General features: G+C 44.3%; 5 protein-coding genes across 9 annotated transcripts in view; 3 read left to right on the top strand and 2 right to left on the bottom strand.

Annotated features, from left to right (window-relative positions):
• The first annotated feature begins 13928 nt into the window (after positions 1–13928).
• Positions 13929–22669, top strand: LOC128779459 (olfactory receptor 2V1). 2 transcript variants are annotated; one of them, XM_053913289.1, is made up of 3 exons: positions 13929–14249; positions 18402–18560; positions 20895–22669. In XM_053913289.1, the coding sequence occupies exon 3, from the start codon at positions 20919–20921 to the stop codon at positions 21864–21866; it is 948 nt and encodes a 315-aa protein (XP_053769264.1). In that variant the 5' UTR covers positions 13929–14249; positions 18402–18560; positions 20895–20918; the 3' UTR covers positions 21867–22669. The 2 variants fall into 2 exon arrangements, with proteins under 2 accessions (XP_053769264.1, XP_053769265.1); XM_053913290.1 differs by lacking the exon at positions 18402–18560.
• Positions 22670–23111: 442 nt separating this feature from the next.
• On the bottom strand, positions 23112–33730 carry LOC128779458 (olfactory receptor 2V1-like). 2 transcript variants are annotated; one of them, XM_053913287.1, is made up of 3 exons: positions 33362–33730; positions 30550–30661; positions 23112–30457 (listed from the first exon to the last, which is right to left on the bottom strand). In XM_053913287.1, exons 2-3 carry the CDS (start codon positions 30597–30599, stop codon positions 29488–29490), a joined length of 1020 nt encoding a protein of 339 aa, XP_053769262.1. In that variant the 5' UTR covers positions 30600–30661; positions 33362–33730; the 3' UTR covers positions 23112–29487. The 2 variants fall into 2 exon arrangements, with proteins under 2 accessions (XP_053769262.1, XP_053769263.1); XM_053913288.1 differs by lacking the exon at positions 33362–33730 and adding an exon at positions 31672–31702.
• An 11785-nt stretch (positions 33731–45515) lies between these two features.
• LOC128779342 (olfactory receptor 2V1) lies at positions 45516–49552 on the top strand. The gene is made up of 2 exons (XM_053912211.1): positions 45516–45621; positions 45714–49552. Exons 1-2 carry the CDS (start codon positions 45572–45574, stop codon positions 46681–46683), a joined length of 1020 nt encoding a protein of 339 aa, XP_053768186.1. The 5' UTR covers positions 45516–45571; the 3' UTR covers positions 46684–49552.
• A 2872-nt stretch (positions 49553–52424) lies between these two features.
• On the bottom strand, positions 52425–60597 carry LOC128779437 (olfactory receptor 2V1). Of its 2 annotated transcripts, XM_053913125.1 has the most exons (3): positions 60223–60597; positions 55924–56082; positions 52425–53583 (listed from the first exon to the last, which is right to left on the bottom strand). In XM_053913125.1, exon 3 carries the CDS (start codon positions 53557–53559, stop codon positions 52612–52614), a length of 948 nt encoding a protein of 315 aa, XP_053769100.1. In that variant the 5' UTR covers positions 53560–53583; positions 55924–56082; positions 60223–60597; the 3' UTR covers positions 52425–52611. The 2 variants fall into 2 exon arrangements, with proteins under 2 accessions (XP_053769100.1, XP_053769101.1); XM_053913126.1 differs by lacking the exon at positions 55924–56082.
• Positions 60598–68808: 8211 nt separating this feature from the next.
• Positions 68809–70292, top strand: part of LOC128779412 (olfactory receptor 2V1-like) — a 4803-nt gene continuing 3319 nt past the window's right edge. The window contains exons 1-2 of one of the 2 annotated variants that reach the window (XM_053913064.1): positions 68809–69218; positions 69528–69637. The gene's annotated coding sequence lies outside the window, so the exon portion shown is untranslated. Of the gene's footprint in view, positions 69219–69523; positions 69638–70292 lie in introns of both variants that reach the window. The other variant, XM_053913063.1, reaches the window with a different exon arrangement.

The raw sequence follows: 70292 nt of genomic DNA, 5'->3' as shown, positions 1-70292 counted from the left end.
GATTCCTGAAATTTGTTTCCAAATAATTCAGAGATGAGGGACACAGGAGAAACGGGTAAGACAGTAGATGACACAATATTGGAAATGAGTTAATAATAGTCAAAACTAGGCAATGGGTGCATGGAAGCTGATTATACTATTCTTTCTGAGCTCACATATATGTGTCAAAAATCTAAAAGCTCACCCTAGGTGATTTGAGTAAACTACAATATATCCACCTGGTAAAGTACTATACAACTGTAAGAAGGAACATAAAGTATTTCTATCTGCTAGGCTGGAGTGACCTTCAGAATACAACACTGAATGCAAACCAGTGCACACAATATGCCATCTCTCGTGGAAGAAAGGGGGATAATGATGTACAGATTTGTATATAATTCAAAATCAAACAGGGAACAGATCACCAAAAATGAATAAATATGTTACATACAGGAAGAGAGAAGTACTGTAGAGATGAGACAGAGATAGAAACTAGGAGTTTTTTAATATGCCGCCTTTTATAGATTACACTTGGGCAAATGTTCCACCAATTAAAATCAAAATTCAATAAAAAGAAAAATTAGAGCCATCAAGGGCTAGTTTTTATCAGAACAACTTTTACAACGAGAGCAATTACAGAAGTTGAATAGAATCTAAGAAAACAAACTTTTTTGAAAGCATCATAACAATACTAACACAACCATGACTCAAGGCCAAGATCCCAGGGAGAAGGGACATGATTTGACATGACATGGACATTCTATGGTGTCTTTCCTTTCAGGACTTGTACTGATTCATCAGTGGCACAAGACATAATGGCCAGAGACCTGAGCAGAGCTTTTGGGAATCTCCTGGATCTGGGAGACAAAAAATTGAAGTTTAGAGCCCTCAAAACATTCCAGGGTTTCAGCAAGGACCCCAGAGAGACTGTACCCTAAGAATAACTGATTAACGAGATCATAATCAACTTCTCATAAACACTGAACCCAACTTCAACTTCGCACTCATCAGTCACAGGCTGGGTTTATGTAATTTGCTGCCAGTTTGGCTGCATGACCAAAGGAAAAGTAAATCATCTCTGCAGGAAAAGGTTATCACTGAGAGCTTTAGATTTGCTTTATAATTTGTAATTGCAGTGTCTTCTAGTCAAGGAAAAATGACCATGCATTCCAGGAACAGGATAAAATGACCAAAAATCAGGAGAGAAGGAAAAGAAACAAACTCAAAATAGACCCAGACGTTGACATTACCATTCATGAACTTTAAAATATCTATTTTGCGGACTTCCGGCCAAGATGGAAGTGTAGGTGTACACATCACCTCCTCACACAACCAAAAGAAGAACAACAAATTCAAGAACAAAAAGTAACCAGAGCTGCCAGAAAATCAAATTGTATGGAAACCAACAACCAACGAGATAAAGAAGAAACATTCATCCAGAACAGTAGGAAGGGCGGAAAGGGGCAGCCAGGGAGGAGAGGACTTGTAGAAAGGTGGTGGCTGGAGGATTGGGGTGGCCAGACACCAGCTGGTGGAGCAGGTGGTCCCACATTTGTATGCAGATAAAGTGGGAGGAATAACAGGGAGCGAGGCAGACCTCTCAAGCCAGGGTTCCATAGCAGGGAAAATAAAGTCTCCAAACCTTTGACTGAGAAATCCTGTAGGGATGGATGCTGCAGGAGAATCTCCCAGCCTCACAGGGGAGTTCATTGAAGAGACGCACAGGGTCCTGGAACATACAGAAACCACCCATCCAGGGATCAGAGGGTTACCTACAAAGGAGTTCCCATCAGACTATCAGCTGCTTTCTCAAAAGAAACCTTGCAAGCAAGAAGGGGCTGGAAAGAAGTATTCCAAGTCATGAAAGGCAAGGACCTCCATCCAAGATTACTCTATCCAGCAAAGCTATCATTTAGAATGAAAGGGCAGATAAAGTGCTTCCCATATAAGGTCAAATTAAAAGAGTTCATCATCACCAAGCCCTTATTCTATGAAATGTTAAATGTTAATGTTAGATAATGTTACTTATCTATGAAAAAGTGGAAGATCAAAAATACGAACAGTAAAATGACAAGAAACTCACAACTATCAAAAACCGAATCCAAAAAGAACAAAAACGAAAACGAACGGAGCAAACAACTAGAACAGGAGGAGATTCACAGAAATATAGATCACATGGAGGGTTATGAGTGGGGAGAAGGAGAAGGGAGAGTGGGGGGAAAGGTACAGGGAGTTAGAAGCATAAATGGTAGGTACACAATAGACAAGAGGAGGTTAAGAATAGAATGGGAAATGGAGAAGCCAAAAAATTATATGTATGAGCTGTGGACATGAACTAAGGTGGGGAAATGATGGTTTGGGGGTGGTACAAGGAAGAGGGGGAAAAAGAGGAGAAAACAATGGGACAACTGTAATAGCATAAACACTAAAACATATTTTTTAAAAAGACAAGGTTGGAGAGGATTGAATGTGGAAGGTGGGGGTGTAGGTAGGGCAAGGGAGAGTAAAGGGGGGGAAATGGGGACACCTGTAATTGAACAACATGAAAAAGGTTAAAAAAATAAAATGAAACATCTATTATTACTATGCTGAAGATCAAAGAAAGCAAGGTGAATAATTTCATTAGAAACCTATAATCTATGAAAAAATCAAATAAAATTTTAAAACTGAAAAAATAACTTAAGAACTTAATAAAAGGAATTAGTAACAGTTTAGACGCAGATGAAGAGAGGAGGAGTGAATTCAGTCAATACACCTATTGGTCAGTAGAAAAATCAAGGTTGAAACACAGAGGAAAAAAATGTAGAGTGTAAAATATGGAAAAGTGAATAATAAATGTATGACCACGGTAAGGTCTAACTTAAATGTAACTGAAGTTCCAAAAGTGGAAGAGAGAAATAGAATAGGGCAGAAGCAATATTTAAAGAAAATACTGGTGGAGAAATTTCCAAAAGTGATGAAAGACATCAACCCACAGATTAAGAATCTGTATTAACCAAAACCAAGATGAATAAAAAATATCAATAGCTAGGCCCATTACAATAGAACTGCTACTAAAAATCAAAACAAAAATAAAAATCTAACAACATCCAGTAAAGGGTTACATTTTAAAAGTGCAGTAAGAAGACTAACAGTTGGCTTTATTTAAATGATGAAAACTAAAGGGCAATAAAGTAACACCTTTAAAGTCTTGGAATTAAATTTCTGTCCAATTAGAATTATGTTTTTAAAAGAAATATCCTTCAACAATGAAGACAAAACAAAGGTAAGTTCATGCAAACAAAAACTGAGAGAATTTTCTCTTCAAACACCTGCACCAAGTCAAAAGCAAAATGAAGCCTAAAAGGAATTCTGTGGGAGAAGCGGAAGGAAAGTGATTGCAGGGGGAGGCACGGGAACGCAGAGAACTGGAGGGCGATGGAAAGGGCAAGCGTGTGAACAAGTCTAATTGAATATTGACTGCGTGAAATAACATTCATTAAAGTGGTGTAGGGTTTAAAATATACGTAGAATTTAACTACGTGAAAACAATAGCAAAAAACAAGTATGCCGTTAATAAAAGTAAAGAGTTCTAAGGTCCCATGTGAGACAGGAATTAGCAAAAAGACTTATTTATATATTAGGCACCAGTAAGTCAAGTTAGGTGGGTTGTAATTTCTATGTTGCCACTTGAAGAAGGAGAAGAAAAAACAACATATAACTACAAAGTTATTAAAAGGAAAGAATGGTAACTTTACCTCATTAATAATGATGCATGTGGGTCAATTATACAATGGGGTACTACTCAGCCACATAACAGCAAGGGAGGGTGTTATGCTCAGTGACATAAATCAGAGAAAGACAAGTGACATACGACTGCACTTACGTGTAGAATCTGAAGAACAACATAAAGGAGCGAACAAAAGAGAAACACTTGCACACAGAGCGGAGACCAGTGGTTGCCAGCAGGGAGGGAGTGGGGTTGGGTGAGAGGGAGGAAGGGAGTAAGGAGTAAGGATGGTTTAAACGAGTAGTCACAGGGATGTCTGGGACAGCACAGGGAGTGTAGTCAAGAGGATCGTGCATGGTAAATATGAACGGTACCAAGAGGGTAATGGAAATACCGGGAGGCAAGTGGGGAACACTTTGTAAAGTGTATATTGTCGGACCGCTATGCTGTACACCTGAAACCAATCCAAAATGATAGTGAATGTAAACTGGGATTGAAAAATAAACATTAAAAAATGCCAAAACACAATGCAGGTAGACATTAACAAGTGGGACAAGTGAAAACCAAATAGGAAAATTATGGGTTGAAAGCCAAATACAGAAGACATCGTAAGGGACTGAACTGTGTCCCCTCAGTATTCATACATTTAAGCTCTAACCCCCAGTACCTCGGAAGACGCCTATATAACAGAGGGGATTACATTAAAACGAAGCTGTTCAAGTGGACCCTAATCCAATCTGATGGGTGTCCTCGTAAGACACGGGTGTTTAGACCCAAAAGAGACACAGGAGGCATTCGTGCGCAGGGGAAGACTGGGAGGACTCAGCGAGAAGGCAGCCATGTCAGGCCAAGGAGAGAGGACTGTGGAGAAGCCACGCCTGCTGACAGCTTGATCTCTGATTCCAGTCCCCGGGACTGTAAGAAAGTAAATTGCTGTTGTTTAAGCCACCAGTCTGTGCTATTTTATTATAGCGGCCTTAGCAACCGAGTACAGACATTATATGAAATAGACTGAATATATCAAATAAGAGATGAAGATAGATTTAATTTTTTAAAAAGTCTAAGCTGCATACAAAAATGCTCTTCAACCCTGGCTGCTGTGGCTCAGTGGGCTGAGTGCCGGCCTGAGATCCAAAGGGTCGCTGATTGGGTTCCCACTCAGGGCTCATGCCTGGGTTGCAGGCCAGCCAAGTCCCCAGTGGGGGGAGTGCGGGGGTTGGGGGAACCACGCACTGATGTTTCTCTCCCTCTCTTTCTCCCTCCCTTCCCTTCTCTCTAAAAATAAAGAAATAAAATCTTGTTTTAAAAAGTGTAGTAAAATTTTGAAAATGCTCTGAAAACTAAGTAAATCATCAGGTATAAAGCAAAAGGATAGACAAATACATGCCATGCCGACAATATTAAAAAACGTTGAGGGAGCTATGCTAATACCAAGCAACGCATACAGTAAGGTAAGCAAAACTTCCTTAAGATAGTAAGCCAAATTTTCATAAAGGGGTCAATCCACCAAGAAGTTACAACAATTTTAAATTTATATGTACCTAATAATGGGACCTCAATTATAGAAAAGGAAACTAGACAGAACTACAAGTAGAAATAGAAGAATTCACAATCATAATGCGAGATTTCAGCACACATCTCTTAGTAACTCTAAAGCAAGGTAACAAAAACAGCTATAAGGATGTAGATGATTGGAACAACTAGAACAGCAACCTGACCTAGTGACGTATGCAGACTACTGCACCCATCTACTACAAAATACAAGTTCTCTTCAAGTGCACATACAACAATTGCCAGAATGGATCACATGCTCCTGCTCCACAAAGCAAATCTCAACATGTGGCTCAGGTCTCACTGCATAGCCCTTGGGGGAGAGGGCCAGCACCTAATTGGACAACTCAAAAGACCCCAAGAGTGCTAGTCCCATAAGACTTTGCCATTTACCTCTACTCATTTTGCCCAAACCTAAAAGGCCCCAAAACAGCAGCAGTGAGCAGATGCAAGAGCGAGTCTCACTGCTGACCAATCCCCTCCTCCAGCAGACATGTCCATAAATGCTGCAGGTCCCTGCCCCACTGGGTGCTGATTCTAATGCTTCACTCCTGTGGATATTCTTATTTTATGTTCTCCAGAGGTAGTTTAATTGTATTTTTGATGTGGTTGTGGGAAGAGATGAGTACCATGTCTACATGCTCCTCCATCTTGATGGGAAGTGTACCACATCTTCTTTATTCAGTCATCTGTCAAAGGACACTTAGGCGCATTCTATGTCTTGGCTATTGTGAATAATGCTGTAATAAACGTAGGAACACATGTATCTTTACAAATAAGTGTTTTCAAATGATTTGGGTAGATACCCAGAAGAGGGATAGTTGGCTCAGATGGCAGATCCAGACTTAATTTTTTGAGGATCCATCACAGAGACTGAACCAATTTACATTCCCAGCAGCAGTGTACAAGGGTTCCCTTTTCTCCATATCCTCTCCAACACTTGTTATTTTTGTCTTTTTGATAACAGCTATTCTAACAGGTGTGAGGTCGTATCGCATTGCGGTTTTGATTTGCATTTCCTTGCAGCTAGTGAAGTTGAACATCCTTTCATCTATCTGTTGGCCATCTGTATATCTTCACCGGAAAAGTGTCTGTTCAAGACCTCTGCCCATTTTCAATAAGATTGTTTTGTTGTTTATTGTTAAGTTGTCTGAGTTCTTTATATATTTTGGAAATTAGCCCCTTATTGGAGGAACTGTTTACAAATATCTCCTCTTATTCAGTGGCTGCCTTTTGTGTTGTTGACAGTATCTTTTGTTGTTCAGAAGCTTTTTAGTTTGATGTAGTCCCATTAATTTATTTTTTCTTTATTTCTTTTGCCTTCGGGGTCAAGTTCACAAAAATCCCTCTGATAAAAGGCCCATAAGTTTACTACACCAGAGTCAGGTATCTGGCGTGTCGCCTCTGTGGGTTGCATGAACCCACCCATTGTAGTTGGGCCTCAGTTGCTTGAAGCACACTGTTGGGTGGGGTTGACCCTCAGCTCCACTCTCTGTGAGGCCCCCCATGACTGCTGTGGGTGCCTTCATGTGTGAGACTGGCCTATGACACAGCTGTCTTGATCCCACTGTCTTCTGACATATTTTATACTCTTTTCTGTATTTTCCATCTTTTTTCCATATGTGTGTCAGCCTGAATTTTCTACTGGTGCTGCTCTTACTTTCACCTATGTCTAATTTGCCGATAAATCCATGTGTTGGGTTTGTAATTTTCATTTGTGATTTCTTCACTCTTTTTTCAAATTGACTTTTTTTATTGATTCCAATTCTCTAGTAAAACAATCCATTGTGCTATTTTTGTATATTTTCTTGATTATGATATTGCAGTTATCCCATTTTTCACCCCTTTTCTCCCCTCTGCCCTGCTCCGCCCTCCCTCCAGTATTCCTTCCCCCTTGTTCATGACCATGGGTCACACATATAAGTTCTTTGGCTTCTCCATTTTCTATACTATTCTTTTTTGTTGTTGTTGTTCCTGTTGTGATTTATTTCATTCTAATATAATAACTAGGATGCTCACATTGCAAACAGTATTTGTGAATTCTTTTTTAATATATTTATTGATTATGCTATTACAGTTGTCCCATTTCCTCCCCTTCACTCAACTCCATCCTGCCCACCCCCTCCCTCCCACATTTCCCCCCTATAGTTCATGTCCATGGGTCATACTTATAAGTTCTTTGGCTTCTACATTTCCTACACTATTCTTACCCTCCCCCTGACTATTTTCCACCTATCATTTATGCTATTTATTCTCTGTACCTTTTCCCCCTCTCTCCCCCTCCCAATCCCCTGTTGATAACCCTCCATGTGATCTCCATTTCGGTGGTTCTGTTTCTGTTCTAGTTGTTTGCTTAGTTTTCTTTTGTTTTGGTTTTAGGTGTGGTTGTTTATAACTGTGAGTTTGCTGTCATTTTCACTGTTCCTATTTTTTATCTTCTTTTTCTTAGATAAGTCCCTGTAACAGTTCATATAATAATGGCTTGGTGATGATGAACTCCTTGAACTTGACCTTATCTGAGAAGCACTTTATCTTCCCTTCCATTCTAAATGATAGCTTTGCTGGATACAGTAATCTTGGATGTAGGCCCTTGCCTTTCATGACTTGGAATACTTCTTGCCAGTCCCTTCTTGCCTGTAAGGTCTCTTTGGAGAAATCAGCTGACAGTCTTATGGGAACCCCTTTGTAGGTAACTGTCTCCTTTTCTCTTGCTGCTTCTAAGATTCTCTCCTTCTGTTTCATCTTGGGTAATGTAATTATGATGTGCCTTGGTGTATTCCTCCTTGGGTCCAGCTTCTTTGGGACTCTCTGAGCTTCCTGGACTTCCTGGAAGTCTATTTCTTTTGCCAGACTGGGGAAGTTCTCCTTCATTATTTGTTCAAAGAAGTTTTCAATTTTTTGCTCTTCCTCTTCTTTTTCTGGCACCCCTATAATTCGGATGTTGGAACGTTTCAAGATGTCCTGGAGGTTCCTAAGCCTCTCCTCATTTTTCCAAATTCTTGTTTCTTCATTCTTTTCTGGTTGGATGTTTCTTTCTTCCTTCTGGTCCACACCGTTGATTTGAGTCCCAGTTTCCTTCTCATCACTATTGGTTCCCTGTACATTTTCCTTTGTTTCTCTTAGCATAGGCTTCATTTTTTCATCTGGTTTTCGAACAGATTCAACCAAGTCTGTGAGCATATTGATAACCAGTGCTTTGAACTGTGCATCCGATAGGTTGGCTATCTCTGCCTCGCTTAGTTGTATTTTTTCTGGAGCTTTGAAGTGTTCTGTCATTTGGGCCCTTTTGTTTGTTTGTTTGTTTGTCTTGGCGTGTCTGTTACTTTAAGGGGCAGAGCCTTAGGTGTTCACCGGGGTGGGGTAATGCTGGTTGCTGCGCTATGACTCTGTACGTGGGGGAGCGGCCGAGAGGGAGCAATGGCGCCTGCTCCACTCTCCACCGGATTTCAGCCACTCCCTCAGCTACCCACAATCAAACTGGGCCCCTCTGGTGCTGGTTCCCGAGTGGGTGGGCTTGTGCATGCTCTAGGACCTTGTGGGTCTCTCCAACCACCTCTCCTGTGAGGCTGGGAGTCTCTCCTGCTGCCGCCCCAACCCCCAGGGGCGCTTTCAATCAGAGGTTTGAGGCTTTATTTCCCCCGAGCAGGTGCCCTGGGTTAGCGGTCTGCTTCGCTCCCCACTGTTCTTCCCAGTTTATCTGTGCGTGAATGTGGGGCCACGGGGTACTACCCGCCACTCTGCCTGCCCTGTTCTCCGCCACTCTGATTCCGGCCTTCTGGGTTTATCTGTGCGCGAATGTGGGGCCGCAGGGTCTGCTAGTGGTCAGACTGCCTACCCCTTTCGTCCCACACTTCGCCAGTCTCAGTCTCGCCACGGCCACGCGAGTCCTCTCCACCCTGGTGCCCGTCTCCGCCCCTCCTACCAGTCTGGGTGTATGTTTCTTTTTTATCTCCTTGGTGTCGGACATCCTTGCCATTCGATTTTCTCAGTTCTGGTTGTGCGAGGAGGCGCAGTGTGTCTACGTATGCCGCCATCTTGGTTCTCCCCTCTATACTATTCTTTACCTCACCCTGTCTATTTTGTACCTACCTTCTTATTCCCTGGATCTTTTCCTCCTTTCTCCCACCACCACCTCCCCACTAACAACCCTCTATGTGATCTCCATTTCTATGATTCTGTTCCTGTTCTAGTTGTTTGCTTAGTTTGTTTTTGTTTTTTTTAGGTTCAGTTGTTAATAGTTGTTTCTTTTCCTTTTACTGTTCAAAGTTTTGATATCCTTTTTCTTAGATAAATCTCTTTAACATTTCATATAATAAGAGCTTAGTGATGATGAACTCCTTTAATTTGACCTTGTCTGGGAAGCACTTTATTTGCCCCCCCCCATTCTAAATGATAGCTTTTCTGGATAGAGTAATCTTGGATGTAGGTCCTTGCCTTTGATGACTTTGAGTACTTCTTTTTAGCCCCTTCTTACCTGCAAGGTTTCTTTTGAGAAATCAGCTGATAGTCTCATGGTAATTCCTTTGCAGGTAACTCTCTTCCTTCCTCTTGCTGCTTTTAAGATTCTCTCTTTACCTTTAATCTTTGGCATTTAAATTATGATGTGCCTTGGTGTGTGCATCCTTGGATCCATCTTGTTTGGGATTGTCTGAGCTTCCTGGACTCGTATGTGTATCTCCTTTGCCAGATTTATGAAGTTTTCCTTTCATTATTTTTTCAAATAAGTTTTTAATTTCTTGTACTTCCTCTTCTCCTTCTGGCACCCCTATGATTCGGATGTTGGTACATTTAAACTTGTCCCAAAAGTTCCGAAGCTCTCCTTACTTTTTGAATTCTTGTTTCTTCATTCTGTTCCAGTCTAATGTCTATTTCTTCATTTTGTTCCAAATTGTTGATGTGAGTCCTGGTTTCCTTTCTTCACTGTTGCGTCTCTTTATTTCACTTTGTCTAGCCTTCACTTCTTCCTTTATTTTGCAGCTGTACTCAATCATTTCTCTGAGCATCCTGCTTTCCAGTGTTTTCAACTCTGCATCTAATAGGTTGACTATCCCCTCGTTGCTTAGTTCTTTTTCTGGAGTTTTGATCTTTTCTTTCATTTGGGCCATATTTGTTTGTTTTGGTGCACCTGTTATCTCGTTAAGGGCAGAGCCTTATGTATTCTCCAGGGGTTGGCATGGGGAGCAGCCTGCTTCACAGCATTGTGGCACAGTCTGGATGCACTTTTTTTCTTTAACTCCTTGGTTTTGGATTTCCATACAGTTCAATTTTCTGGCACTTCTAGTTGTTTTTTGTTTTTATATTGCTTATTATTTTTCTTTGGTTGTATGAGGAGGTAAAGTGTACCTACCTAAGCCTCCATCTTGGCTGGAAGCCTCCTCCTCAGGGGTAACTCTAATCTTGATTTTATTAATGTGATGTATCACATTGTTTGCATCACTGGTATAACTTCCATTTGGTCCTGGTGTATAATCTTGTGAATGTATTGTTTAATTCAGTTGAGTAGTTTGTCGAGGATTTTTGCATCTATATTCATCACAGATATGGACCTATATTTCTGTCCTTTGCAGTGTCTTGCTGGCTTCATATGATGAGTTTAAAAGAGTTCCTTCCTCTGAAATTTTTTGAGTAGTTTTAGAACAGGGGTGTCAAACTCATTTTCACCGGGGGCTGCATCAGCCTCACACTTGCCTTCAAAGGGCCAAATGTAATTTTAGGACTGCATAAATGTAACTACTCCTTAACAATTAAGTGAGAGCTCAGCGCTGCTGCCAGGTAGAAACAAGGTGCCAGGCCAGATAAAACAAGGTGGAGGGCCAGATTCTGCCCACGGGCCTTGTGTTTGCCAACTGTGTTTTAGAAGAATGGGTATTTAAATCCTCTTTCAATACTTGGTAGAATTCACCTGTGAAGCTGTCTGGTCCTGTGCTTTTATTTGTTGGGTTTTGGGAGGGTTTTTTGTATTACTGCTCCAATGTATTTCTAGTAATTGGCCTGTTCAGATTTTCTGTTTCTTCTTGGTTCAGTCTTAGAAGTTATATGTTTCTAGACTCTTCTTGGTTGTCCAACTTATTGGCATATACACGTTCACATCATTCTTTTTTTTTAAAGATTTAATTTATTTAGAGAGAGTGGGAGGGAGGTAGAAAGAGAGGGAGAGAAGCATCAATGTGTAGTTGCCAGGACCTGACACACAACCCAAGCATGTGCCCGGACCAGAAATCAAACCAGTGACCCTTTGGTTCACAGGCCAGTGCTTAATCCACTGAGCTACACCAGCCAGGGCTCACAGTATGCTTTAATGATCTGTATTTCTATGGTGTTGGTTGCAATCTTCCTCTTTCATTTCTCATATTATTTCTTTGGTCTCTTTCTCTCTCTCTCTCTCATTTTAACTTGATAAGTCTGCGTAGAGGTTTGTTAATTTTATTCATCCTTTTAAGAATGAGCTCTTAGTTGCATTCTTCTTTTTACTGTTTTTTATTTTTGTCTCTTTTATTTATTTCCACTCTGATCTTTATTATGTCCTTTCTTCTACTTATAGTAGGTTTTGTTTGTACTTCTTTTTCTAGTTCCTTTAGGTGCAAAATTAGATTGTTTATTTGGGATTTTTCCTGTTTGTAGAAGTAGGCTTGTATAGTTATGAGCTTCCCTCTTAGAACTGCTCCTGCTGCATCCCATAAATTTTGGCACCTTGGCTATCTTCCTTTGTCTCAAGGTAGTTTTTGATCTCAATCCATTGGTTATTTAGTAGCATGTTGTTTAATCTTGACATATTTGAGAGGTGGGTTTTTTTTTTTCAGTTTTCTTCCTGTTTTTGGTTTCCAGTTTTATGGCATTGTGATCAGAAAATATGCTTGATATAATTCAATCTTCTTGGTTTTATTGAGGTTCATTTTATGGCCCAACAAGTAGCCTATCCTGAAAAATGTTCTATGTGCACTTGAGAAAAATATGTACACTGCAGTTTGGGCCTGAAATGTTCTTTAAGTGTCTATTAAGTTGGGCTGGTCTAGTGCAGCATTTAAAGCCATTATTTCCTTATTAATTTTCATTCTGAATGATCTATGCATTGAGGTAAGTGGGGTATTAAAGTCCCCAGCCATTAGTGTGTTACTATTAATTTTCACCTTTATACCCATTAATACTTCTATCATATCTTTGGGTGCTGCTATGTTGGGTTTGTAGATATATGCAATTGTTATATCCTCTTCTTGGGCTGACCTCTCTGTCATTATATAATTTTTTTATTTGTATCTTTTTATATTCTTTGTTTTAAAGTATATTTTGTCTGATAGGAGTATTGCTGCTCCAGCTTTCTTTTCATTCCTATTTGCACGTAATGTCTTTTTCCATCCCTTCACTTTCAGTCTGTGTATGTCTTTTGCTCTAAAATTGGTCTGTTATCAACAGAATATAGATAGGTCTTGTATTTTTCTACCCATTCTGTTCTGCTATGTCTACTGAGTGGCGCATGATTCCATTTACATTTAAAGTAATTATTGACAGGTATGTGCTTATTACCATTTTGTTAATTGTTTTTGGTTCTTCTTCTGTGTCCCTTTCCTCTTCTCTTGATGTCTTTCTTTTGATTTTCTGGCTTTCTTTGGTATTTGCCCAATTTTAATTTCCTCTCTTTGCTCATTCCCTCTTCTTCAGCTTCCTGGGTCTTCCCACCTCTCCTTGGATCCCTCCCCTCTCAGCTCTGTGATCTACTCTCTCCTGTGTGGGCACCAGCCTCCAGCGAAAGTCCCCAAGAGTGTGGCAGGCAAACACATGTCCTTGCTGTTGTGAAAATAGAATGAAAACCAGTCAAGTAAAACTAAAAAATTAGAAGGAAATGATAAATTGGTTATTTGGCCATCTGGTTTCTAGTGAATATGTCATTTTGAAAACAGACCTGCTTCCACAGTAAAAACACCAAAAATAGAGTGATTATACAATTATGGTCCAATTTGGGACACTCTTGAGAGTGAAGGAAACACTCTCCACCATTCTACAGGGAGAACAGACATAGGCCTCTGCATCACAGGATAGCCCCCAGCCCACTGGGGAGGGCGCTGGTCACAGAGAAGCATCAGACAGCGTTTGGAGGACACCCAGCTCCCAAGGGGCCATCTGACTCTCATGAAGGCAGGTGCTCTGTTTCCCTCCCCCTGGGTCATGAACTCCTGGGAGCCAGGGCTGTGTCCAGGCCCATTTGGAGCACAGCACAACATCTCACCCAGTGCTCTGTGTATCCTGGGCCTTCAGCAGGTGTGGGATGACCTGTGGGCAGTAAAGAACAGGTGTGGACAGTGGAGTGGGAAGAGCCAACTGGGCCAGTCACAGGTTGAGAGCCCGTGAGGGCACTGGGGGTGACTGGGGAGGCTTGGAATGTGTCTGTGTGGGGGTAGAGCCCCCAGAAATTTGTCCCCCTTCCTGTGCCCTGGCTGCCCTGTGGCCCTCCCCCGACCAGGTTTCCTCATATGGTCTCCATGGGGCCTGCTTCTGGTTCTGTCCCAAAGGTCCCTTTTGGAGTCTCTTTAATTGTCATCTTGGGAGCTCCTGCTTCAGGGCTGAAGTCTGAGGGCTCTCCTGGGTGGACAGCTTTACCTTCCACAGTGCAGCTCTGTGTGAAGTACCTTAATGGACAATGGGAGACAGGTCTTCAAGCTGAGATGAGAGGCAGCCTGTGGCAGGTGGACAGGCACCAGTGGGTACAAGGGTTCCATGGGTGCTGACTCTGAGCCCATCTGCCCACCACCATCCCCTTGACTAAGTGCTCATTGTCTCTGTCCCCCTTTTGCAGAGAGGGGACTGTTGTGTTTCTGAGCCCCACTAAGCTAGAGAATCACAGGAAGGTTGAGAAGTGAGGGGCTGAGGAGGGAGGTCAGAGCTGGAGAAGTGTCTCTATGTCCCCCTATGTCCCCTCTGACCCAGTGAGTGAGGGATGATGGAGTGATGTTCATCCCAGAAACTCCTCCACGTGGTAGCTGCAGAGTCACTTTTTCTCCAGGGAACCCGGCCTGAGGTAAGTGTGCGTTGTTTTCCTATCAACCTTCCTGTCCCTTCCTTACAGTTCCTGTTACTGATTTCTGGTTTGTGTCTTCATTTCTATGTACTTATCAGCATTTCTTCTTCCTTGTGATGTCTGCCTTTTTCAGCGTTTCTTTGGTGGGCTTGTGTATGTGCTTTCTAGTGTTATGTGTCTTCTCACTGATTTCTGGTCCTCTTCCTTTGACCTACTGCTGCCCTTTTGTTTCCTTCATGTCTCACTGACTCTTTTCCTTCCTCCTTCCCTTTGTCTGGACATGGGACTCCATGGTGGGCTATTGGGTGAAGAGTGGGAGACTGAGGATGAATGTGGAGAGGTGAAGGGGAGGAAAGGGAGGACTGATATGGGACATAGAGTCACCTCTTCCCGGAAAGAATATTGTAGACACAACATGGGTTCCTTTATGGTGTCATTTCTAGGATGAAAAATATATTAACCAACCCAGAAAAAAGGAACAAAGTTAAAAAGCAGAAAAACTGACCATTTGAGATGCTAGAAAGGTTTCCTTAGTTGTTTTGCATGTTACACTGAATTGTTCCACAGTATCCACAGCATATGTCATATATATGGGCACTGTCCTAAGAGCTATGATCCCACTGTGGGCACAAGTGGCATCAGGGAACATAGGTCCTACTTGAGAAAGGAGAAGTAAAAAACCCCCATATAAATAAAACATAGCATGCCCAATTTCTCAAGTGCCATGAGAAAGAAAAATTAGTAAAGGAATGGGAGGGAAGAAGGATTTCAAGTTGAAATAGGTTTTGAGGAAGCCTGGCTGAGGAAGTGCGCCACAGGGGATGCAATACTGTGAAGCTGATCAGGGAAGGAAGAGCCTCCTGTGGAGAGGGTGGAGTGGGTGTGAAGGCTCCCCAGGCTGGCCTCTGCCTTCTGGCAGGGGAAAGGAGTAGGAGGCAGGCAGTACCTGAGTCAAGAGAATACCAGGGAAAGCAGAATGAAAGGAGGTCTGGGTGAAGACAGAAGGCTTGTCAGAGCAGTCTGGCTTTGTTATTGAAGCATTGTGATTCTGATTTTTTTAATCCTCACTTGAGGATATGTGTTATTGATTTTAGAGAGGGAGGAAAGGGGAGAGAGAGACAGAATCATCAGTTGGTAGCCTCCTGTATGTGACCTGACCAGGCAGGGATCAAAGCCATAACTTAGGTATATACCCTGCCTTGAATCAAACCCACAACCTTTTGATGTACAGGATGATGCTCAGCCACCTGCGCCACCCAGCCAGGGTTTGGCTTTTATGTTTGAGGACCTGGGTTCATGCTAGCACTACATGGCACATGGACTGGGGTCGGGGTAAGGGAGGAATTGGAGGGAAAGCTCAGTTAGCGACCGTTGCCACCATCCAGGGATGCAGTGATGACATTGTGGCAGGGTGGGAACAGGCAGGAATGAGAAGTCGTCAGGGGTGGATATACTTTGGAGGAAAAGCCAAAAGGAGTTTCTGATGGGATGTGAGAGAGAAGGAGAAGATTTGAGATGAACCACGTGTTGTATGCTGGCCAGCTGAACACATCTGCCCTTAATTAAACTGGGGAAAAGATTAGAAGAGGTATTTGTCCAGGGAAAACCAAGGGCTGAAATTGGCCACTTTAAGTGGAACAAGGCCAGGAGCCATCCACGTGGAAAGCCTGAGTTCACAGTGAGTATAAGAGCATGCTTCAAGGCAGCCCTCCAGGCTAGAGAGAGAAATGCCATTCAGCAACCATATTGCATTGGAGTACAAGGGGGTAGCAGAGGAGAAGGGGTAGAGTGCATCCCTTTGAAGGTGCGTGTAGCCAGACGCCTCTGCGCACAGCAGGTAAGAGAGCCCTCTGCACAGGAAGAGGAATTTCCACTGTGAGGTCTGGGAGTCTTGATTTGTTCAGTTGGTTGGTTGAGTCTTGATATGGCCAAGATGGTTGGAAGGCTGGAGGACCAGGGACAGTTTGCCCCTGCAGACAGCCCCTCCCATCCCCTGCCCCAACCCTGCACCTGCATGTGATTGGTTGCAAGGACACAGCTTCCTGGGCAGGAGCCTGCTTCCCCACTTGTGAGTCTGGGCAGGCTCATCCTAGTTTAGGAAACTCCCCTGGGTCTTCCCACAGAGAGCATGTTCTGTGGAGTCTGCTCGTTTCCACTTTCCAACAGAAAAGGGAGACATGAATACATGGACACAAAGGTTTTCTAGATGTGACTATCATTCATTTGTTGAGAACATTCTTGTCTTTTGTAAGTACCTGAAGATATTTCTTAGGCTGTCACTCTCGGTCCAACATAGAAAAGAGTCCAACATGAATTCCTATTTGGGTTATGATCAAAGTTCTGCAATGAACAAGTCCAGGCCCTTTGAGCTCAGAAATTGAGGTTGCAGCTGCATGTCAATTAATGATTCATTATTCTATTTAGTCAACACATGTCCATGTAGGATCCTGGAGCATTTGAGAGAAGCTTTCCAAGACACCAGATCAGAAGTCAGAGGGAGCCGTGTAGGTAACTGGGGGAGGAACACACCATTGCAAGGGATGGGGAAAGATCCTAAGGTACGAATGTCTGGCCTGCTCCTGTAACTGAGCACCCTGAGGGAGGAGACAGGTAGAAGCCCTTGTCCCAGCCCTGGGTGTGGGAAGGGCAGCCACGGCACTGGGTCAGTTATGGTCTTGCATGGCTGGGGGGTCCTAAGGACTTGGCCTTGCCCTGAGTGGGGTAGGAACCAATGGCATAGCTAGGCACAAGAGTGACATTATCCACCTTGAACTTCAGATGAGGCTAATCCTCCTGCTGCTGGGTGGAGAAGCAGGGAGCCCCGTTGAAGATTGCCGGGAACCGAAACTGCACCCGGGGTGCAAGCTCTCAGGTCACTGAATGTGAGGCAGGAGGCCACAGGCAAAGGGATCACCTGGTGGAGGGTAAGAAGGGGGCCCCTTCATGGCAGAAGCGGGTTTGAGCTGAGCCCCTGGGAGGCAATGGCATTATGACAATAGGAGTTTGGAGGAAGATGTGCTGGGAGAATGGAACAGCATGAGCAAAACCAAAAGGAAGTTGTGTTTGGCAAGCTGCAGAGGTCAGTTCAGGTGGCGTGGAGGGCTGACTTAGAGGAAGGGAGAGCGGACCATTCAGGGACATCGGTCGGTTAGAGGTGGAGCTCTGCTCAGTTTTGAGCAGAGCAGTGACCCACAGAGAGACACTGAGGTGCCCACAGTGTGCGGTGTCCAAGGAGGTGCCCGGTCAGGGCCTTTGCGTGAATGCTGGCAAAACGGTACTGCTCTGAATACAGTGGCGACTCCCGGGATGAAAATAGAGGCCGTTGTAAGAAGCAAGAATCTCCATAGTGCACAAATCAGCAGGACCAGGACACTGTTTGATACAGAATGCAGGGAGTATCCAAGTGGGTCATTTTGAACTTGCATGGTTGAGACAGGAAAGTATTATTTTAAAAAAGATGAAAATAGGATATATTACTTCTCTGGTAAATGCGTGTAAGAATTGTTCTTTCCTGTTTGGGGTGTCAGGAAGACATGCAACTATACATATTCCTCAAGAAGTTGGTAATTTGGGGCTGGTTCTGGGTCTGGGGAGGAGTATTAGCATGTGACAGAGATTCAGGAGTGGTTTGGAGACAGGTGGGCAGATGGAGTCTCTGGCTCCTCCAGCTCAGCCTGCTGATCACCTGTGCAAGGCCTTTCCCTGAGTGTCATGGGATCAGAAATGTAATTGTACCTTGCATCTAGGTTTAAGGGCTCCCGTTTATACTAAACAACTCATGAGGAAGGAACTTAATAACCATAAGTGAGCAAGTATTCACCTGTGATTTGAAAAGATACAGTGACACGTATGAAAATTTTGAAGAGTTTATGTGAGCAAAAGTAAATTCCCATCAGGGTATGTTGAACTGAAAGTAATAGGAGAGCTCCACAGAGCAGGGAAAAGACTTTTACAGAGAAAAGGCAGAAGACAAGCAAGGAAATTATTTCATTGTCTCTATAGAAGCCTTTGAGCTGCTGGGAAATCGTAGCTGCTGTTGGTGCGTTGATATGTTGGTCTTGAGACATTCACAGGCTTAGGTTTGGGCTCACTTTGTAGGCTACTAAGGTATGGCAACCACTCACCCTAATTTCCTCCTTGTTTAATTAACAGTAACAAGCACCCTATATCTGACAGAACCCTGCCTGTTCTGTGGTGAGCAAAAGGATCTCCAGTTTTTAAGAGTCTGTATTACAGATCAGAAGGCTGCTGGGTGAACCAAGATCCAGAGAAAAGGGAATTGGAAACACCTAAGAATTTCTCCAAAATAAGGTAGCTTGCCCTTCTAAGGATATTTTTGTCCCACCACAGCCTGATATAACTTAAAGTATTCAGAGCTTAGATTCCACCAGCCCCTTCTCAAGTCTTGGTCCCACGTTTACTAGCCATGTAGCTTTGGACAATGCAGGCAACTCCTCAGAGCCTCCATTTCCTCACCTGTGAAAAATGGTCTATTTTAATAATCTCACTGTACCTTCTTTATGGTTGACTATAAGGTCAAATTAAAAATAGATGTGAAAGTCATATTATTTTTTTGAAGATTTTATTTATTTTTAGAGAGCATGGAAGGGAGGGAGAACGAGAGTCAGAGAAACATCAGTGTGTAACTGCCTCTCACGCCCCCCACTGGGGACCTGGGCTGCAACCCAGGCATGTGCCCTGACTAGGAATGGAATGGGCAACCATTTGGTTCACAAGCCAGCACTCAATCCACTGAGCTACACCGGACAGAGCTATTTCAACCAATTGAGTTTTGCCTGGCACTAGGTCAGGCAGAGAGCCCTGCCTCTTTTCAGCAGATGAAAACTAGGCTGACAAACTCCACATCTTTGATTCGATGTTTTCTAGGCAACTGGCAAAACACCGTCTTTCTTATCTGTAAAATCAGGCTTTGGTGTCCTGTCATATAACATATTTAGAAAAAAATCTTGACCAAAATCAAGAGAAACACTTTTCATTGACATGCTCCACATAAGTGAATTGAAAAATTTATAAGACAAATAATAATGTTTCATTAGAAATTCAAAAGGAACATATTAGAAAAATTTTTATAAACATGGATCTTTGGCCCTGGCCAGTGTGCAGCATTGTCTCATGGACCAAAAGATCACAGGTTTGATTCCCGGTCATGGCACCTACCTGGGCTGTGGGTTCAGTCCCAGGGGGATTATGTGCAAGAGGCAACTAATCACTTTTTCTCTTTTACATCAACGTTTGTTTCTGTCCCTCCTTCCACCTTTCCTCTCTCTCTAAAGCAATTGGCATGTCCTTGGGTAAGGATTAAAGAAAGGCTCTTTTGTTTCTATTAAAGATAACTTAGTAAGCAGGTACTACTTGTACGTGTTTATCAGCCAACATCTACTGAGTCCCTGTCCTGGGTGTTTTTGTTTGTTTGCTTGTTTGTTTTAGAAAATAAAAACTTTTTTTTTAATCTTACACGATATTTCACATTACATATAATATTACAGTCCAAGATTCTACAGCCACCAATGCCCATAATCATGTAAATATATCCAATTCCATCACGGCCTTTTCCTGCTAAATGAGGCATGGGTACTGCAGAGGGTCAGGTTTTGAGCAGAAGTTGTCCTTGAAGGGGTGGCTCCCTCAGTGCATTAGGAACTAGCCAATGAGCCTTACTTGCTAGAACTGTCTGATTCAGAGGAGAGGAAGGAACAGGGTGTGCTGTGTCCTGCGGGTACTTTAAAAGTAGCCATGTAATTGAAGACCACACTACTCTTGAGGACTGGACGCCTAATCATTGCCTCTACCTGTTGGCCCTGCATCTTTGCTGTCAATCCTAACATAAGGGACAGCACTGGCATCCAGTTGTAACTGTTCCTTCTCGTGGGAGGCACTCGGAAGCACTTCTTTATCTACCTTATACATATGACAGAGTGGCTAGCCGGATACAACTCTCAGAACATGGAGAAATATGTACTCTAGAGAGCAGCTCGTGCTCCCTTTCCTTCCCTTCCCTTTCTAAAACACACATAAGTGGTCTCTTCACTGAACTGTCTGGCCCTGTTAGAGGTAGTTTACCACGTCTGTGTGATAATCATAAAAGACTCAATATTGTATAATAAAGCCAAGACTTTGCTTGCAGAAAGGTCTTATCACATAAAATAACTCCGTTTCTACTCTTCTTGATAAGAATACTCACCAATAAAGATACATGGATTGGTCTGTGAACTACCAGGGCTCCTACTGCTGAATCACAGAGGCATGAAGTAGAACCCTCTTCATGTCCCAAAGCACATGTTGTTGAGGCCTCATGAGTGACAAACAAAACAGCTGGCTGAAGGTGTGCATGCAGAAGTAAAGGACAAATGCCAGTCAAGCGTGACTGGTGTGGCTCAGTTGCTTGGAGCATTGTCCCAGAAAGGGAAAGGTTGCCGGTTTGATTCCCAGTCAGGGCATATGTGAGGGTTTGGGTTCAGTCCCTCGTCAGGGAGTGTGAAAGCGGGAACCACTATGTGTTTCTCTCTCACACTGATGTTTCTCTCCCTCTCTTTCTGGTTCCCTTCCCCTTCTATAAAATTAAGTATATAAAATCTTTTTAAAAACAAATACAAGTCAATCCAATATTTTTGTTCATGTTCTCAGGTGATCAGGAAAGACCACTGAGCCATGGGGATGTGGTTGAATGAGTCATCCACAGATGACTTCATCCTCCTGGGCATCTTCTCCCACAGCCCAGCTGACCTTGCTCTCTTCTCCGTGGTCATGGTGGTGTTCTCAGTGGCCCTCTGTGGAAACGTCCTCCTCCTCGTCCTCATCGGCATAGACCCTCGACTTCACACACCCATGTACTTCTTCCTCAGTCAGCTCTCCCTCATGGATCTCATGTTGGTCTGTAACAATGTGCCAAAGATGGCAGCCAACTTCCTGTCTGGCAGGAAGACCATCTCCTTTGTGGGCTGTGGCATACAAGTTGGCCTTTTTGTCTCTCTCATTGGATCAGAGGGGCTTTTGCTGGGGTTCATGGCTTATGACCGTTACGTGGCCATTAGCCACCCACTGCACTATTCCACCCGCATGAGTCAGAGGGTCTGTCTCCAGATTGCTGGTTGTTCCTGGGCGTTTGGGATACTAGATGGTTTGATCCAGATGGTGGTAATGATGACTGTCCCCTACTGTGGCTCAAGGGCAGTGGACCACTTCTTCTGTGACATGCTATCCTTGTTGAAGCTGGCCTGTGTAGACACAACCCTTTTTGAGAATGTGTTATTTGTTTGCTGTGTGTTTATGCTGCTCCTTCCTTTTTCCATCATCGTGGCCTCCTACGTTCGCATCTTGGGGGCCGTGCTCCATTTGCACTCTGCTCAGGCTGGTAAAAGGGCCCTGGCCACCTGTTCCTCCCACATGACAACTGTCTCCCTCTTCTATGGGGCAGCCATGTTCATCTACCTGAGGCCCAGGCGCTACCGCACACCCAGACAAGACAAGGTGCTGTCTATCTTCTACACGGTCCTCACCCCTATGCTCAACCCCCTCATTTATAGCCTAAGGAACCGGGATGTGATGGGGGCCCTGAGGAAGTGGTTAGACTGTTGCAGGGGTGGCAGCCAACACTGAACGGCCAGGATAACAGGGCGGGAAAGCTGGCCATCTTCAACGTGATCTACGGCTCCCACATCTTCACCTTCACCTACACCTTCTCAGGGCTCTCTGTTCGTACTTCAGACCCAGAGCACCAGACGGCAGCGAACACGCGGATCCGCTCACTCTCTGGAAGCTGCCAGTTCCAGCCACACACCTCCCAGAAGAGGATGACGGTGACACCTGGGCACAGCCCTATGAGCCCTCGCACCTCACCCTGGACCTGTGGTGAGGTGCTCTTGTGTCCGCAGGCCTGGGTTGGGGGGCTTCCTCTGGGACAGGAAGCATTGCCAAAATGTCAGCAAACCCGACAGATTCTGCATATCTGCCCCCCCGAATCACGTGGCTGTCTTTAAAAGCCTCCCTGGCCAAACAACAAACCAACCACACTGTAAATCCTCAGCGGGACACAGATTAAAGTGTTAAAGGCTTGCAGGTGACTAATGGGCAGCCCAGGAGGAACCTGGGCCCCAAAGCAGGGCCTGAACCCCTTTGTACCATAAACTTCTCAGCATCTTGGTAAAAGCACGAATACATAGAAAATACAAAGGAAAGCCATTATATTAACATACAGTAATCAAAAACTAAAACAAATGTATTAGGTGGGCCAATTTTCCATGTTAAGGATGATCTAACCACAGTAATTTCAACCAGATATTACACCGTACTTATTATACAGTAAATAACAAGCTATAGCAGCGGGCCTAATAAATGATGTAATTTCAAAGACGTGATAAGCATAAACAATATTTCACGGAGTCTGCAGCAGCTGCAATGTTATTTCAATAGAATCCATATCAGCTGGAATTTCTGGTGGTGATGCGTTGCTTCCACCATTCCTGACATCCAGAGGACACCGCCACCTGCTGGCGTTTGTTAGGAGTGCAAACCCTCTGGTCCCACCCCACAGGGGCTGCACCTCTGTCCTTCCCTCAGACCCGCAGCCAGCTCCACCCCCTCCCCATCTCAAGGAGAATCCTTTTCATTCTGTGAGAAGAATTCAGTGGAAAGGTATCTCATGCTAAAAATCAATAACCATACCAGCTTTTTCTTTTTGTGTGTGCAGAGTTCGAAGAACTGAGTACCTTCTCATTTGCAGACATATCTTGTTTTATTGCTTACAATCTCTTTTATCTTTATTGGCCATTTCTATTTCTTCCACGAACTGGGAAGGTCAGGCATTTTGTCTGTATTTCTGTGGAAGTGTATGTCTCTAGCAGCTCTCTTTGTAATCAATCTCTGTCTTTGGGTCAAAGGTTGACATTATTTGCTACTTTGTCATTTATCTGTTTGTTTTATACATGAATGTCTTTACAAATAGATATTATATTCACAAATCAATCTCTGAGATTTCGTTTCTTATTATTAAGTTTAGAAAGATTTCTCCCCCCTGTCAGCTGACGGTAAACATACACCTTGGTTTACTTGCTTACTTTTAATTCTGTATTATTTGTTCTGGAGAATGGTGAGTAAAGAGGTCTGTAGATTTTCTCTAAATGGTTGTTTTAACATTCATTGTGCCAAGAAATTCTGGGAAACAGAACAGCAGCCTCTGACAACTGGCAACAGGCCTGTCAACGTCAGCCAGCTGGCCTTCCATGAACAGAAGCACCTTCACAGAACACCAGCCACAGAGTGGGGCAATCTGACACTGGGATGAGCAAGGAAAAAACAAGCTACTGCGTATTTTGTCTGAGACCAGACAAAAACAAGATCACTGTGTCCATCACAAAACTCCAAGCATCACCCTCCTGACCAATGTGAGTGATGGCCACCCGTCACCAGTTAGAGCTCCAGCCTGCTTGCCTGGGTGGGACTTCCTACGATTCCTGGTCACAGAGCCATTCTGCTTCCCAACATCAGGCAATGTACAGCCACCTCCCGCTTCCTTCAACACTCCTAAGTGTCACTAATCAGAGTCCCAGTAAGTCCCACACACCACCCTCTTGCTGAGTTGCTCCACAGCACCCCCACGTGAGTTCTTCCTCACTGCAGTGAGCAATGCACCTACCTTGTTCAATTACTGGTGGCCTTTGGGTGGTGGGGGTGCTGGGGTGGGACAGTGCTTTCCTACTATACACAGACCCTCCATAGTCCTGGTTCCATTTCTAGATTTTCAGGATGTTTTCAGTTATAATCTATTCTAACACAGGTGTCATACTTGATTCAATATCTGTTCAACAACAACCACTCAGAGTTGCTCTTCTTTATCAGGGGCTGGGCTGGGTAACTGGGCTACGACTCTAAGAGAGGCAACGAGAATTCTCTGATGAAAAACTCCTCCAGAATTGTGACATGTAAAAGGGACGTGGAGAAGAGCATGAGAGACCTACTTCCTAAAACTTTCTCCCCCCAAAGTGAAGATCACTTTTGTACCCACCCCTTGGGATATCCCATTCTCCTCCCCACACCCCCTCACATGTACCAACAAAACCCACTAACACCTGGGAGGGAAGAAGGCAAGGACTACCTGATGTTCTGACTATCCCAGGGCCCTGCTCACCTAGGAACAGCTAGAATAAAATGTTCCCCAAAATTACTCCTCCAGGTCAAGCCCTACTGATAGAGGAACTCAAGAGTTAAAGATTTTGGGGGCTTCCGGTCACGATGGTCGCGTAGGTAGACATGCCTCACCTCATTGCACGACCATAAGAAAGAACACAACTAACTGAAAAATGAAAAACACCCTGAACCACCATAAAATCACCAAGCAAAGCACCCAGAACTGTATGGAAGTCTGACAACCAAGGATTTAAAGAAGCTACATTCATCCAGACAGGTAGGAGGGGCTAAAACTGGGAGTCCCGGTGGAGAGGACTCCATGTGGCAATCACCGGGAGTGGAGAGGCGGCAAATGGGCAGCAGCCATCAAAACAGGTGGCCCCACATTAACCTGCGGTGGATAAAAATCAGGGAGACACCTCGAGAACGAGCCAGCCAAGCCCCAGGCCAGACCTGGCAGCACTGGGGAAAAAAAGCCTCATAATTTCTGGCTGAAAAACCGGTGGGGGTTGGGGCAGCAGAAAAAACTACCGGTCTCTCAGGAGAGCCTGGAATGCATGCAAACCCATCCACCCTGGAAAACACAACCAGGACAGTAGCCAGAAGGGGTGCCAGTCACACTTAGGAAGTGGATGAAGTGACTCAAAATGGGCGAGGACCATGCAAGCACCCAGAAGTCAGCCAGCAGTGTCATTATCCCCTCTTCCATCCTTCCCTCACACAGGGAGACACAGGTTGCCGCAGTGGGCAAATACCCAAGGCTCCACCCCACAAGACCTAACAGAGCCACTCAAACAAAATCAAAGAGGTCTACCTAGTACACAGACAAGGGAGACTACCAACATCAGGAGACAAAGAAATGTGGCCCAAATGAAGGAACAGAAAAGACCCCCAGAAAAAGAACTAAGCAAAGTGGAGATAACCAACCTATCAGACATGCTGATAGAGTTCAAAACGCTGGCAATCAGGATGCTCAAAGATCTAAGTACAGCAAAAGTATAAGGAAAGAAATGAAGGCTCTACTAAGGTAATAAAGAAAAGTCCACAGTAAACCAACAGGGAAGGGAAGGAAGCTGGGATTCAAATCAATGATGTGGAAAATAAGGAAGAAATAAACAGTCAACCAGGACAAAATGAAGAAACAAGATTTCAAAAACCATGAGGAGAGTTTAAGAAGACTCTCGGACATCTCCAAAAGGGCCAACATCTGAATCATAGGGGTTCCAGAAGGAGAAGAGGAAGAGCAAGAAATTGAAAACTTATTTGAAAAAGTAATGAAAGAAAACTTCCCTAATTTGGTGACAGAAATAGACATACAAGTTCAGGAAGCACAGAGAATCCCAAACAAATTGACCAAGTTGGACCCAAAGAGGACCACACCAACACACACCATAATTAAAATGCCAATGGTTAAAGATAAAGAGAGAAGCTTAAAAGCAGCAGAAGATATACAGAGGGTTCCCTACAAAGGGGTTCCCGTAAGACTGTCAGCTAATTACTCAAAAGAAACTTTGTAGGCTAGAAGGGAATGGCAAGAAGTAGTCAAGGTGATGAAAAGCAAGGACCTACAACCTAGATGACTCTACCCAGCAAAACTATCATTTATCCTAGAAGGACACATAAAGTGATTCCAAAGTAAAGCTAAAGGAGTTCATCATCACCAAGCCCTTATTATATGCAATGTTAAAGGAACTTACTTAGGAAAAAGAAGAAGATCCAAACAACAAATATTAAAATAACAACAAACTCACAGCTATGAACAATTGAATTAAAAAAACAGAAACTAAGCAAACAACTAGAACAGGAACAGAGCCACAGAGATGGAGATTACATGGAGGGTTACCAACAGGGAGGAGGAGGAGGAGGGAGGTTGCAGGAAAAGGTACAGGGAATAAGAAGCATAAATGGTAGGTACAAAATAGACAGGGGGAGGTTAAGAATTGTATAGGAAATGGAGAAGCCAAAGAACCTATGTGTCCGACCCATGGACATGAACTAAGGTGGGGGAATGACAGTGGGAGGGGGCGCATAGGGCAGAGGGGAATAAAGGGGAGAACAAAATGGGACGACTGTACTAACAAAATCAATAAAATATATTTAAAAATCATGAAGTATGATCTTTTTAATGTATTGCTGGATTTGTTTGGCTAATATTTTCTTGGGGTTTCTGCATCTCTGTATATCAGGGATATTGACCTACAATTTTCTTTTTTTTTTTTTTCAATTTTAAAGCAGTGACTATTTATTAACGGACCAGATTACAAAAATGAGCATGGTAGACGCCATAGTTCACCCTTCCAATAAGCCTGTTGATCTGGTCCTCCCTATAACTAGCTGAATTTTACATCCCCGTGACTATTTTGTAACTACCAATCTGTACTTCTTCATCCCTTCCAAACTGGTCCTCAGGTAAACCAAGTGCAGAGATTAGTAGGTTTCGGGGCAGAGGGGACTGAGAAGTAGAGCCCAAATGTCTCGCTCAGGAAAACCCCGGGAGAGGCTTTGGAGGCAGAACCCAAAACAGCTGCCATTTGAAACGGTTCCACCAAGGTTCTTCTGGCTTTTCCAGGACATACTCAGCCCAGGTTCGGACACCTGCCACTTGAAAGCCAGTAATCAAGAGATAAGGGGGCCCTGGCTGGTACACCTGTGGTTAGAGTGTCATCCCAATATGCTGGGGTTGCAGGTTCAATCCCCTGTCAGAGCAAATAAAAAAGACAATCAGTGAGTAGGACTTGGTAGGTGGGGCATCATCCTGCAAGGTGAGAGAGTGCTGGTTCAATTCCTGGTCTGGGCACATGCCTGGCTGGTGAGTTTGGCCCCAAGTCGGCATGTACAGTAGGCAACAACTCACTGTTTTTCTCTCACATCAATGTTTCTCTCCCTTTCTTTCTCACTCGCTTGCTTTCTCTCTAAAATCAATAAGCAAGTAAGCAACCAAAAACAACAAAAAAAAGAGGCTTTGAAATTTCACTGGGTCTCTTTGGACTCATCATGTAAGGGAACCAAAAGGAAGAGAAGAGAGCAGCTCTTCTGGAGTGAGGTGGGGAATTGATATGATCACCAAGGGGAAATTGTTCATGTAACAGGGGATTCTGCGAGTGTTCCCGTGCCTAAGAGAAAAGAAAATGGAAATGTGTGGCCACCAACCAAAGGCAATTCCTCTGAGTATTCAGACCTCTTTGTAATAAAGATTTAGACTACAGCCACAGCTAAATCATCCCAAACAATGAGGTTCTAGTAGAGGAAAAAGGGAACAGGGAATGAGAAGTAGAAGAAGGAAGTTATGAACATCAAGTATGGCATCGTGATCCATTGGTGTGAGTATGTACGTGTGAGTGTCTGTGCACGTAAGCTAACTTGTTCTTCCCTGCCATCCTTCCTTTTCTCCCTGACACCCTGAGTGTGGGTGGGGCTACACTCAGAGGTGAGGTGTAAGTAACATCATTGCCCACACATGGATACCGTGAACAAGAAGGTGCCATCAGTACAAAGAATGGTGACACGTGGTTATGCTGCTGCCGCCCTGCATGGAAGTTCAAATACAGATAAAATGATGTGTCTGCTGAACAGCCAAAGGGGTGGACGGTGTCGTTTTTAGGCTGTTCCCTCAGCTCCAAGCCCACACGTCTTCACTGCAGTTGAGATGCGGGGCCTGCTTTGCCACCAAGGTTAAGAGGAGCATCGCCAACAAGGCACAGAAGTGGACAGTAAGCTGAGAAGAGGGGAGAGAAAACAAACTCCTTCTTGATTTCCCACTTCTCCATCAAAATCATCTCAGACATGTTCTCCACTCTGGCTGTCGGTTCCACTTTGCAGATTTTGTCTTCACTCTCCTGATGCCAGTCTCCTCCCGTCCTTCAGAGGAACAAGCCCTGGCTGACCAGCACCTGTTCCTCAGCCATCTGGGGACAGACAGTGACCTCTGAAACCCTGCATTACCGAACCAACCATACAGCACCCACTAGTAACAAGTCTGACACCCAGCTCTGCAGGCCCCTCTTCTTCCTCTGGGCTCTAGACAACCCACCCTGAGTGAGGGCTGAGCGACCCTCACAGACGCCCCTCTGAGGACCAGCTGGTCCGTGTCTCCTCCTTTGACACTTGGGCACAAGACTCCAGGTTTTACTGACCTGAACCCCTCCCTTCACATTCCCAGGCCTAGAAATAGCTTCGTCCTGCAGGTTTTTTCTCTGCAATCCTTAGTGTTCTTGTGCTATTTCAGTTCTCAGACATACAGTTAGCATCTCTTTACATTATCTTTTCTCTGTTAAAATATTTGACGTGGTGTTTTCCTGACTGGATCCTGACTGACAGACATAAGTTTTAATATAATGGCTCATTCTTTCTTTCATCCTGTTCTAATCCTCATCCTCCAAGCAGAATATTATGTAGAACTTGAAGTTCTGAGTGAATCACAGCTGTTACAGCAAATTTGGCATGTGAACACACACAGCGCTTTAAAAATGTTTTGTACATTTTATCTCATTTGATGCTTCCTGTTGCGTTCGTTTAACAAGGTTTTCACTGAGCAACTTCTACTTATAAGGCACAGGGCCAGGTACTGATAAGATACAAATAAAAAGGCACTACCCCTGCAGATGTCACTTCTAAATAGAGGGATATATTTTTATATTGTAGCAGAAGCCTTATAAAGTGTTTATTGAGGTAAAGGAGAAAGCTAGGACCTACCCGGTAAAAATTATAAAGATAATTTTCTGCCATCTAGAATTCTAATATCCATGATTATTAGGCTGAATCATCAACTCAATAATATACAAGTATGTAAGGGAACCAGGATAGTGGCCCACACTTTCTAAGCACTCAATAAACAGTCACCAAAGAGAACAGTTGAGACATAGAGTGAATTCACTTCAAGGACTCTATGAAGGGGGACCAGCGACAAGAGCAACACGTTGCTTCCCATGAGCTGTTAGAGGTCCATGTAGTGATCCCTAGGTGCGTGCCTGTGAGGCTGGGCAGGTGGCATTGTTCCCACTCATTGATAAAAAAACAGACACTAACAAGATGTGAGTGATTGCCAACATTCTGTAACCTAGATGTGGTGGCACCAGGCACAGGATGCCCTAGCTGTTCAGTGTTGGCTGCCACCCCTGCAAAAGTCTAGCCCCTTCCTAAGGGCCCCCATCACATCCCGGTTCCTTAAGCTATAAATGAGGGGGTTCAGCATAGGGGTAAGTACCGTGTAGAAGATAGAGACCACCTTGTCATGGTTGGGAGTGTGGTAGCGTCTAGGCCTCAAGTAGATAAACATGGCTGCCCCATAGAAGAGGGAGACAGTTGTCATGTGGGAGGAACAGGTGGCCAGAGCCCTTTTACCAGCCCAAGCAGAGCGCATATGGAGTACGGTCCCCAGGATGCGAACATAGGAGGCCACGATGATGGAGAAGGGAAGGAGCAGCATGAACACACAGCAAGCAAAGAGCAGGGTTTCAAAAAGTGAGGTGTCAACACAGGCCAATTTCAATAATGCTGGCACCTCACAGAAGAAGTGGTTCACAACCCTTGAGCCACAGTAGGGGAAGGTCATCACTACCACCATCTGGATCAAACCATCTAGTATCCCAAAGGCCCAGGAACAACCAGCAATCTGGAGACAGACCCTGTGATTCATGCGAGTGGAATAGTGCAGTGGGTGGCTAATGGCCACGTAACGGTCATAAGCCATGAGCCCCAACAAAAGCCCCTCTGATCCAACGAGAGAGACAAAAAGGCCAACTTGTATGGCACAGCCCACAAAGGAGATGGTCTTCCTGCCAGATAGGAAACTAGCCGCCATCTTTGGCACATTGTTGCAGACCAACATGAGATCCATGAGGGAGAGCTGACTGAGGAAGAAGTACATGGGTGTGTGCAGTCGAGGGTCTATGCCGATGAGGACGAGGAGGAGGACGTTTCCACACAGGGCCACTGAGAACCCCACCATGACCACAGAGAAGAGAGCAAGGTCAGCTGGGCTGTGGGAGAAGATGCCCAGGAGGATGAAGTCATCTGTGGATGACTCATTCAACCACATCCCCATGGCTCTGTTGTTCACAGTCATCCTGAGAATTTGGACAAAGAAATCATGAACTAAGTGATATACTTTATTTATCTCTGAATTCTTCTTCTTTCAGCTATATGTTTGGTAACCTACCAGAGCTCAACAACATTTGCTGTGGAACATACAGATGGACGTTCTTTCATATCCCCATGGCACAGATGGTAGGATCTTTGTTAGCTCATAGGGCTGGACCATATAACTATACCTGCATGTTTCCATAAGAAAACAATAGAAAGTGAATTACTTTGTGTGCACAGGACTATTAAACAATCCTCTTTCAGCAGGCAAAATATTGGCTTTCCCATAAGACACTGACTTTTTTTAGCAAAGATTCTGTGGATGCATTCAACTGTCTCTAACAAGACTAGAACCATTTCATGCCCAAGAGATAATTTATATGGTTTAAAATCCCATATAATATATTATTATATAGGTTAATAAGATAGGTTTATATGGGTAGGTAATAGTGACAGGAGATGTTCTTTATTTTGCTCAGACCAAATAAATCAAAATCATTTTTTTCCTCTATGTTATTTACTCCCGAATTCCAAACCTTGAGCAAAGCCTCTTAACTTGACATTCAGACTATCTCAGAACCCATCTAACCCTTATAATCCTAACGCCACTGCCCTGGCGAAAGATACAGTCCTTCCTCCACTGGATTGTTTAGGGTTCTACTGAGTCTCCTGGCTGCTCTCTGTGGAATCTCTTGAGTCTATTCTCATAGCAGTTCAAATGCTTCTGCGAAAATATAAGTGATATGATATAACTCTCTTACTGAAGGGTATGTCAGTGACTACCCAAAATATTCCAAATAAAGCCCAAATCCTATAAGGCCTTAAATCTCTTTCTCTCTCCCTCTCTCTCTCCCTCTCTCCCTCTCTCTTCCCCTCAGCCCCCTGCCACCAACACACTCACTGGTGCCGGTACCTCTGGTCTCATCTCCTACCATGACCCCTTCACTCACTGTGCTTCCATTAATTTCCTCAGACAACCTGGCCTCACCCTCACCTTTGGCCCTTGCCTTCTCTTTGTCTTTTCCCCAATTTCTATCTCTCACCTGCTTTAGAACTTTACTTCAATGCCAACCTCTTTAGAGATGTCTTCTGTGAAAGACGCATGACACGCATGTGCACATGTCTTTCACTCTCAAGCCCAAGCCCTTTCCTGCTTTTTCTCCTGAGTGTGTGCACCATTTAACACACATATGCTCACATTTTTGACGTGTATTGTCTGTGTCATCCACCAGAACAGAGAAGCACCATTTACTTTCACCACGACATTGGCAGCCCCTGGAGTGTTGCCTGCCTCACGGGGCACCCTCAGCACAGAGGGGCTGACTGAAGGGGACCATGCACGATGGAGAGATGTACAGTCACTACTTGCATTTCCTGAGAGCAGGGGACTCCCCTTCCTTGCAGGAGACCTTGCTCTCGACTCCACTTTTCTAGTTTGCTGCTGTCTTCCTTCCTCTGAGGGACAGTAACTCATGGAGTATGAAATATTTTTACGTATTTACTAAAAACAAGGACTTCTCTACAAATGAATGACAATAGTATTGAGGGGACTATAATGGCAGGTCTATGCATTCACCTAGGACACACTACAGGGTCTATCTTTGGCACCTCTGCTGTCACCCACTCATCCCAATGTCAGAATCCCCAGCAGTCACTTCCTCCAACATTCATTCAACCACGGTCCCTTAACTGCTGCCTATCCCATCTGGCTACACCATCACCACTGTCCCTGGATGATGGAGACTGTCCCTAGCTAGACTTCCATCCCCATCTCCCCCTTGCCTCCACCCCAGTTGTTTGCACACAGCACCAGAGTGAACCATTGTCATGAGAATAAGAGACAACATACTTCAAAAGGAGGCAAGACTTTCCTCTGGCTGACTCCCCATTCCCTGGACCAGGCTCACTCTGCTCTCCCTGGAGTTCATTTCCTTCTGGCCTCACCTGCCTCCTGCCTTTCCTCCCACCCAGCAGGCAGATGCCAACCTTCTGGGGACCAGATTCTCTCAGCCTCTTCATTGAAGGCTCTTCCCTAGTTGCTCAACCCTGTTGCCTCGCCTGCTCCTCACCTTCTCAGCCGGGTCGTTTCTCAACACCTATTTAGACTTGAAATCCTTCTTCTCTCCACACTCCTTCCCTGCCTTGCATTTCTCAGAGCACTCAACAAATTGACTGTGCTACATTTTATGTACATGGATTTCTTTCTGCTTTCCCAACCAGAACCCCGGTCACCTGAACTGGCTTTTGCTCCTGTGAAGATCTCTTGCTCACAGAAAAGTGCCAGTCTCTATAATGTTCTCATTAGATATTGTGGAATCATTCACTGTGCATACAAAACTACTCAAGAAGCTATTCTAGCGTCTGACATGCTCCTATTTTCTCCTCTCTGACTTCATTCCTTTATGCTGCGTGTTTAATGAGTGGCTTTATTGTTCTTCCTAGAAATGACACCATAAAAGAACCTATTTTGTCTCTACAATATTCTTTCTGGGATGAGGTGACTCTATGTCCCATGTCAGTTCTCCCTCTCCTCCCCTTCACCTCTCCACTTCCATCCTCTGTCTTCCTGCTTTCAACCACCCTTCACCAAGAACCCCACCACAGAGACCCCAGTCCAGACAAAGGGAAGGCAGAAGGAGTCAGTGAGACATTAAGGAAAGAAAAAGGCAGCAGTAGATAAAAGGAAGAGGACCAGAAAACTATTGAGAAGACACATAACACTAGAAAGCATATACCCAAGCCCACCAAAGAAACACTGAAGGTGGCAGACATCAGGAGGAGGAAGAAATGTTTATAAGTGAATAGAAATGAAGACACAAGCCAGAAATCAGCAACAGGGACTGTAAGGAAGGGACAAGAGAGGTGATGGGAAAACAACACACACTTACCTCAGGCCAGGTTCTCTGGAAAAAAAGTGACTCTGCAGCTACCCTGTGCAGGAGTTTCTGGGATGAACATCACTCCATCATCCCTCACTCACTGGGTCAGAGGGGACATAGGGGACAGGAAGACACTTCTCCAGCTCTGACCTCCCTCCTAAGCACCTCACTTCTCATCCTCCCTGTGACTCTCTAGCTCAGAGGGGCTCAACACACAACAGTCCCCTCTCAGGAAAAGGGGGACAGAGAGAATGGGGACTTAGCCAAGGGGATGGTGGTGGGCAGATGGACTCAGAGCGGGCACCCACGGAACCCTTGCACCCACTGGTGCCTGTCGACCTGCACAGGCTGCCTCTCAGCTCGGCTTGCAAACCTATCTCCCACTGTCCATTAAGGCACTTCACACAGAGATGCAGTGAAGAAGGTAAAGCTGTCCCCCACCTCCCAGGAGAGCCCAAAGACTTCAGCCCTGAAGCAGGAGCTCCCAGGATTACAATTAAAGAGACTCCAAAAGGGACCTTCGGGACAGAACCAGAAGCAGGCCCCGTGGAGACCATGTGAGGAAACCTGGTCAGGGGAGGGCCACAGGGCAGCCAGGGCACAGGAAGGGGGACAAGTTTCTGGGGGCTCTACCCCCACACAGACACACTCCACTCCTCCCCAGTCACCCGCAGGGCCCTCATGGGGTCTCCACCTATGATTGGCCCAGATGTCTCTCCACACTTCACAGTCCACACCTATTCTTCATCTGCTCAGCAGGTCAGCCCACACCTGCTGAAGGCCTAGGATACACAGAACACTGAGTGAGATATTGTGCTGTGTTCCAAGTGGGGCCTGGACACAGCCCTGGCTCCCAGGGGTTCATGACCCAGTGGGAGGGAAACAGAGCACCCGTCTTCACAAGAGTCAGATGGCAGCATGGGAGCTGGGTGTCCTTCACATGCTGTCTGGTGCTTCTCTGTGATCAGCGCCCTGCCCGGTGTGCTGTGGTCTTCAGTTTTATGCCTGTTGGCCCAGTGTGACCATAAATAGCAAACTCTTCACTCTCTACACTGCCCCAGCCTGCACGGTAAATTTAATGGCCACTTTACATTTGGCTTTACGTCCTATAAAGCTGGGTGATCTTTTCATTAGCCAATGTCTTTCCAATTCACTTGCAAGTTGGCTATTTCATCAGTTTCATTTGTTTCTTCTACATCTTTAGTTACTAGGTTCCTTTGTTATAACATTTTCTCTGTGTGTTTACCTCTCTCTGTGCTTCTGCTTCCAGCTACTAACTGGAGGCAAGGAATACGTAGAGGCCACCAAGAGGAAGAGGCAGGAAGACCAGGGAGCAGAGAGAGTGGGAGTGAAACGCGTTTTAGGCACATTTGCTTTTGAGGACTGGACCTAGCCCATTTACCCCTCTTCTTTCTCTTCATTCTTCTCCTCTTCTCCCCCTTATGCACCTGCTGTTTCCCCACATCCATACTTTTGCTCAGGCCATTTTTCCCCCACTGGAAATCACTTTGTCTGCTTCCTATGTTCCTCTTCAGTCACTGCTAATTCTCCAGGACTCCGATGAAATCCATGTTCTTTCACACTTCCCAAAGCACTCGATCCACACTGACATCCACGTCCTGGGAATCCCTGAAGCCTCACTGTCCGCACCTTGCACAGCACAGTCTTACTGCTCCGTGACAGCTCCTATATTACAATTGATTGTACCGAACAGCCTGAAGGTGGTTATATACAAACGAAAAAACACCTCTATTTTTCTAAAAATCACTGTTTTTAAATATGATGTCTCAATTCTTTTTAAAAAGATTTTATGTAAAGAGGGGAATGGAGGGAGGTGGAGAGGGCAAGAAACATCAGTGTGTGGTTGCCTCTCATGCACCCCCTACTGGGGACCTGGCCCACAACCCAGGCATGTGCCCTGACTGGGAATCAAACAGGCAACCCTTTGGTTCGCAGGCCAGCACTGAATCCACTGAAGCACACCAGCCAGGGGTGATCCCTCATTACTTTCTACACTTTTCATGACATCTCGTGCACAGGAAAGAGTTGAGCAGTAAGACTAATTAATGTTCATTTAGCCTTCGAAAATCCAGTACATGGAAAATCTAGACTTCCATCCCATATCCAAGTCAGTGTTTCTCTCCTTGATCCAGCCTACATCAAGGCTAAGTAGGGTTTTGGAGGTCCACTGCAGGAAAGAGAGAAGACTCTGTTAATAATAATTGTTGCTTATCTTTAAAATTCTGAAGGCTATAAAAATAATCTCTGATTTGTCTATTTTTCTCAAAACAAAGGGATGTCTGAACTGATCCTTTCTCTTTTATGTTGAAAGTGGCCTTGCACATACACAGGTGTTCCCTTTTACTTCAATTTGTAAGTCTAATTTGAAAGAGAAAAACAATTTTAAAGTGGCTAAGGGCATTCAAATTACTTCCCAAAGTTTGAAACCCTATATGAAAGCAGTAACTATCACATAAATGTCCACAAGATGTCACGATTAATACTTTTAGAAATTCTTTTTAATTGTTTATCCTAATGTTAATTTTAATTTCCTTATATTTTAGGGAAACACATGAAAGTATGTACTGATTAAGATATATGATTCCTGAAATTTGTTTCTAAACAATTCAGAGATGAGGGAAACGAGGAGAAACAGGTAGGAGAGTAGATGAAACAATATTGGAAATGAGTTAAAAATACTCAAAACTAGGCAATGGGTACACGGAAGCCTATTATACTATTCTTTCTGAGCTCACATATATGTCTCAAAAATCTGAAAGCTCAACCTAGGTGATTTGAGTAAACTACAATATATCCACCTGGTAAAGTACTATACAAGTGTAAGAAGGAACAAAAAGTATTTCTATCTGCTAGGCTGGAGTGACCTTCAGAATACAACACTGAATGCAAACCAGTGCACACAATATGCCATCTCTCGTGGAAGAAAGGGGGATAATGATGTACAGATTTGTATATAATTCAAAATCAAACAAGGAACAGATCACCAAAAATGAATAAATATGTTACATACAGGAAGAGAGAAGTACTGTAGAGATGAGACAGAGATGGAAACTAGGAGGGTTTTTTTTTTTTCAATTTTTATTGTTATTCAATTACAGTTGTATGACTTTTCTCCCCTTCCCTCCCCCCCAACCCCAGCTGAACCCACCTCCCTCCCCCACCCCCACCCCCAATTTTGTCCATGTGTCCTTCATAATAGTTCCTGCAATCCCCTCTTTCCACTGTCACCACCCCACTCCCCCCTGGCCACTGCTAGGCTGTTCCCAACCTCAATGTCTCTGGTTGTATTTTGTTTGTTTTTTTCTTTTGTTGATTATGTTTCAGTTAAAGGTGAGATCATATGGTATTTGTCCCTCACTGCCTGGCTTATTTCACTTAGCATAATGCTCTCCAGTTTCATCCATGCTGTTGCAAAGGGTATAAGCTCCTTCTTTCTCTCTGCTGCGTAGAATTCCATTGTGTAAATATACCATAGTTTTTGGATACAGAAAACTAGGAGTTTTTTAATATGCCTTCTTTTATACATTACACTTGGGCAAATGTTTCTCCAATTAAAATCAAAATTCAATAAAAAGAAAAATTAGATCCATCAAGGACTAGTTTTTATCAGAACAACTTTTATAATGAGATCAATTACAGAAGTTGAATAGAATCTAAGAAAACAAACTTTTTTGAAAGCATCATAACAATACTAACACAACTATGACTCAAGGCCAAGATCCCAGGGAGAAGGGACATGTTTTGAGATGACTTGGACATTCTATGGTGTCTTTCCTTTCAGGACTTGTACTGATTCATCAGTGGCACAAGACATAATGGCCAGAGACCTGAGCAGAGCTTTTGGGAATCTCCTGGTTCAGGGAGACAAAAAAATTAAAGTTTAGAGCCCTCAAAACATTCCAGGGTTTCAGCAAGGACCCCAGAGAGACTGTACCCTAAGAATAACTGATTAACGAGATCATAATCAACTTCTCATAAACACTGAACACAACTTCAGTTTCGCACTCATCAGTCACTGGGTTAATGTAATTTGCTGTCAATTTGGCTGCATGACAAAAGGAAAAGTAAATCATCTCTGGAGGAAAAGGTTATCATCCAGAGCTTTAGATTTGCTTTATAATTTGTAATTGCAGTGTCTTCTATTCAAGGAAAAACGACCATGCATTCCCGGAACAGGATACAATGATCAAAAATCAAGAGAGAAGGAAAAGAAACAAACTCAAAATAGACCCAGACATTGACATTACCATTCATGAACTTTAAAATATCTATTATTGCAGACTTCCGGCCAAGGTGGAAGTGTAGGTATACACTTCACCTCTTCACACAACCAAAAGAAGAACAACAAATTCAAGAACAAAAAATAACCAGAACTGCCAGAATATCGAATTGTTTGGAAGTTCGACAACCAAGGAGAGAAAGAAGAAAATTTCATCCAGAACAATAGGAAGGGCAGAAAGGTGCAGCCAGGGAGGAGAGGACTCGTGGAAAGGTGGTGGCTGGAGGATTGGGTGGGCCAACACCAGCGGTGGAGCAGGTGGTCCCACATTTGTGTGCAGATAAAGTGGGAGGAATAACTGGGGAGCAAGACAGACCTCTCAACCCAGGGTTCCATAGCGGGGGAAATAAAGTCTCCAAACCTTTGACTGAAAAAACCTGTAGGGATTGAGGTTGCAGGAGAATCTCCCAGCCTCACAGGGGAGTTCATTGAAGAGATGCACAGGGTCCTGGAACATACAGAAACCACTCACCCGGGGATCAGAGGGTTACCTACAACGGAGTTCCCATAAGACTATTAGCTACTTCCTCAAAAGAAACCTTCCAGGCAAGAAGGGGTTGGAAAGAAGTATTCCAAGTCATGAAAGGCAAGGACCTACATCCAAGATTACTCTATCCAGCAAAGCTATCATTTAGAATGAAAGGGCAGTAAAGTGCTTCCCAGATAAGGTCAGATTAAAGGAGTTCATCATCACCAAGCCATTATTCTATGAAATGTTAAAGGGACTTATCTAAGAAAAAGAGGACGATCAAAAATACAAACAGTAAAATGACAAGAAACTCACAACTATCAACAACCGAACGGAACAAGAACAAAACAAAAGTGAACTGAGTGAACAACTAGAACAGGAGCAGATTCACAGAAATAGAGACCACATGGAGGGTCGTGAGCAGGGATAGGAAAGGGAGGAGGGAGATGGGAGAAAAGGTATAGGGAATAAGAAGCACAAATGGTAGGTACAAAGTAGACAAGAGGAGGTTAAGAATAGAATGGGAAATGGAGAGCCAAAGAACATATATGTATGAGCCACAGATATGAACTAGGGTGGGGAAATGATGATGGGGGTGGGGTACAAGGCAGAGGGGAAAAATAAGAAAAAAAATGGGACAACTGTAATAGCATAATCACTAAAACATATTTTTTAAAAATACAAAGTGGGAGACTATTGAATGTGGAAAGTGGAGGTGTAGGTAGGGCAAGGGAGAGTAATGGGGGGGCAATGGGGACACCTGTAATTCGACAACAATAAAAAAGGTTAAAAAATAAAATAAAACATCTATTATTACTATGTTGAAAATCAAAGAAAGCAAGGTGGATAATTTCATTAGAAATCTGTAATCTATGAAAATATCAAGTAAAATTTTAAAACTGAAAAAATAAGAACTTAATAAAAGGAATTAGCAACAGTTTAGACGCAGATGAAGAGAGGAGGAGTGAATTCAGTCAACACACCTATTGGTCAGTAGAAAAGTAAGGTTGAAACACAGAGGGAAAAGAATGTAGAGTGTAAATATGGAAAAGTGAATAATAAATGTATGACCACAGTAAGGTCTAACTTATATGTAACTGAAGTTCCAAAAGCGGAAGAGAGAAATAGAAAAGGGAAGAAGCAATATTTAAAGAAAATACTGGTGGAGAAATTTCCAAAAGTGATGAAAGACATCAACCCACAGATTAAGAATCTGTATTAACCAAAACCAAGATGAATAAAAAATATCGATAGCTAGGTCTTGCTGGCTTCATATGATGAGTTTAAAAGAGTTCCTTCCTCTGAAATTTTTTGAGTAGTTTTAGAACAGGGGTGTCAAACTCATTTTCACCGGGGGCTGCATCAGCCTCACACTTGCCTTCAAAGGGCCAAATGTATTTTAGGACTGCACAAATGTAACTACTCCTTAACAGTTAAGTGAGAGCTCAGCGCTGCTGCCAGGTAGAAACAAGGTACCAGGCCACATAAAACAAGGTGGAGGACCGGATTCTGCCCACAGGCCTTGTGTTTGCCAACTGTGTTTTAGAAGAATGGGTATTTAAATCCTCTGTCAATACTTGGTAGAATTCACCTGTGAAGCTGTCTGGTCCTGGGCTTTTATTTGTTGGGTTTTGGGAGAGGTTCTTTTGTGTTAGTGCTCCAATGTATTTCTAGTAATTGGCCTGTTCAAATTTTCTGTTTCTTCTTGGTTCAGTCTTAGAAGTTATATGTTTCTAGACTCTTCTTGGTTGTCCAACTTATTGGCATATACATGTTCACAGCATTCTTTTTTTAAAAGATTTAATTTATTTAGAGAGAGTGGGAGGGAGGTAGAAAGAGAGGGAGAGAAGCATCAATGTGTGGTTGCCTGGAACTGACACACAACCCAAGCATGTGCCCTGACCAGAAATCAAATCAGTGACCCTTTGGTTCACAGGCCAGTGCTTAATCCACTGAGCTACACCAGCCAGGGTTCACAATGTGCTTTAATGGTCTGTATTTGTATGGTGTTGGTTGCAATCTTCCTCTTTTATTTCTGATATTATGTCTTTGGTCTCTCTCTCTCTCTCTCTCTCTCTCATTTTAACTTGATAAGTCTGGGTAGAGGTTTGTAATTTTATTCATCCTTTTAAGAACAAGCCCTTGGTTGCATTCATCTTTTTACAGGTTTTTACTTTTGTCTCTTTTATTTATTTCCACTCTGATCTTTATTATGTCCTTCCTTCTACTACAGTGGGTTTTGTTTGTACTTCTTTTTCTAGTTCCTTTAGGTGCAAAATTAGATTGTTTATTTGGGATTTTTCCTGTTTGTAGAAGTAGGCTTGTATAGTTATGAGCTTCCCTCTTAGAACTGCTCCTGCTGCATCCTATAAATTTTGGCAACCTAGCTATCTTCCTCCGTCTCAAGATTGTTTTTGATGTCCTTGATCCATTGGTTATTTAGTAGCATGTTGTTTAATCTTGACATATTTGAGAGGGTTTTTTTCCCCCACTTTTCTTCCTGTTGTTGGTTTATGATTTTATGGCATTATGATCAGAAAATATGCTTGATATAATTCAATCATCTTGAGTTTATTGAGGTTCATTTTATGGCCTAACAAGTACCCTATGCTGGAAATTGTTCTATGTGCACTTGAGAAAAATGTGTAAACTAAAGTTTGGGGATGAAATGTTCTTTAAGTGTCTATTAAGTTGGGCTGGTCTAGTGCAGCATTTAAAGCCATTATTTCCTTATTAATTTTCATTCTGAATGATCTATGCATTGAGGTAAGTGGGGTATTAAAGTCCCCAGCCATTAGTGTGTTACTATTAATTTCCACCTTTATACCCCTTAATACTTCTATCATATCTTTGGGTGCTGCTATGTTGGGTTTGTAGATATATGCAATTGTTACATCCTCTTCTGGGGTTGATCCCTTTGACATTATATGATTTCCTTATTTGTATCTTTTTACATTATTTGTTTTAAAGTATATTTTGTCTGATAGGAGTATTGCTGCTCCAGCTTTCTTTTCATTCCTATTTGCATGTAATGTCTTTTTCCATCCCTTCACTTTCAGTCTGTGTATGTCTTTTGCTCCAAAATTGGTCTGTTATCAACAGAATATAGATAGGTCTTGTATTTTTGTATCCATTCTGTTCTGCTATGTCTACTGAGTGGGGCATGATTCCATTTACATTTAAAGTAATTATTGACAGGTATGTGCTTATTACCATTTTGTTAATTGTTTTTGGTTCTTCTTCTGTGTCCCTTTCCTCTTCTCTTGATGTCTTTCTTTTGATTTTCTGGCTTTCTTTGGTATTTGCCCAATTTTAATTTCCTCTCTTTCCCTCTTCTTCAGCTTCCTGGGTCTTCCCACCTCTCCTTGGATCCCTCCCCTCTCAGCTCTGTGATCTACTCTCTCCTGTGTGGGCACCAGCCTCCAGCAAAAGTCCCCAAGAGCGTGGCAGGCAAACACATGTCATTGCTGTTGTGAAAATAGAATGAAAACCAGTCAAGGAAAACTAAAAAATTAGAAGGAAAAGATAAATTGGTTATTTGGCCATCTGGTTTCTAGCGAATATGTCATTTTGAAAATTGACCTGCTTCCACAGTAAAAACGCCAAAAATAGAGTGATTACAGAATTATGGTCCAACTTGGGACATTCTTGAGAGTGAAGGAAGTACTCTCCACCATTTCACAGGGAGAACAGACATAAGGCGTCTGCATCACAGGACAGCCCCCAGCACACTGGGGAGGGCGCTGATCACAGAGAAGCACCAGACAGCATTTGAAGGACACCCAGCTCCCAAGGGGCCATCAGACTCTCGTGAAGGAGGGTGCTCTGTTTCCCTCCCCCTGAGTCATGAACTCCTGGGAGCCAGGGCTGTGTCCAGGCCCATTTGGAGCACAGCACAACATCTCACCCATGCTCTGTGTATCCTGGGCCTTCAGCAGGTGTGGGATGACCTGCTGGGGAGGTAAAGAACAGGTTGGACTGTGGAGTGTGGAGAGACAACTGGGCCAGTCACAGGTGAAGACCACGCATGGGGGTGACTGGGGAAGCTGGGAATGTGTCTGTGTGGGGGTAGAGCCCCCATAAACTTGTCCCCCTTACTGTGCCCTGGCTGCCCTGTGGCCCTCCCCTGACCAGGTTTCCTCACATGGTCTCCACGGGGCCTGCTTCTGGTTCTGTCTCCAAGGTCCCTTCGGAGTCTCTTTAATTGTAATCTTGGGACCTCCTGCTTCAGGGCTGAAGTCTAAGGGCTCTCCTGGGAGGTGGGGGACAGCTTTACCTTCCTCACTGCAGCTCTGAGTGAAGTGCCTTATTGGGCCGTGGGAGACAGGTCTGCCAGCTGAGCTGAGAGGCAGCATGTGGCAGGTGGACAGGCACCAGTGGGTGCAAGGGTTCCGTGGGTGCTGGTTCTCAGCCCATCTGCCCACCACCATCCCCTTGGCTAAGTCCCGGTTCTCTCTCTCACCCTTTTGCTGAGAGGAGACTGTTGTGTGTCTGAGCCCCACTGAGCCAGAGAGTCACAGGGAGGATGAGAAGTGAGGTGCTGAGGAGGGAGGTCAGAGCTGGAGAAGCATCTCCCTGTCCCCTCCGTCCCCTCTGACCCAGTAAGTGAGGTACGATGGAGTGATGTTCATCCCAGAAACTCCTGCACAGGGTAGCTGTGGAGTCACTTTTTCTCCAGAGAACCTGGCCTGAGGTAAGTGTGCGTTGTTTTCCCATCACCCCTCGTGTCCCTTCCTTACAGTTCCTGTTACTGATTTCTGGCTTGTGTCTTCATTTCTATTCACTTATAAGCATTTCTTCCTCCTCCTGATGTCTGCCTTTTTCAGCGTTTCTTTGGTGGGCTTGTGTATGTGCTTTCTACTGTTATGTGCCTTCTCACTTGTTTTCTGGTCCTCTTCCTTTGATCTACTTCTGTCTTTTTCTTCCCTTAACCTCTCATTGACCTTTTCCCTTCCTCCTTCCCTTTTTCTGTACTGGTGTCTCTGTGGTGGAATGAAGGAAGATTGAAAGCAGGAAGACTGAGAACGGATGTGGAGAGGTAAAGAGGAGGATACGCAGACTGACGTGGGACATAGAGTCACGTTTTCCCTGAAGGAATATTGTAGAGAGAAGGTAGGTTCTTTTATGGAGCCATTTCTAGGAAGAACAAGAAAGCCACTCATTAAACATGCAGCATAATGGAATGAAGTCAGAGAGGAGAAAATACGAGCGTGTCAGATGCTAGAATAGCTTCTTGAGTAGTTTTGTATGCACAGTGAATGATTCCACAATCTCTAATGAGAACATCACATAAGCTGTCACTGTTTTCTGAGCAAGGGATATTCTCAGCAGCAAAAGCTACATCAGGAGACATGGGTTCTAGTTGGGAAAGCAGAAACAAATCCATGTACATAAAATGTAGCACAGTCAATTTGTTGAGTGCTCTGAGAAATGCAAGGCAGGGAAGGAGTGGGGAGAGAAGAAGGATTTCAAGTCTAAATAGGTGTTAAGAAATGACCCGGCTGAGAAGGTGAGGAGCAGGCGAGACAACAGAGTGGAGCAATCAGTGAAGAGCCTTCCATGAAGAGGCTGAGAGAACCTGGGCCCCTGAGGCTGGCATCTGCCTGCTGGGTGGGAGGAAAGGCAGGAGGGAGGTGAGGCCAGCAGGAAATGAACTCCAGGGAGAGCAGCGTGAGCCTGGGTCCAGGGGATGGGTATACAGCCAGAGGAAAACCTTGCCTCCTTTTGAAGTATGTTTTCTTTTATTCTCATGATGATGGTTCACTCCGGTGCTGTGTGCAAACGGAATGGGGTTGAGGCCACGGGGCAATGGGGATGGAAGTCTAGCTAGGGACAGTCTCCACCATCCAGGGGACAGTGGTGATGGTGTAGCCAGACGGGATAGGCAGCAGTGTAAGGGACCATGGTTGAATGCATGTTGGAGGAAGGGACAGGTGGGGATTCTGACACTGGGATGAGTGGGTGACAGCAGAGATGCCAAAGACACACCCTGTAGTGTGTCCTAGGTGACTGGATAGACTTGTCATTATAGTCCCCTCAATACTATTCTCATCCATTTGTAGAGAAGTCCTTGTTTTTTGTAAATACATAAAGACATTTCACACTCCATGAGTTACTGTCCCACAGAGGAAGGAAGACAGCAGCAAACTAGAAAAGTGGAGTTGAGAGCAAGGTCTCCTGCAAGGAAGGGGAGTCCCCTGCTCTCAGCAAACGGAAGTAGCAACTGCATGTCTCCCCATCGTGCATGGTCCCCTTCAGTCAGCCTCTCTGTGCTGAGGGTGCCCCGTGAGGCAGGCAACACTCCAGGGGCTGCCAGTGTCGTGGTGAAAGTAAATGGTGCTTCTCTGTTCTGGTGGATGACACAGACAATACACGTCAAAAATGTGAGCAGATGTGTGTTAAATGGTTCACACGCTCAGGAGAAAAAGCAGGAAAGGGCTTGGGCTTGAGAGTGAAAGACATGTGCACATGCGTGTCATGCGTCTTTCACAGAAGACATCTCTAAAGAGGTTGGCATTGAAGTAAAGTTCTAAAGCAGGTGAGAGATAGAAATTGGGGAAAAGACAAAGAGAAGGCAAGGGTCAAAGGTGAGGGTGAGGCCAGGTTGTCTGAGGAAATTAATGGAAGCACAGTGAGTGAAGGGGTCATGGTAGGAGATGAGGCCAGAGGTACTGGCACCAGTGAGTGTGTTGGTGGCAGGGGGCTGAGGGGAAGAGAGAGGGAGAGAAGGAGAGAGAGAGGAAGAGAGAGATTTAAGGCCTTATAGGATTTGGGCTTTATTTGGAATATTTTGGGTAGTCACTGACATACCCTTCAGTAAGAGAGTTATATCATATCACTTATATTTTCGCAGAAGCATTTGAACTGCTATGAGAATAGACTCAAGAGATTCCACGGATAGCAGCCAGGATCTGAGTAGAACCCTAAACAATCCAGTGGAGGAAGGACTGTATCTTTCGCCAGGGCAGTGGCGTTAGGATTATAAGGGTTAGATGGGTTCTGAGATAGTCTGAATGTCAAGTTAAGAGGCTTTGCTCATGGTTTGGAATTCGGGAGTAAATAACATAGAGGAAAAAAATGATTTTGATTTATTTGGTCTGAGCAAAATAAAGAACATCTCCTGTCACTATTACCTACCCATATAAACCTATCTTATTAACCTATATAATAATATATTATATGGGATTTTAAACCATATAAATTATCTCTTGGGCATGAAATGGTTCTAGTCTTGTTAGAGACAGTTGAATGCATCCACAGAATCTTTGCTAAAAAATGTCAGTGTCTTATGGGAAAGCCAATATTTTGCCTGCTGAAAGAGGATTGTTTAATAGTCCTGTGCACACAAAGTAATTCACTTTCTATTGTTTTCTTATGGAAACATGCAAGTATAGATATATGGTCCAGCCCTATGAGCTAACAAAGATCCTACCATCTGTGCCATGGGGATATGAAAGAATGTCCACCTGTATGTTCCACAGCAAATGTTGTTGAGCTCTGGTAGGTTACCAAACATATAGCTGAAAGAAGAAGAATTCAGAGATAAATAAAGTATATCACTTAGTTCATGATTTCTTTGTCCAAATTCTCAGGATGACTGTGAACAACAGAGCCATGGGGATGTGGTTGAATGAGTCATCCACAGATGACTTCATCCTCCTGGGCATCTTCTCCCACAGCCCAGCTGACCTTGCTCTCTTCTCTGTGGTCATGGTGGTGTTCTCAGTGGCCCTGTGTGGAAACGTCCTCCTCCTCGTCCTCATCGGCATAGACCCTCGACTGCACACACCCATGTACTACTTCCTCAGTCAGCTCTCCCTCATGGATCTCATGTTGGTCTGCAACAATGTACCAAAGATGGCGGCTAGTTTCCTATCTGGCAGGAAGACCATCTCCTTTGTGGGCTGTGGCATACAAGTCGGCCTTTTTGGCTCTCTTGCTGGATCAGAGGGGCTTTTGTTGGGGCTCATGGCTTATGACCGCTACGTGGCCATTAGCCACCCACTGCACTATTCCACCCGCATGAGTCAGAGGGTCTGTCTCCAGATTGTTGGTAGTTCCTGGGCCTTTGGCATACTAGATGGTTTGTTCCAGATGGTGGTAGTGATGACCTTCCCCTACTGTGGCTCAAGGGTTGTGAACCACTTCTTCTGTGAGGTGCCAGCTTTATTGAAATTGGCCTGTGTTGACACCTCACTTTTTGAAACCCTGCTCTTTGCTTGCTGTGTGTTCATGCTGCTCCTTCCCTTCTCCATCATCGTGGCCTCCTACGTTCGCATCCTGTGGACCGTGCTACATATGGGGTCTGCTGGGACTGGTAAAAGGGCCCTGGCCACCTGTTCCTCCCACATGACAACTGTCTCCCTCTTCTATGGGGCAGCCATGTTCATCTACCTGAGGCCTGGACGCTACCGCACTCCCAGCCATGACAAAGTGGTCTCTATCTTCTACACGGTCCTTACCCCTATGCTGAACCCCCTCATTTATAGCTTAAGGAACCGGGATGTGATGGGGGCCCTTAGGAAGGGGCTAGACTTTTGCAGGGGTGGCAGCCAACACTGAACAGCCAGGGATCCTGTGGTGGTGCCACGACATTGGTTACATGATGTTGGCAACTCACTCACCTCTTGTTAGTGTCTGTTTCCTTATTAGTAAACGGGAATTTTGCACCTGCCGTGCCTCATGGGTATGCACCTAGGAATCACTACATGGAACTCTAGTGGCTCACGAAAAGCAACGCATTGCTGTTGTCACTGGTCCCCATTCATAGAGTCCTTGATGTGAATTCACTCTATGTCTCAACTGTTCTTTTTGGTGACTGTTTCATGATGTGTTTACAAAGTGTGTGGCACTATCCTGGTCCCTCTACATACTTATATATTTTGGAATTGATGATTCAGCATAATGATGATAGACATCAGAATTTGAGATGGCAGAAATTATCTTGATGAGTCCAATGTCACCCAGTGAAATTTCAAAGCCTATTTTTTTTTTGATTGAATACTTGCTTATTTATTTTAGAAAGCACTAAGCTAGTGAGAAAGTGAGGGAGAGAAACATTGATGTGAGAGAGAAACAGTGAGTTGTTGCCTACTGTACATGCCGACTGGGGACCAAACTCACCAGCCAGGCATGTGCCCAGACCAGGAATTGAACCAGAGCTCTCTCACCTTGCAGGATGATGCCCCACCTACCAAGTCCTACTCACTGATTGCCTTTTTTATGTGCTCTGACAGGGGATTGATCCTGCAACCCCAGCATATTGGGATGACACTGTAACCACAGGTGTACCAGCCAGGGCCCCCTTATCTCTTGATTACTGGCTTTCAAATGGCAGGCATCCAATCCTGGGCTCAGTATCACCTGGAAAAGCCAGAAGAACCCTGGTGGAAAACAACAGCAGTTTTGGGTTCTGCCTCCAAAGCTTCTCCCGGCGTTTTCCTGAGCATGTCATCAGGCTCTACTTCTCAGTCCCCTCTGCCCCGAAACCTACTAATCTCTGCACTTGGTTTATCTGAGGACCAGTTTTGAAGGGATGAAGAAGTACAGATTGGTAGTTACAAAATAGTCACGGGGATGTAAAATACAGCTAATAAGAGGGAGGACTAGATCAACAGGCTTATTAGAAGGATGAACTATGGCGTCTACCATGCTCATTTTTGTAATCTGGTCCGTTAATAAACAGTCACTGCTTTAAAATTGAAAAAAAAAAAAGAAAATTGTAGGTCAATATCCCTGATATACAGAGATGCAGAAACCTCAAGAAAATATTAGCCAAACAAATCCAGCAATACATTAAAAACATCATACTTCATGATTTTTAAATATATTTTATTGATTTTGTTAGTACAGTCGTCCCATTTTGTTCTCCCCTTTATTCCCCTCTGCCCTATGCGCCCCCTCCCACTGTCATTCCCCCACCTTAGTTCATGTCCATGGGTTGGACACATAAGTTCTTTGGCTTCTCCATTTCCTATACAATTCTTAACATCTCCCTGTCTATTTTGTACCTACCATTTATGCTTCTTATTCCCTGTACCTTTTCCTCCATCCTCTCTCCTCCTCCTCCCTATTGATAACCCTCCATGTGATCTCCATTTCTGTGGCTCTGTTCCTGTTCTAGTTGTTTGCTTAGTTTCTGTTTTTTTTAATTCAATTGTTCATAGCTGTGAGTTTGTTGTTATTTTAATATTTGTTGTTTGGATCTTCTTCTTTTTCCTAAGTAAGTTCCTTTAACATTTCATATAATAAGGGCTTGGTGATGATGAACTCCTTTAGCTTTACTTTGGAATCACTTTATGTGTCCTTCTAGGATAAATGATAGCTTTGCTGGGTAGAGTCATCTAGGTTGTAGGTCCTTGCTTTTCATCACGTTGACTACTTCTTGCCATTCCCTTCTAGCCTACAGAGTTTCTTTTGAGTAATTAGCTGACAGTCTTACGGGAACCCCTTTGTAGGGAACCCTCTGTGTATCTTCTGCTGCTTTTAAGCTTCCCTCTTTATCTTTAACCATTGGCATTTTAATTATGGTGTGTGTTGTGTGGTCCTCTTTGGGTCCAACTTGGTCAATTTGTTTGGGATTCTCTGTGCTTCCTGAACTTGTATGTCTATCTCTGTCACCAAATTAGGGAAGTTTTCTTTTATTACTTTTTCAAAATAAGTTTTGAATTTCTTGCTCTTCCTCTTCTCCTTCTGGACCCCCTATGATTCAGACGTTGGCCCTTTTGGAGATGTCCGAGAGTCTTCTTAAACTCTCCTCATGGTTTTTGAAATCTTGTTTCTTCATTTTGTCCTGGTTGACTGTTTATTTCTTCCTTATTTTCCACATCATTGATTTGAATCCCAGCTTCCTTCCCTTTCCTGTTGGTTTACTGTGGACTTTTTTTAATACCTTATAGAGTCTTCATTTCTTCCCTTATGTTTTTGCTCTACTCACTGAGATCTTCGAGCATCCTGATTGCCAGCATTTTGAACTCTGCATCTAATAGGTTGGTTATCTCCACTTTGCTTAGTTCTTTTTCTGGGGTTCATTTCTGTTCCTTCATTTGGGCCACATTTCTTTGTCTCCTGATGTTGGTAGGCTCCCTTGTCTGTGTACTAGGTAGAGCCTCTTTGATTTCCTTTTAGTGGCCCTGTTAGGTCTCGTGGGGTGGAGCCTTGGGTATTTGCCCACTGTGGCAACCTGTGTCTCCCTGTGTGAGGGAGGGATGGAAGAGGGGACAATGACACTGCTGGCTGACTTCTGGGTGCTTGCATGGTCCTCGCCCGTTTCGAGTCACTTCATCCACTTCCTGAGTGTGACTGGCACCCCATCTGGCTACTGTCCTGGTTGTGGTGCCCAGGGTGGGTGGGTTTGCATGCATTCCAGGCTCTCCTGAGAAACCGGTAGTTTTTTCCACTGCCCCAGTCCGCACTGGGTTGACAGCCAGAATTTATGAGGCTTTCCTTTTCCCAGTGCTGCCAGGTCTGGCCTGGGGCTTGGCTGGCTTGTTCACAAGGTGTCTCCATGAGTTTTATCCACCGCAGGCGAATTTGGGGCCACCTGTTCTGACGGCTCCTGCCCACTCTCTGCCTCTCTGCTCCCACTCACTGCCACATGGAGTCCTCTCCACTGGGACTCCCTGTTTCAGCCCCTCCTATCTGTCTGGATGAATGTAGCTTTAAATCCTTAAATCGTATTGTATTTTAATAAGAATACATTAAAAGAATGTATTCTTTAAATCCTTGGTTGTCAGACTTCCATACAGTTCTGGGTGCTTTGCTTGGTGATTTTATGGTGGTTCAGGTTGTTTTTCATTTTTCAGTTAGTTGTGTTCTTTCTTATGGTCATGCAATGAGCTGAGGCATGTCCACCTACGCCTCCATCTACCCAGAAGCCCCTAAAATCTTTAACTCTTGAGTTCGTCTATCAGAAGGGCTTGACCTGGTGGAGTAATTGGGGGGAACATTTTATTCTAGCTGTTTCTAGGTGAGCAAGGTCCTGGGATTGTCGGAGGATCAGGTAGTCCTTGCCTTCTTCCCTCCCAGGTGTTAGTGGGTTTTCTTGGCACATGAGTGGGGGTGCAGGGAAGAGAATGGTGTACCCTAGAGGGTGGGTATAAAAGTGACCTTCACTTTTGGGAGAGAAAGTTTTAAGAAATAGGGCTCTCATGCTCTTCTCCACGTCCCTTTTACATGTCACAATTCTGGAGGAGTTTTTCATCAGAGAATTCTTGTTGCCTCTCTTAGAGTCGTAGCCCAGTTACCCAGCCCAGCCCCTGATAAAGAAGAGCAACTCTGAGTGGTTGTTGTTGAACAGATATTGAATCAAGTATGACACCTGTGTTAGAATAGATTATAACTGAAAACATCCTGAAAGACTAGAAATGGAACCAGGACTACAGAGGGTCTGTATATAGAAGGAAAGCACTGTCCCACCCCCTGCACCCCCACCACCCAAAGGCCACCAGTAATTGAACAAGGTGGGTGCATTGCTCACTTCAGTGAGGAAGAACTCACGTGGGGGTGCTGTGGAGCAACTCAGCAAGAGGGTGGTGTGTGGGACTTACTGGGACTCTGATTAGTGACACTTAGGAGTGTTGAAGGAAGCGGGAGGTGGCTGTGCATTGCCTGCTGTTGGGAAGCAGAATGGCTCTGTGACCGGGAATCGTAGGAAGTCCCACCCAGGCAAGCAGGCTGGAGCTCTAACTGGTGACGGGTGGCCGTCACTCACATTGGTCAGGAGGGTGATGCTTGGAGTTTTGTGATGGACACAGTGACCTTGTTTTTGTCTGGGCTCAGACAAAATATGCAGTAGCTTGTTTTTTCCTTTCTTCACCCCAGTATCAGATTGCCCTCCTCTAAGGCTGGTGTTCTGTGAAGTTGCTTCTGTTCATGGAAGGCCAGCTGGCTGATGGTGACGGACCCGTTGCCAGTTGTCAGAGGCTGCTGTTCTGTTTCCCAGAATTTCTCAGCACAATGAATGTTAAAACAACCATTTAGAGAAAATCTACAGACCTCTTTACTCACCATTCTCCAGAATAAAGAATAAAGAGTTGAAAGTAAGCAAGTAAATGAGGTGTATGTTTACCATCAGCTGACAGGGGGGAGAAATCTTTCTAAACTTAATAATAAAAAAAAAATCTCAAATACTGATACGTGAAGAGAATATCTGTTTATAAGGATATTCGTGTATAGAACAAACAGATAAAAGACAAAGTAGTAAATAATGTCAACTTTTGACCATAAGACAGATTGATTACAAAGAGAGCTGCTAGAGACATACACTTCCACAGAAATACAGACAAAATGCCTGACCTTCCCAGTTCGTGGAAGAAATAGAAATGGCCAATAAAGATAAAAGAGATTATATTCAATAAAACAAGATATGTCTGCAAATGAGAAGGTACTCAGTTCTTCGAACTCTGCACACACAAAAAGAAAAAGCTGGTATGGTTATTGATTTTTAGCATGAGATACCTTCCCGCTGAATTCTTCTCACAGAATGAAAAGGATTCTCCTTGAGATGGGGAGGGGGTGGAGCTGGCTGCGGGTCTGAGGGAAGGACAGAGGTGCAGCCCCTGTGGGGTGGGACCCGAGGGTTTGCACTCCTAACAAACGCCAGCAGGTGGCGGTGCCCTCTGGATGTCAGGAATGGAAGCAACAAATCACCAATAGAAATTCCAGCTGTTAAGGATTCTATTGAAATGACATTGCAGCTGCTGCAGACTCCGTGAAATATTGTTTATGCTTATCACGTCTTTGAAATCATATCATTTACTAGGCCCGCTGCTATAGCTTGTTATTTACTGTGTAATAAGTACGGTGTAATATCTGGTTGAAATTACTGTTGTTAGATCATCTTTAACATGGAAAATCGGCCCACCTAATACATTTGCTTTAGTTTTTGATTACTGTATGTTAATATAATGGCTTTCCTTTGTATTTTCTATGTATTCGTGCTTTTACCAAGATGCTGAGAAGTTTATGGTACAAAGGGGTTCAGGCCCTGCTTTGGGGCCCAGGTTCCTCCTGGGCTGCCCATTAGTCACCTGCAAGCCTTTAACACTTTAATCTGTGTCCCGCTGAGGATTTACAATGTGGTTGGTTTGTTGTTTGGCCAGGGAGGCTTTTAAAGACAGCCACGTGATTCGGGGGGGCAGATATGCAGAATCTGTCGGGTTTGCTGACATTTTGGCAATGCTTCCTGTCCCAGAGGAAGGCCCCCAACCCAGGCCTGCGGACACAAGAGCACCTCACCACAGGTCCAGGGCGAGGTGCGAGGGCTCATAGGGCTGTGCCCAGGTGTCACCGTCATCCTCTTCTGGGAGGTGTGTGGCTGGAACTGGCAGCTTCCAGAGAGTGAGCGGATCCGCATGTTCGCTGCTGTCTGGTGCTCTGGGTCTGAAGTACGAACAGAGAGCCCTGAGAAGGTGTAGGTGAAGGTGAAGATGTGGGAGCCGTAGATCACTTTGAAGATGGCCAGCTTTCCCGCCCTGTTATCCTGGCCGTTCAGTGTTGGCTGCCACCCCTGCAACAGTCTAACCACTTCCTCAGGGCCCCCATCACATCCCGGTTCCTTAGGCTATAAATGAGGGGGTTGAGCATAGGGGTGAGGACCGTGTAGAAGATAGAGACCACCTTGTCATGGCTGGGTGTCCGGTAGCGCCTAGGCCTCAGGTAGATGAACATGGCTGCCCCATAGAAGAGGGAGACAGCTGTCATGTGGGAGGAACAGGTGGCCAAGGCCCTTTTACCAGCCCAAGCAGAGTGCAAATGGAGCACAGCCCCCAAGATGCGAACGTAGGAGGCCACGATGATGGAGAAGGGAAGGAGCAGCATGAACACACAGCAAACGAATAACACATTCTCAAAAAGGGTTGTGTCTACACAGGCCAGCTTCAACAAGGATAGCATGTCACAGAAGAAGTGGTCCACCGCCCTCGAGCCACAGTAGGGGAAGGTCATCACTACCACCATCTGGATCAAACCATCTAGTATCCCAAACGCCCAGGAAGTTCCAGCAATCTGGAGACAGACCCTCTGACTCATGCGGGTGGAATAATGCAGTGGGTGGCTAATGGCCACGTAACGGTCATAAGCCATGAACCCCAGCAAAAGCCCCTCTGATCCAACGAGAGAGACAAAAAGGCCGACTTGTATGCCACAGCCCACAAAGGAGATGGTCTTCCTGCCAGATAGGAAACTAGCCGCCATCTTTGGCACATTGTTGCAGACCAACATGAGATCCATGAGGGAGAGCTGACTGAGGAAGTAGTACATGGGTGTGTGCAGTCGAGGGTCTATGCCGATGAGGATGAGGAGGAGGATATTTCCACAGAGGGCCACTGAGAACACCACCATGACCACAGAGAAGAGAGCAAGGTCAGCTGGGCTGTGGGAGAAGATGCCCAGGAGGATGAAGTCATCTGTGGATGACTCATTCAACCACATCCCCATGGCTCAGTGGTCTTTCCTGATCACCTGAGAACATGAACAAAAATATTGGATTGACTTGTATTTGTGTTTTTAAAAATATTTTATATACTTAATTTTATAGAAGGGGAAGGGAACCAGAAAGAGAGGGAGAGAAACATCAGTGTGAGAGAGAAACACATAGTGGTTCCCGCTTTCACACTCCCTGACGAGGGACTGAACCCAAACCCACACATATGCGCTGACTGGGAATCAAACCGGCAACCTTTCCCTTTCTGGGACAATGCTCCAAGCAACTGAGCCACACCAGTCACGTTTGACTGGCATTTGTCCTTTACTTCTGCATGCACACCTTCAGCCAGCTGTTTTGTTTGTCACTCATGAGGCCTCAACAACATGTGCTTTGGGACATGAAGAGGGTTCTACTTCATGCCTCTGTGATTCAGCAGTAGGAGCCCTGGTAGTTCACAGACCAATCCATGTATCTTTATTGGTGAGTATTCTTATCAAGAAGAGTAGAAACGGAGTTATTTTATGTGATAAGACCTTTCTGCAAGCAAAGTCTTGGCTTTATTATACAATATTGAGTCTTTTATGATTATCACACAGACGTGGTAAACTACCTCTAACAGGGCCGGACAGTTCAGTGAAGAGACCACTTATGTGTGTTTTAGAAAGGGAAGGGAAGGAAAGGGAGCACGAGCTGCTCTCTAGAGTACATATTTCTCCATGTTCTGAGAGTTGTATCCGGCTAGCCACTCTGTCATATGTATAAGGTAGATAAAGAAGTGCTTCCGAGTGCCTCCCACGAGAAGGAACAGTTACAACTGGATGCCAGTGCTGTCCCTTATGTTAGGATTGACAGCAAAGATGCAGGGCCAACAGGCAGAGGCAATGATTAGGCGTCCAGTCCTCAAGAGTAGTGTGGTCTTCAATTACATGGCTACTTTTAAAGTACCCGCAGGACACAGCACACCCTGTTCCTTCCTCTCCTCTGAATCAGACAGTTCTAGCAAGTAAGGCTCATTGGCTAGTTCCTAATGCACTGAGGGAGCCACCCCTTCAAGGACAACTTCTGCTCAAAACCTGACCCTCTGCAGTACCCATGCCTCATTTAGCAGGAAAAGGCCGTGATGGAATTGGATATATTTACATGATTATGGGCATTGGTGGCTGTAGAATCTTGGACTGTAATATTATATGTAATGTGAAATATCGTGTAAGATTTAAAAAAAAAGTTTTTATTTTCTAAAACAAACAAGCAAACAAACAAAAACACCCAGGACAGGGACTCAGTAGATGTTGGCTGATAAACACGTACAAGTAGTACCTGCTTACTAAGTTATCTTTAATAGAAACAAAAGAGCCTGTTTTTTAATCCTTACCCAAGGACATGCCAATTGCTTTAGAGAGAGAGGAAAGGTGGAAGGAGGGACAGAGACAAACGTTGATGTAAGAGAGAAAAAGTGATTAGTTGCCTCTTGCACATAATCCCCCTGGGACTGAACCCACAGCCCAGGTAGGTGCCATGACCGGGAATCAAACCTGTGATCTTTTGGTCCATGAGACAATGCTGCACACTGGCCAGGGCCAAAGATCCATGTTTATAAAAATTTTTCTAATATGTTCCTTTTGAATTTCTAATGAAACATTATTATTTGTCTTATAAATTTTTCAATTCACTTATGTGGAGCATGTCAATGAAAAGTGTTTCTCTTGATTTTGGTCAAGATTTTTTTCTAAATATGTTATATGACAGGACACCAAAGCCTGATTTTACAGATAAGAAAGACGGTGTTTTGCCAGTTGCCTAGAAAACATCGAATCAAAGATGTGGAGTTTGTCAGCCTAGTTTTCATCTGCTGAAAAGAGGCAGGGCTCTCTGCCTGACCTAGTGCCAGGCAAAACTCAATTGGTTGAAATAGCTCTGTCTGGTGTAGCTCAGTGGATTGAGTGCTGGCTTGTGAACCAAATGGTTGCCCATTTGATTCCTAGTCAGGGCACATGCCTGGGTTGCAGCCCAGGTCCCCAGTGGGGGGCACGTGAGAGGCAGTCACACACTGATGTTTCTCTGACTGTCTTTCTCCCTCCCTTCCATGCTCTCTAAATATAAATAAAATCTTCAAAAAAATAATATGACTTTCACATCTATTTTTAATTTGACCTTATAGTCAACCATAAAGAAGGTACAGTGAGATTATTAAAATAGACCATTTTTCACAGGTGAGGAAATGGAGGCTCTGAGGAGTTGCCTGCATTGTCCAAAGCTACATGGCTAGTAAACGTGGGACCAAGACTTGAGAAGGGGCTGGTGGAATCTAAGCTCTGAATACTTTAAGTTATATCAGGCTGTGGTGGGACAAAAATATCCTTAGAAGGGCAAGCTACCTTATTTTGGAGAAATTCTTAGGTGTTTCCAATTCCCTTTTCTCTGGATCTTGGTTCACCCAGCAGCCTTCTGATCTGTAATACAGACTCTTAAAAACTGGAGATCCTTTTGCTCACCACAGAACAGGCAGGGTTCTGTCAGATATAGGGTGCTTGTTACTGTTAATTAAACAAGGAGGAAATTAGGGTGAGTGGTTGCCATACCTTAGTAGCCTACAAAGTGAGCCCAAACCTAAGCCTGTGAATGTCTCAAGACCAACATATCAACGCACCAACAGCAGCTACGATTTCCCAGCAGCTCAAAGGCTGGTATAGAGCCAATGAAATAATTTCCTTGCTTGTCTTCTGCCTTTTCTCTGTAAAAGTCTTTTCCCTGCTCTGTGGAGCTCTCCTATTACTTTCAGTTCAACATACCCTGATTGGAATTTACTTTTGCTCACATAAACTCTTCAAAATTTTCATACGTGTCACTGTATCTTTTCAAATCACAGGTGAATACTTGCTCACTTATGGTTATTAAGTTCCTACTTCATGAGTTGTTTAGTATAAACGGGAGCCCCTAAACCTAGATGCAAGGTACAATTACATTTCTGATCCCATGACACTCAGGGAAAGGCCTCGCAGAGGTGATCAGCAGGCTGAGCTGGAGGAGCCAGAGACTCCATCTGCCCACCTGTCTCCAAACCACTTCTGAATCTCTGTCACATGCTAACACTCCTCCCGAGGCCCAGAACCAGCCCCAAATTACCGACTTCTTGAGGAATATGTATAGTTGCATGTCTTCCTGACACCCCAAACAGGAAAGAACAATTCTTACATGCATTTACCAGAAAAGTAATATATCCTATTTGCATCTTTTTAAAAAAAAAATAATAATACTTTCCTGCCTCAACCATGCAAGTTCAAAATGACCCACTTGGATACTCCCTGCATTCTGTATCAAACAGTGTCCTGGTCCTGCTGATTTGTGCACTATGGAGATTCTTGCTTCTTACAACGGCCTCTATTTTCATCCCGGGAGTCGCCACTGTATTCAGAGCGGTACCGTTTTGCCAGCATTCACGCAAAGGCCCTGACCGGGCACCTCCTTGGGCACCGCACACTGTGGGCACCTCAGTGTCTCTCTGTGGGTCACTGCTCTGCTCAAAACTGAGCAGAGCTCCACCTCTAACTGACTGATGTCCTGAATGGTCCGCTCTCCCTTCCTCTAAGTCAGCCCTCCACGCCACCTGAACTGACCTCTGCAGCTTGCCAAACACAACTTCCTTTTGGTTTTGCTCATGCTGTTCCATTCTCCCAGCACATCTTCCTCCAAACTCCTATTGTCATAATGCCATTGCCTCCCAGGGGCTCAGCTGAAACCCGCTTCTGCCATGAAGGGGCCCCCTTCTTACCCTCCACCAGGTGATCCCTTTCCCTGTGGCCTCCTGCCTCACATTCAGTGACCTGAGAGTGCTCACCGTGGGTGCAGTTACAGGTCCCAGCAACCTTCAACAGGGCTCCCTGCTTCTCCACCCAGCAGCAGGAGGATTAGCCTCATCTCAAGTTCAAGGCAGATGATGTCACTCTTGTGCTCTAGCTATGCCATTGGTTCCTACCCCATTCAGGGCAAGGCCAAGTCCTTACAAGGCCCCCCAGCCATGCAAGACCACAACTGACCCAGTGCCGTGGCTGCCCTTCCCACACCCAGGGCTGGGACAAGGGCTTCTACCTGTCTCCTCCCTCAGGGTGCTCAGTTACAGGTGCAGGCCAGACAATCGCACCTTAGGATCTTTCCCCATCCCTTGCAATGGTGTGTTCCTCCCCCAGTTACCTACACGGCTCCCTCTGACTTCCGATCTGGTGTCTTGGAAAGCTTCTCTCAAATGCTCCAGGATCCTACATGGACATGTGTTGACTAAATAGAATAATGAATCATTAATTGACATGCAGCTGCAACCTCAATTTCTGAGCTCAAAGGGCCTGGACTTGTTCATTGCAGAACTTGATCATAACCCAAATAGGAGTTCATGTTGGACTCTTTTCTATGTTGGACCGAGAGTGACAGCCTAAGAAATATCTTCAGGTACTTACAAAAGAGAACAATGTTCTCAACAAATGAATGATAGTCACATCTAGAAAACCTTTGTGTCCATGTATTCATGTCTCCCTTTTCTGTTGGAAAGTGGAAACGAGCAGACTCCACAGAACATGCTCTCTGTGGGAAGACCCAGGGGAGTTTCCTAAACTAGGATGAGCCTGCCCAGACCCACAAGTGGGGAAGCAGGCTCCTGCCCAGGCAGTTGTGTCCTTGCAACCAATCACATGCAGGTGCAGGGTTGGGGCAGGGGATGGGAGGGGCCGTCTGCAGGAGCAAACTGCCCCTGGTCCTCCAGCCTTCCAACCATCTTGGCCATATCAAGACTCAACCAACCAACTGAACAAATCAAGACTCCCAGACCCCACAGTGGAAATTCCTCCTCCTGTGCAGAGGGCTCTCTTACCTGCTGTGTGCAGAGGCGTCTGGCTACACGCACCTTCAAAGGGATGCACTCTACCCCTTCTCCTCTGCTACCCCCTTGTACTCCAATGCAATATGGTTGCTGAATGGCATTTCTCTCTCTAGCCTGGAGGGCTGCCTTGAAGCATGCTCTTATACTCACTGTGAACTCAGGCTTTCCACGTGGATGGCTCCTGGCCTTGTTCCACTTGAAGTGACCAGTTTCAGCCCTTGGTTTTCCCTGGACAAACACCTCTTCTAATCTTTTCCCAAGTTTAATTAAGGGCAGATGTGTTCAGCTGGCCAGCATACAACACGTGGTTCATCTCAAATCTTCTCCTTCTCTCTCACATCCCATCAGAAACTCCTTTTGGCTTTTCCTCTAAAGTATATCCACCCCTGACGACTTCTCATTCCTGCCTGTTCCCACCCTGCCACAATGTCATCACTGCATCCCTGGATGGTGACAACGGTCGCTAACTGAGCTTTCCCTCCAATTCCTCCCTTACCCCCACCCCAGTCTGTGTGCCATGTAGTGCTAGCATGAACCCAGGTCCTCAAACATAAAAGCCAAACCCTGTCTGGGTGGCGCAGGCGGTTCAGCATCATCCTGTACATCAAAACGTTGTGGGTTTGATTCAAGGTCAGGATATATACCTAAGTTATGGCTTTGATCCCTGCCTGGTCAGGTCACATACTGGAGGCAACCAACTGATGATTCTATCTCTTTCTCCCCTTTCCTCCCTCTCTAAAATCAATAACACATATCCTCAAGTGAAGATTTAAAAAAATCAGAATCACAATGCTTCAATAACAAAGCCAGACTGCTCTGACAAGCCTTCTGTCTTCACCCAGACCTCCTTTCATTCTGCTTTCCCTGGTATTCTCTTGACTCAGGTACTGTCTGCCTCCTACTCCTTTCCCTGCCAGAAGGCAGAGGCCAGCCTGGGGAGCCTTCACACCCACTCCACCCTCTCCACAGGAGGCTCTTCCTTCCCTGATAAGCTTCACAGTATTGCATCCCCTGTGGTGCACTTCCTCAGCCAGGCTTCCTCAAAACCTATTTCAACTTGAAATCCTTCTTCCCTCCCATTCCTTTCCTACTTTTTCTTTCTCATGGCACTTGAGAAATTGGGCATGCGACATTTTATTTATATGGGGTTTTTTACTTCTCCTTTCTCAACTAGGACCTATGTCCCTGATGCCACTTGTGCCCACAGTGGGATCATATAACACTGTCCTAGGACAGTGCCCGCATATATGATATTCACTGTAGATACTGTGGAACAATTCAGTGTAACATGCAAAACAACTAAGGAAATCTTTCTAGCATCTCAAATGGTCACTTTTTCTGCTTTTTAACTGTGTTCCTTTTTTCTGGGTTAGTTAATAGTTTTATTTTTCTTCCTAGAAATGGCACCATAGAAGAACCCACATTGTTTCTACAATATTCTCTCCGGGAAGAGGTGACTCCTTCACCTCTCCACATTCATCCTCGGTCTTACTGCTCTTCACCTGGAACCCCACCACGGAACCCCAAGTCCAAAAAAGGGAAGGAGGAAGGGAAAAAGTCAGGGAGACATTAAGGAAAGAAACAGGCACCAGTAGGTCAAAGGAAGAGGACCAGAAAACAAGTGAGAGGACACATAACACTAGAAAGCACATACACAACCCCACCAAAGAAATGCTGAAGGAAGCAGACATTAGGAGGAAGAAGAAATGCTAATAAGTGAATAGAAATTAAGACACAAACCAGAAATCAGTAACAGGAACTGTAAGGAAGGGACAAGAGGGGTGATGGGAAAACAATGGACACTTACTTCAGGCTGGGTTCTCTGGAGAAAAAGTGACTTGCAGGTACCCTGTGCAGGAGTTTCTGGGATGAACATCACTCCATCGTCCCTCACTCACTGGGTCAGAGGGGACAGAGGGGACAGGGAGATGCTTCTCCAGCTCTGACCTCCCTCCTAAGACCCTCACTTCTCATCCTCCCTGTGACTCTCCAACTTACTGGGGCTCAGATCACAGCCTTCTACTCTCAGGACAAGGGGGACACAGAGAATGGGGACTTAGTCAAGGGGATGGTGGTGAGCAGATGGGCTGAGACCCAGCACCCATGCAACTCTTGCATCCACCGGTGCCTGTCGACCAGCCACAGACTGCCTCTCAGCTAGGCTTGCAGACCTGTCTCCCACTGCCCATTAAGGTACTTCACACAGAGCTGCAGTGAGGAAGGTAAAGCTGTCCACCCACCTCCCAGGAGAGCCCTTAGACTTCAGCCCTGAAGCAGGAGCTCCCAAGATTACAATTAAAGAGACTCCAAAAGGGATCTTGGGGACAGAACCAGAAGCAGGCCCCGTGGAGACCATGTGAGGAAACCTGGTCAGGGGAGGGCCACAGGGCAGCCAGGGCACAGGAAGGGGGACACGTTTCTAGCCCCACACAGACACATTCAAGCTTCCCTAGTCACCCCCATGGGCCCTCATGGGGTCTCCACCTGTGACTGGCCCAGTTGGCTCTGCACACTCCACAGTCCACACCTGTTCTTTACTGCCCCACAGGTCAGCCCATAATACACAGAGCAGTGGGCGAGATGTTGTGCTGTGTTCCAAGTGGGGCCTGGACACAACCTGGCTCCCAGGAGTTCATGACTCAGTGGGAGGGAAACAGAGCACCCTCCTTCACGAGAGTCAGATGGCCCCTTGGGAGCTGGGTGTCCTTCAAATGCTGTCTGGTGCTTCTCTGTGATCAGCACCCTCCCCAGTGTGCTGGGGGCTGTCCTGTGATGTAGACGCCTTATGTCTGTTCTCCCTGTGGAATGGTGGAGAGTACTTCCTTCACTCTCAAGAGTGTTCCAAATTGGACCATAATTTTATAATCACTCTATTTTGGCATTTTACTGTGGAAGCAGGTCCATTTTCAAAATGACATATTCACTAGAAACCAGATGGCCAAAAACCAATTTATCTTTTCCTTCTAATTTTTTAGTTTTCCTTGACTGGTTTTCATTCTATTTTCACAACAGCAAGGACATGTGTTTGCCTGCCACGCTCTTGGGGACTTTCGCTGGAGGCTGGTGCCCACACAGGAGAGAGTAGATCACAGAGCTGAGAGGGGAAGGATCCAAGGAGAGGTGGGAAGACCCAGGAAGCTGAAGAAGAGGGAATGAGCAAAGAGAGGAAATTAAAATTGGGAAAATACCAAGAAAGCTGGAAAATCAAAAGAAAGAGATCGAGAGAAGAAAAAAGGGACACAGAAGAAGAACCAAAAACAATTAACAAAATGTTAATAAGCAAATACCTGTCAATAATTACTTTAAATGTAAATGGAATAATGCCTGACTCAGAAGAAATAGCAGAACAGAATGGATACAAAAATACAAGACCTATCTGTATTCTGTTGATAACAGACCAATTTTAGAGCAAAAGACATACACAGACTGAAAGTGAAGGGATGGAAAAAGACATTACATGCAAATAGGAATGAAAAGAAAGCTGGAGCAGCAATACTCCTATCAGACAAAATATACTTTAAAACAAATAATGTAAAAAGATACAAATAAGGAAATCATATAATGTCAAAGGGATCAACCCAAGAAGAGGATATAACAATTGCATATATCTACAAACCCAACATAGCAGCACCCAAAGGTATGAAGGAAATATTAATGGGTATAAAGGTGGAAATTAATAGTAACACACTAATGGCTGGGGACTTTAATACCCCACTTACCTCAATGCATAGATCATTCAGAATGAAAATTAATAAGGAAATAATGGCTTTAAATGCTGCACTAGACCAGCCCAACTTAATAGACACTTAAAGAACATTTCAAGCCCAAACTGCAGTGTACATATTTTTCTCAAGTGCACATAGAACATTTTTCAGGATAGGCTACTTGTTAGGCCATAATATGCACCTCAATAAACTCAAGATGATTGAATTATATCAAGCATATTTTCTGATCATAATGCCATAAAATCATAAACCAACAACAGGAAGAAAAGTGGGAAAAATACCCTCTCAAATATGTCAAGATTAAACAACATGCTCCTAAATAACCAATGGATCGAGGACATCAAGAACTACCTTGAGACGGAGGAAGATAGCCAAGTTGCCAAAATTTATGGGATGCAGCAGGAGCAGTTCTAAGAGGGAAGCTCATAACTATACAAGCCTACTTCTACAAACAGGAAAAATCCCAAATAAACAATCTAATTTTGCACCTAAAGGAACTAGAAAAAGAAGTACAAACAAAACCCACTGTAGTAGAAGGAAGGACATAATAAAGATCAGAGTGGAAATAAATAAAAGAGACAAAAATAAAAGCCAGTAAAAAGATGAATGCCACCAAGGGCTTGTTTTTAAAAGGATGAATAAAATTAACAAACCTCTACCCAGGCTTATCAAGTTCAAATGACAGAAGAGAGAGAGAGAGCGCAAAGAAATAATATGAGAAATGAAAGAGGAAGATTGCAACCAACACCATAGCAATACAGACCATTTAAGCACACTGTGAGCCCTTGTTGGTGTAGCTCAGTGGATTAAGCACTGGCCTGTGAACCAAAGGGTCACTGGTTTGATTTCTGGTCCGGGCACATGCTTGGGTTGTGTGTCAGGTCCCGGAAACCACACATCGATGCTTCTCTCCCTCTCTTTCTACCTCCCTCCCACTCTCTCTAAATAAATTAAATCTTAAAAGAAAAAAAAAGAATGCTGTGAACATGTATATGCCAGTAAGTTGGACAACCAAGAAGAGTCTAGAAACATATAACTTCTAAGACTGAACCAAGAAGAAACAGAAAATCTGAACAGGCCAATTACTAGAAATACACTGGAGCAGTAATACAAAAAAACCCTCCCAAAACCCAACAAATAAAAGCCCAGGACCAGACAGCTTCACAGGTGAATTCTACCAAGTATTGACAGAGGATTTAAATACCCATTCTTCTAAAACACAGTTGGCAAACACAAGGCCCGTGGGCAGAATCCGGCCCTCCACCTTGTTTTATGTGGCCTGGCACCTTTTTTCTACCTGGCAGCAGCGCTGAGCTCTCACTTAACTGTTAAGGAGTAGTTACATTTATGCAGTCCTAAAATTACATTTGGCCCGTTTGAAGGCAATTGTGAAGCTGACGCAGCCCCTGGTGAAAATGAGTTTGATACCCCTGTTCTAAAACTACTCAAAAAATTTCAGAGGAAGGAACTCTTTTAAACTCATCATATGAAGCCAGCAAGACTTAGCTATCGATAATTTTTATTCATCTTGGTTTTGGTTAATACAGATTCTTAATCTTTGGGTTGATGTCTTTCATCACTTTTGGAAATTTCTCCACCAGTATTTTCTTTAAATATTGCTTCTGCCCTATTCTATTTTCTCTTCCGCTTTTGGAACTTCAGTTGCATTTAAGTTAGACCTTACTGTGGTCATACATTTATTATTCACTTTTCCATATTTACACTCTACATTCTTTTCCCTCTGTGTTTCAACCTTACTTTTCTACTGACCAATAGGTGTATTGACTGAATTCACTCCTCCTCTCTTCATCTGTGTCTAAACTGTTGCTAATTCCTTTTATTAAGTTCTTATTTTTTGAGTTTAAAAATTTTACTTGATGTTTTCATAGATTACAGATTTCTAATGAAATTATCCACCTTGCTTTCTTTGATTTTCAGCATAATAATAATGGATGTTTTAATTTATTTTTTAACATTTTTTTCTTGTTGTTCAATTACAGGTGTCCCAATTTTCCCCTCATTACTCTCCCTTGCCCTACCTCCACCTCCACCTTCCACATTCAATCATCCCCCACCTTGTCTTTTTCAAAAATATGTTTTAGTGATTATGCTATTACAGTTGTCCCATTTTTCTCTCTTCTTTTTCTCCCTCTTTCTTGTCTCTGCCCCCCCCCCGCCATCATTTCCCCACCTTAGTTCATGTCCACAGGTCGTATGTATATGTTTTTGGATCTCCATTTCCCATTCTATTCTTAAAGTCCTCTTGCCTTTTTGTACCTACCATTTATGCTTCTTATTCCCTGTACTGTTTCCCCCATCTCCCTCCTCCCTCTCCCCACTCATAACCCTCCGTGTGATCTCTATTTCTGTGAATCTGCTCCTGTTCTAGTTGTTTGCTCAGTTCATTTTCGTTTTTGTTCTTGTTCGGTTCAGTTGTGAGTTTACTCTCATTTTACTGTTCGTATTTTAGATCTTCCTCTTTTACTTGAATAAGTAACATTAACATTTAACATTTCTTAGAATAAGGGCTTGGTGATGATAAACTCCTTTAGTTTGACCTTATCTGGGTAGCACTTTATCTGCCCTTTCATTCTAAATGATAGCTTTGCTGGATAGAGTAATCTTGGATGGAGGTCCTTGCCTTTCATGACTTGGGATACTTATTTCCAGCCCCTTCTTGCCTGTAAGGTTTCTTTTGAGAAAACAGCTGATAGTCTGATGGGAGCCCCTTTGTAGGTAAGCCTCTGATCCCCAGGGTGGTGGTTTTCTGTATGTTCCAGGTCCCCGTGAGTCTCTTAAATGAACTCTCCTGTGAGGCTGGGAGTTTGTCCTGCCACCTCAACCACTATAGGATTTTTTAGTCCAAGGTTTTGAGACTTTATTTCCCCCGCTATGGAAGCCTGGGTTGAGAGGTCTGTCTCGCTCCCCAGTTATCTGCACACAAATGTGGGACCACCTGCTCCACCAGCTGGTGCCTGGCCCACCCAATCCTCCAGCCTCCACCTTGCCATGAGTCCTCTCCTCCCTGGCTGCACCTCTCCGCCCCTCCGACTCGTCTGGATGAATGTTTCTTCTTTCTCTCCTTGGTTGTCGGACTTCCAAACAATTTGATTTTCTGGCTGTTGTGGTTATTTTTTGTTCTTGAATTTGTTGTTCTTCTTTTGGTTGTGTGAGGAGGTGAAGTGTATACCTACACTTCCATCTTGGCCGGAAGTCCACAATAACAGATATTTTAAAGTTCATGAATGGTAATATCAGTATCTGGGTCTATTTTGTGTTTGTTTCTTTTCCTTCTCTCCTGATTTTTGGTCATTTTATCCTGTTCCTGGAATGCATGGTCATTTTTCCTTGACTAGAAGACACTGCAATTACAAATTATAAAGCAAATCTAAAGCTCTGAGTGATAACCTTTTCCTGCAAAGATGATTTACTTTTCCTTTGGTCATGCAGCCAAACTGGCAGCAAATTACATAAACCCAGCCTGTGACTGATGAGTGCGAAGCTGAATTGGGTTCAGTGTTTATGAGAATTTGATTATGATCTCGTTAATCAGTTATTCTTAGGGTACAGACTCTCTGGCGTCTTTGCTGAAACCCTGGAATGTTTTGAGGGCTCTGATCTTCAATTTTTTGACTCCCAGATCCAGGAGATTCCCAAAAGCTCTGCTCAGGTCTCTGGCCATTATGTCTTGTGCCACTGATGAATCAGTACAAGTCCTGAAAGGAAAGACACCATAGAATGTCCAAGTCATCTCAAAACATGTCCCTTCTCCCTGGGATCTTGGCCTTGAGTCATGGTTCTGTTAGTATTTTTATAATGCTTTCAAAAAATTTTGTTTTCTTAGATTCTACTCAACTTCTGTAATTTTTCTCATTGTAAAAGTTGTTCTGATAAAAACTAGCCCTTGATGGCTCTAATTTTCCTTTTTATTGAATTTTCATTTTAATTGGTGAAACATTTGCCCAAGTGTAATCTATAAAAGAAGGCATATTAAAAAACTCCTAGTTTCTATCTCTGTCTCATCTCTACATTTCTTCTCTCCTCCTGTATGTAACATATTTATTCATTTTTGGTGATCTGTTCCTTGTTTGATTTTGAATTATATACAAATCTGTACATCATTATCCCCCTTTCTTCCACGAGAGATGGCATATTGTGTGCACTGGTTTGCATTCAGTGTTGTATTCTGAAGGTCACTCCAGCCTAGCAGATAGAAATACTTTATGTTCCTTCTTACAGTTGTATAGTACTTTACCAGGTGGATATATTGTAGTTTACTCAAATCACCTAGGGTGAGCTTTTAGATTTTTGAGACATATATGTGAAATCAGAAAGAATAGTATAATTGGCTTCTGTGTACTCATTGCCTAGTTTTGAGTATTTTTAACTCATTTCCAATATTGTGTCATCTACTCTCCTGCCCGTTTCTCCTTGTGTCCCTCATCTCTGAATTATTTGGAAACAAACTTCAAGAATCATATATCTTAATCAGTACATACTTTTGTGTGTTTCCCTAAAATATAAGGAAATTAAAATTAACATTAGGATAAACAATTAAAAAGAATTTCTAAAAGTATTAATAGTGACATCTTGTGGACATTTACATGATAGTTACTGCTTTCATATAGGGTTTCAAATTTGGGGGAGTAATTTGAATGCCCTTAGGCATTTAAAAGTTGTGTTTTTTTAAAAAAGTAGACTTATAAATTAAAGTAAAAGGGAACAACTCTATATGTACAAGGCAGCTTTTAAAGTAAAAGAGAAAGGATCAGTTCAGACTTCCCTGTTATTTCAGAAAAATAGACATTTCAAAGACTATTTTTACATTCCTTAGAATTTTAAAGATAAGCAACAATTATTATTAACAGAGTCTTCTCTCTTTCCTGCAGTGGACCTCCAAGACCCTAGTTAGTCTTGATGTAGGCCAGATCAAGGAGAGAAACACTGACTTGGATACGGGATGGAAGTCTAGATTTTCCATGTAGGATTTTCGAATAGCTAAATGAACATTAGTCTTACTGCTCAACTCTTTCCTGTGCACGAGGTGTCATGAAAAGTGTAGAAAGTAATGAGGGATCACCCCTGGCTGGTGTGCTTCAGTGGATTCAGTGCTGGCCTGCGAACCAAAGGGTTGCCTGTTCGATTCCCAGTCAGGGCACATGCCTGGGTTGTGGGCCAGGTCCCCAGTAGGGGGTGCATGAGAGGCAACCACACACTGATGTTTCTTGCCCTCTCCACCTCCCTCCATTCCCCTCTTTACATAAAATCTTTTAAAGAAGAATTGAGACATCATATTTAAAAACAGTGATTTTTAGAAAAATAGAGGTGTTTTTTCGTTTGTATATAACCACCTTCAGGCTGTTCGGTACAATCAACTGTAATATAGGAGCCGTCACGGAGCAGTAAGACTGTGCTGTGCAAGGTGCAGACAGTGAGGCTTCAGGGATTCCCAGGACGTGGATGTCAGTGTGGATCGAGTGCTTTGGGAAGTTTGAGAGTAGGTGCATTTCATCGGAGTCCTGGAGAATTAGCAGTGACTGAAGAGGAACATAGGAAGTAGACAAAGTGATTTCCAATGGGGGGAAAAATGGCCTGAGCAAAAGTATGGATGTGGGGAAACAGCAGGTGCATAAGGGGGAGAAGAGGAGAAGAATGAAGAGAAAGAAGAGGGGTAAATGGGCTAGGTCCAGTCCTCAAAAGCAAATGTGCCTAAAACGCGTTTGCTAGGTGACCATTTCACTCCCACTCTCTCTGCTCCCTGGTCTTCCTGCCTCTTCCTCTTGGTGGCCTCTGCGTATTCCTTGCCTCCAGTTAGTAGCTGGAAGCAGAAGCACAGAGAGAGGTAAACACACAGAGAAAATGTTATAACAAAGGAACCTAGTAACTAAAGACGTAGAAGAAACAAATGAAACTGATGAAATAGCCAACTTGCAAGTGAATTGGAAAGACATTGGCTAATGAAAAGATCACCCAGCTTTATAGGACGTAAAGCCAAATGTAAAGTGGCCATTAAATTTACCGTGCAGGCTGGGGCAGTGTAGAGAGTGAAGAGTTTGCTATTTATGGTCACACTGGGCCAACAGGCATAAAACTGAAGACCACAGCACACCGGGCAGGGCGCTGATCACAGAGAAGCACCAGACAGCATGTGAAGGACACCCAGCTCCCATGCTGCCATCTGACTCTTGTGAAGACGGGTGCTCTGTTTCCCTCCCACTGGGTCATGAACCCCTGGGAGCCAGGGCTGTGTCCAGGCCCCACTTGGAACACAGGACAACATTTCACTCAGTGTTCTGTGTATCCTAGGCCTTCAGCAGGTGTGAGCTGACCTGCAGGGCAGATGAAGAACAGGTGTGGACTGTGGAGTGTGGAGAGCCACCTGGGCCAGTCACAGGTGGAGATCCCATGAGGGTCCTTGACGTGATCGGGGAAGCGTGGATTGTGTCTGTGTCAGGATAGAGCCCCAGAAACGTGTCCCCCTTCCTGTACTCTGGATGCCCTGTGGCCCTCCCTGACCAGGTTTCCTCACATGGTCTCCACGGGGCCTGCTTCTGGTTCTGTCCCGAAGGTCCGCTTTGGAGTCTCTTTAATTGTAATCTTGGGAGCTCCTGCTTCAGGGCTGAAGCCTAAGGGCTCTCCTGGGAGGTGGGGGACAGCTTTACCTTCCTCACTGCAGCTCTGAGTGAAGTGCCTTATTGGGCCATGGGAGACAGGTCTGCCAGCTGAGCTGAGAGGCAGCATGTGGCAGGTGGACAGGCACTGGTGGGTGCAAGGGTTCTGTGGGTGCTGGCTCTGAGCCCATCTGCCCACCACCATCCCCTTGGCTAAGTCCCTGTTCTCTCTCTCACCCTTTTGCTGAGAGGAGACTGTTGTGTGTCTGAGCCCGACAGAGCCAAGAACCACAGGGAGGATGAGAAGTGAGGGGCTTAGGAGGGAGGTCAGAGCTGGAGAACTGTCTCCCTGTCCCCTGTGTCCCCTCCGACCCAGTGAGTGAGGGACGATGGAGTGATGTTCATCCCAGAAACTCCTGCACAGGGTAGCTGTGGAGTCACTTTTTCTCCAGAGAACCTGGCCTGAGGTAAGTGTGCGTTGTTTTCCCATCACCCCTCGTGTCCCTTCCTTACAGTTCCTGTTACTGATTTCTGGCTTGTGTCTTCATTTCTATTCACTTATAAGCATTTCTTCCTCCTCCTGATGTCTGCCTTTTTCAGCGTTTCTTTGGTGGGCTTGTGTATGTGCTTTCTACTGTTATGTGCCCTCTCACTTGTTTTCTGGTCCTCTTCCGTTGATCTACTTCTGTCTTTTTCTTCCCTTAACCTCTCATTGACCTTTTCCCTTCCTCCTTCCCTTTTTCTGTACTGGTGTCTCTGTGGTGGAATGAAGGAAGATTGAAAGCAGGAAGACTGAGAACGGATGTGGAGAGGTAAAGAGGAGGATACGCAGACTGACGTGGGACATAGAGTCACGTTTTCCCTGAAGGAATATTGTAGAGAGAAGGTAGGTTCTTTTATGGAGCCATTTCTAGGAAGAACAAGAAAGCCACTCATTGAACATGCAGCATAATGGAATGAAGTCAGAGAGGACAAAATACGAGCGTGTCAGACGCTAGAATAGCTTCTTGAGTAGTTTTGTATGCACAGTGAATGATTCCACAATATCTAATGAGAACATCATATAAGCTGTCACTGTTTTGTGAGCAAGGGATATTCTCAGCAGCAAAAGCTACATCAGGAGACATGGGTTCTAGTAGGAAAAGCAGAAACAAATCCATGTACATAAAATGTAGCACAGTCAATTTGTTGAGTGCTCTGAGAAATGCAAGGCAGGGAAGGAGTGGGGAGAGAAGAAGGATTTCAAGTCTAAATAGGTGTTAAGAAATGACCCGGGGGGTGGGGGGAGGAAGGTGTGGAGCAGGCGAGGCAACAGAGTGGAGCAATCAGTGAAGAGCCTTCCATGAAGAGGCTGAGAGAACCTGGGCCCCTGAGGCTGGCATCTGCCTGCTGGGTGGGAGGAAAGGCAGGAGGCAGGTGAGGCCAGCAGGAAATGAACTCCAGGGAGAGCAGCGTGAGCCTGGGTCCAGGGGATGGGTATACAGCCAGAGGAAAACCTTGCCTCCTTTTGAAGTATGTTTTCTTTTATTCTCATGACGATG

Source organism: Desmodus rotundus, chromosome 10 (genome assembly GCF_022682495.2).
Source record: "Desmodus rotundus isolate HL8 chromosome 10, HLdesRot8A.1, whole genome shotgun sequence".
Lineage (NCBI taxonomy): Eukaryota > Metazoa > Chordata > Mammalia > Chiroptera > Phyllostomidae > Desmodus > Desmodus rotundus.
Note: the sequence above shows the minus strand (reverse complement) of the source record. Positions and strands in the feature narration are given on the sequence as shown.

Coding starts and splice junctions, on each gene's coding strand:
- LOC128779459 (XM_053913290.1), top strand. CDS start 20,919: ATGGGGATGTGGTTGAATGAGTCATCCACAGATGACTTCATCCTCCTG.
- LOC128779458 (XM_053913287.1), bottom strand. CDS start 30,599: ATGAAAGAACGTCCATCTGTATGTTCCACAGCAAATGTTGTTGAGCTC. Junction 30,458..30,549: donor GCAAATGTTGTTGAGCTCTG/GTAGGTTACCAA, acceptor CCAAATTCTCAG/GATGACTGTGAACAACAGAG.
- LOC128779342 (XM_053912211.1), top strand. CDS start 45,572: ATGAAAGAATGTCCACCTGTATGTTCCACAGCAAATGTTGTTGAGCTC. Junction 45,622..45,713: donor GCAAATGTTGTTGAGCTCTG/GTAGGTTACCAA, acceptor CCAAATTCTCAG/GATGACTGTGAACAACAGAG.
- LOC128779437 (XM_053913125.1), bottom strand. CDS start 53,559: ATGGGGATGTGGTTGAATGAGTCATCCACAGATGACTTCATCCTCCTG.